Source organism: Haliotis cracherodii, unplaced genomic scaffold (genome assembly GCF_022045235.1).
Source record: "Haliotis cracherodii isolate W230 unplaced genomic scaffold, xgHalCrac1.p SCAF_12, whole genome shotgun sequence".
Lineage (NCBI taxonomy): Eukaryota > Metazoa > Mollusca > Gastropoda > Lepetellida > Haliotidae > Haliotis > Haliotis cracherodii.
In genome coordinates, this window is record NW_027266267.1 from 34,838,824 (window position 1) to 34,910,912 (window position 72,089).

Here is a 72,089-nt window from a genome sequence, read left to right on the forward strand (position 1 = left end):
ACGAACTTACTTTTTAGTCCCGACTATTTGTTGTAGTAATGCTGTATATATGCTTATAACGAACTTCGGTTATAACGAACCAAAATAGTAGTCCCCTTGAGTTCGTTATAACCGTAGTTTAATGTACTTGACAGAGGTGGTGACAATAAATCGTTCTGCGATTTTTTAAAGATGATTAATATGAGCTATCATGCCTCCAAAACACTGTGTAATTTTACACTGCAATAAAATTGTAATGAAACATTTCAATTATTTACCATAATTGAGAGAAATAATTCCCTAATGCACGTTTGGTGATTAACGGTGCAGTTTTATTTGAAAGTTGGAGCCAATAATTGCAGCCTGTTAATCGATTTGAGGCTTCAAACTGCTTGGTACTTCTTACATCAGATATAAAGGCGATGTTCAACAGTAGCAGTGATAGGCCTAGCCTTGCCCCAAGGCTGTTCTTAAAGGTAAGTCATTGGGTGTATAGTAAGTCTATCCCTATATTAGGCAAGTCTAGATAAGGGGTACAATACTAATACGCAAGTCTTTAATAGGGACTTGTTCTTATAATTTATATAATTTATGAATTATGATTTAAACTAATAATCATTGCCTTAGAGACTTGTGCGAGTCTGCGACAGGTCATATATATATATGTATATACAAAAAGATCTACAAGCCCCCGTTTTACTCATACGCAGGTCACGTGATTTACACGTGGACAATGCTTCTTGAAATTTACATGAAGCTGTCGAGATTCAAGAATTCGTATCACGCGCGATCCTGGCAGGGTTTGAATTTTTAATTTAAAAAATGCAAATAGTTTGCGTTTGATTGACAGGTGTGAGTTTCACCTACACTGACCTGGCGCTATTGATTGACAGTTTGCATGTTTCGCATAGTTTAGCTCGGAGATGTGAAGGTCACGTTGTGTGTTGAGTTGTATAATGGACTTCCGAGAGAGAGGGCTGCTTCGCGTCCCTGCCGAATATTTCACATAATTATTTCGATTGAAAAATATACCTTCTTAAAATTAATGAACCTGTACACCCGATCGAGTCGAATCTCCTCACTGTCGTTCTGTTCTAATGTTTGTTTGTTTGTTTGTTGTTTAACGCCGCACTCAGCAATATTCCAGCTGTATGACGGCGGTGTCCGCTTTACCGACAGGGACCGGTCATATCGTTGCGTTCTAAAATCAGCATGAACTGTCATTGCCTGTAAAGCGGGGATTTCGGATAAAAGGTGTCCACTCTATGGGGTTCCATTGTACCTTCAAAGGAGCCCGTGAAGATCTGGGTGCGGATATTTTTTAAGTGAAGATCTGGGGTAGAACAGGTCTTCAGCAACCCACGCTTCAGTGAAAGGAGACTATGATTGTCGTAAGAGGCGACTAACGGGATCGGGTGGTCTGGCTCGCTGACTTGGTTGAAGCATGTCATCGATCCCAATTGCGTGGATCGATGCTCATGATATCAATCACTGGATTGTCTGGTCCAGACTCGATATTTACAGACCGCCGTCATATAGGTGGAATATTGCTGAGTGCGGCGTAAAACAACAAACCAACCAACCAACCAACGCATATACAATGACACACAGAGGCAACACACGGGCTCCCTGTTGTTAATAGAAAACTCAGGGGCGGTCGGGTACCCTTGTGGTTAAAGCGTTCGCTCGTCACGCCGAAGACCCAGGTTCGATTCCCGACATGGGTACAATGAGTGACACTTCTGGTGTCCCCCGCCGTGATATTGCTGGAATATTGCTTAAAAACGGCGTAAAACCATACTCAGTGCGCACTGTAGGTTTGAAACGCCCTTCTAAATCTGCGATTGGCTAAAATGCATATTTTTTTTTTGTACTTTGTTGGTGAGCTTGGGGTTTCCAGAACCGGTAGTCTTTTTGTAGGGCCGCTTGTTTTCCGCACACCGTTTTCGATATGGAACCTTATTCAGAGTTCGCATTTGATAAAATACAAAGTACCCAGTGTAGCAATTGGAGACAGACCCGTTAACATCCGGGTTACGATAGGTCTTCATGTGGAAACCCATGCTTGCTGTAAGAGGTAACTATGCTTGTCGTAAGAGGCGACTAACGGGATCGGGTGATCAGGCTCGCTGACTTGGTTGATGCATGTCAACGTGTCCCAATCGTGGATCGATGCTCATTATGTCAATCACCGGGTTGTCTGGTCCAGACTCGATTATTTACAGCCCGCCGTCATATAGCTGGTATATATCTGAGTGCGGCGTTAAACAGCAAACACACACACGCTTGGAGACAATGTTTGACGTTTCTAAAGTGTGACTCGTAGCCCTAACAGTGACATACAAGAACACTGACAGAGAACAGGGAAAAATAAGATCCAGCAACCACACCTCAACTGTCACGTGACACTGGGAGTGACCAGGCTGAAACATACTTGAATTTGACACCACTGGCATTTAGCATATGCAGATGGTTCGTCGTGCATAACAACATATGCGTTGTCTTCAGGCGAATATTCACTGGTATTCCATTGCGGAAACTGGAATAATTAGATTTACCGTGCCGGCCAAAGTAAAGTATACCGGGCGTTTCATGGTGCATAAAACTGAGCCAAACAAGAAACGGTTATTCGCGGGTGAAATAACACCCAAGTAACGTTTTGACAACGTTTGTAATTACTTGGTCAAATTCAATTTAACACATACTTTTAGACTAACATCTGGCCTCTGAAAAGAACATATTTTTCAACAATTCTTAACTTATGTATAAAATATAATATAAAGAAGACCAGACACTTTCTTCATTTCTAATACTGCAGAAATCTAGACTTTCCAAATATTATAGACTTGAATTGGCTGTATTGGATATGTTTGTTTCTGGGTCTGTATGACAGACTACTAGACTGACGACAATGATAGCACTAACATCGCTTTGTGCATCTTCCCGAGGCAAGAGAGTTAAGTGACTTTAAAAGTCCAGTTTCTTGCCTCGAGAAGATGCGCTTTGTGGAAAGGGACACTGGTACTTATTGCAATGGCAGCTGGATGGTGTAAGTGTTCGTTGATCATGCAGAGGCCCCGGGTCGAATTTCAACTTGGGTTTATGTCACATGTCAGGATAATGGACGAAATATTACTAAATATGGCGAAAAACCCACGCCATTCATGGTTAGTGCCATAATCGTTTTGTTTGTTTGTTGTTTAACGCCGCACTCAGCAATAATCCAGCTATACGACGGCGGACTGGAAATATTTGAGCCTGGACCAGACAATCCAGCGATTGACACCATGAGGATCGATCCACGCAATGTAAATACGATGACATGCATCAACTCAGTCAGCAAGCCTGACCACCCGATCCCGTTAGTCGCCTCTTACGGCAAGCATAGTCGCCTCTTACGGCAAGCATGAGTTGCCGAAGACTTATTCTACCCCTGATCTTCACGGGGTCTGTGCCATAATCAAGGACTAATACAATTCTTGAAGTGGTATTTACAGTGATGTAGAGAAACACTGTTAAGATGTTTATACAGGCTTAGAATATTTATTTCAAAGTTTATAAACAAACAGCCCAGAGTGGGTTGTATCACCATGTATTCGCGCACACACAATCTTACATTATATCGCACACAAAAGCTATGTAACCGTGCCGTTTGGGATATATAAGATGTGACAAATGACACTCGGTGCGAATGGCAAAGACACCATGTCAAACAATCCACATTGTCCGTGTACAGGAAGTGTTGGTTTGTCGATAACACTCCCTCCGCACGAGCTCCACGTGCAGTAAGTATTGTGTATAGTTCACTTGTACAAAATGACAGGTGAGTTCTGTGTAAACGTGTGGCATCATGCTGTGGACATAACAATGCGTGTCAATTTCGGGGATTTATAGTATCATAAACACGCGTACTTGAGAAGGGATTATGAGATAGGAATAGTCTACAAGACGAAAACTGTAAATCCTTATATTTCTACTTTGAGAGAATATTTCACCCACTTGTTATGTTGATGGTACCCGTTTCATATCTTCATAGACAACCCATTACTAACTGTACCATTCACAATGGACCTCCCAATCCAAACAAACAATAATTACACACAAAAATAAAATTTAGGTTTATGAATCATAAAATAAAGTTGAGTTTAATGCTGCTTTTAAAACACTTTTATTGTTTAATATTAAATTCTTCACTCAGCAATATTTAAGCTATATGACGGCGGGCTGTAAATATTCCAGTCTAAGCCAGACAAACGAGTGATTGACACCATGAGCATCGATCCACGCATTTGGGATACAGTGACATGCATCAACCAAGTCAACGAGCCTAACCACCCGATCCCGTTAGTCGCCTCGTACGACAAGCATTGTCGCCATTTACGGCAAGCATGGGTTGCTGAAGACCTATTCTACCCCGGATACGTTTTTATGCAAATTGTGTTAGTACTGGGTGCTTTCGTTAGAGCAGGCCATGCTTGCCCTTTTTCGCGAGCACCCGGTGTCATTATTGATTTTCAGTTTTATTTGTTTGTTGTTTTACGCCGCACTCAGCAATATTCCAGCTCTATAATGGCGGTCTGTAAATAATCGAGTCTGGACCAAAACATCCAGTGATTGACATCATGAGCATCGATCCATGCGATAGGGATACTATGACATGCCTCAACCAAGTCAACGAGCCTGACCCGATCCCGTTAGTCGCCTCTCATGATAACCGTAGTCGCCTTTTACGGCAAGTATGGGTTGCTGAAGGTCTATTCTACCCCGGATCTTCACGGTGATGATTTTCAGTGATCGATTCATATAGATTTCATCATTAGCTTGCATTTTATACCCAGTTGGAATCTCTTGCATTAGATGATCGGGACTGGTTGTTCTTTGGCGTTAACGTTTGGTATTTGAAAAGGATTTTAATGATATATATATATTAGCGCCCAGTCTGACCTCCTCGGTGAAACTCAAGAACACAAACCACCCCTTCATCCTCGGGGCGTACCTTGGAATAGAACCCGGGACCAGCAGATCCAGACTCTCAGTATAAAATGAATTGCGAGGTTGTATAACGGTTCATGCTTGCGTTCCGTAAAAAAAAAGACATCCATCTTTTCATATGAGGTGAGGTGAAATGGGGTTTAACGTCGCATCCAAGATTATTGCACTCATGTACGTGTGTGTGTTTGTGTGGCTGCTTGTACTAGTCCGGTCTGATGCCGATTTATAGTGCTAGTTCACTGAGATACCATGCCGCAGTTTAACATGAATACCCCACTCAGACACAGTATACTGACTCCGAGCCAACCAGTCTTTGTTTAGCCCCTTAATGCCGAGCGCCAGCCAGGGTAACAACAAGAACCATCTTTTAACGTCTTTTGGTATGACGCGGCCGGGGATCGAACCCAGGACCTTCCGCTCTCCGGGCGGACGTACGCTCTACCACTAGACCACGGAGGCGATCTCTTTTCATATGAAACATGCGTTATTTGATCCATATGTCCATTTAAGTGTAAAACACCGAGAAAAGTCCGATGACAAAAAGACCCTGAAATAAGGAGGATATATGGACAAATTGTGTTAAGGAAACAGCCGTCACCAGCCACTACCGGGACAAGTGGTCCTCTGCCTCGTCGCCCTAAGAACATGGCGGATATACTTCCCTGAACACCGAGGATGCTCTCTGACATGCTGCCCGGGCTTGCTGTGTGGACACGTGCAATTCACCACAGTTGTTCCAGTGGCGGGCATAGAAATGAAACTGGATATGTGTATTGCCTTGTGTTTATTACAGCATGTGTTTATCAACAGATGGTGTCGCGGGTTGTATATAGGCAGACAGACATAGTTTATTAAAGTGCCACATGGTATGAAGCAATAAGAATACATCATATTAAATTTATCATACCATCCAACCTAGCTAGGCTTATGAAACACTATTTTAAAACAGATATACACTAGTAATTTCTTACCTAATAGAAAAATAAAATAGATTAAAATGTATTAAAATATACAGATATCAATCGACTAAGACATATATTATGTAAAACGCTGTCTCCTGTTAAACATTTCATTAATAGTTGATACTGAAAGTTTGATTAACGAGGCGTCAGAGCTTGACATGACGTCAGTTAACACAGTAAGTCTTTTCAGTTAACATAGTAAAATTATTATCAGATGATTTAAAATCTAAAAGATTAACAAGTTCAAACCTAAGATATTCATCATAAAAGCTACAATAAAAAAGTGGTTAACAGTGGTTAAAGCATCTGGCACCTCGCGCCGAAAAACTAGGTTCTATTCCTCACATGGTTGCAATGTGCAAAGACCGTTTCTGTTGTTCTCTGTTGTGATATTGCGGAATAGTGCTAAAAGCGGCGTAAAACCAGATTCACTCACTCACCCACTCGTTGTCGATGGCGTGCGTGAACAACTATCTACAGCAACAAGACACTCTCATCCACGTCATTGGGAAAAATATTGGTCATATACGCGAGTATATTTTTGCGGTCACATACATTTTTTTCTCTCTGATGTTAGAAGCCTAGCAAAGTATACTTTCACAACATACTTTTTTCAAAACATCCATCAATTATTCCTGTAGATAATGCCTGAGACTCATTTGTTTTTCCAGTATTTTCTGAACAAATTACTGCCAAAATTATCTCAGCAAACGAGAAACATTTTGATCAGAGGGCTACCCACGCCTTGCCATCTGAAAAAGCGTTTGACCAGAGGATCTTAGAAAGGGCAGACTGCGCTCTATGATTAACATGTCCCACTTGTGTTTATCTTCCCTAAACACAGACAGGTATACATATATACACCTCTGGCCACGTCGATAACAGTCTATATACACCACTCACCACGTACAGTACAGTGTTGCAAGTCATACGTGCAAGTTGTATATCGCGTGCACATTTCATTCAAACCGGCAATAGAACAGTTGTATACATAAGCGATATACATTCTCATACCCGCGGCGTCTCTAAAACAACATTACCTTGTATATTGACAAGTTTGACTGTGAAATTAGCATCGCGTGTCAATCGTGTATTTACATTTTCAGCACCACGTGGTGTGAACTGGTGGTATAGAGCTCGCGGCGGTCTGTGTTCCGGGTTATTCGTGGGCCCTTTCACAGTACTCGTTTACACTGTAAAACGATATAGCGGTTAATTACCACGGCTGTTGGATTGATCACGAAGTTTATTAACGACAGAGGTTAATTATCACACAGGGAATAACAGGTTACTCTATTTCTCTAGCTGGTACTTATATGAATCAAAGTGTTATCGAACAAATAAATGTATCAGATACAATTATAAATCTAGTGGAGCACATCTTTAAAAGAGCATGGTCATTGACGATGTACGTGGCATATATGTGTCAAAACAGATGAACAGACTGATTGATTAGAGACTGACAGATATATTGAACATATCGGAACAGCTTGAAAACTTCGACTTCCGGCTTGGAACTCGAAGGAATTCTGGGTCAGAATAGGTGCCCGCTTCCTTGAAGATATTTTAAGAGCCTTTCTTAAGTCCGTGCGTATTAGCCCATGCATGTTTTTTTTTTATATTATGTAACAGTGTTATAATGAGGGAAATCGGAAAGAATGTCACAGGAAAAAAAAAACACAGAAAAATGAATTGGGGTGTGACTGTAATACACGTCTGTCTGTCTGTCTGTCTGTCTGTCTGTCTGCCTCCCTGCCTGTCTGCCTGCCTGCCTGTCTGTCTGTCTGTCTGTCTGCCTGCCTCCCTGCCTGTCTGTCTGTCTGTCTGCCTCCCTGCCTGCCTGTCTGTCTGTCTGCTACCCAATGGTAGACAAGATCCGACTTCAATGAGAATTGTGATAAGGATGCGATGTAGATTGTGTGCCCTCGTGTCGGGATGGTGTTTGTATACCCAGTAAAGATCCGGGGTAGAATAGGTGGAATAGGTCTTCAGCAACCCATGTTTGCCGTAAAAGGCGACTATGCTTGTCGTAAAAGGCGACAAACGGGATCGGGTGGTCAGGCTCGCTGGATTGTCTGGTCAAGATTCGATTATGTTCTACCCCGGATATTCGCGGGTCTCTGACGGTTAAAGAACTATATGAATAGCGATCAGTTCAGTGAATTTTGTACCGCGATACAATATGTGTAAAGCAGTATACATTATGCATGTAACCAAATTAATCGATATATTGTCGCTTCGTTGTTACTAACTATACAATTTTAAGGGTGACGTCATCAATTAAATGCTTGCATGATAGGCAAACGGTACACTAGTGTATATTCACCCATCGTGGGATTTGACGACTCTACACTAGCTGAGACTAAACACGTAACATTCTGGTTATATATATAGCTGGAATATTGCTGAGTGTGGCGTTAAACAACAAACAAACATTATTTTATATATATATACACTAATGCAGTAGTGATTAATGGGATCAATTCGAACAATTCAAATACAACGTACTGCTTTGAGAGGTACCTATATGCTGCATACATTCGGAACGACGTGGATGGATCATTGTTCATGCTATCAATCACTGGTTTTCTTAACCGGTATATAGATGACTCACAAATTATCGTCATACAGCTGACTTCAAAACAACATACACTCGATCACTGGTCGCTGGTGACACTACCACACATAACTAAGCGCCGTGGTCTGGGCCAACAAAACGTCTTTAAAATAAACTATACAGCGCGGTATATAACATCGCCGATATCAATTAACTGCCAAGGACATCAATGGCGCATCAATATATAGAGTTAGAGATGTAATGTGAGCTGATTCTGCGATGAGATAATCCGAGGTTATTAATCGTGTTTCACTGTTGTTTCCTTGTCTAATGGACAATTGTCGACAATAATATATCCCCAAATCCTATATTAGTCTATTTCAAACTGAAAATGGGCCGATTAAAATATATTTCCTTTGTGAGAATTTTTAAACATATTCTAAGTAACTCTATATAGCTTATAATAACCATAAATATAAAAAAAAAATCGGTCATAGTATTGATGTTCATAACCATTATATATGTTATTGCATTGTGCACTTCATGTACCTACCTTTAATAACCTGAAAGAACAAACAAAAAAACATTATAATAGCGTATGTGGTTACATAATGACCGTACGTCTGAATCAACATGACTGGCAGATTGTCGACTACAATAAACACAAAGCATAAAGGTTCACAGAAACAAAGTAAAAATCGAAAGCGTCACCATTGAAATATTTAGCATTCATTGTAAGTTCCCCAAACGTGTCAGTCAATATTTTGACACTAACAGCAAAACATCAGACAGCATGTTGTGTCAACCGTGAATGTTTTACAACTGGATTTTCTGCTATAACACGGGTCCTTTTCTAACGCAAGTGACGCGTAAACTGTTTCTGTCCAAAACAAAGAACAGGTATTTACTTTTTGGGTTTGAAAAAACAAGTCGTTGGAAACAAACGATAATCAGATAAGTCGTATATGGTGCTATACTGCCTATGTGGATACGGTGTTGACTATCTGTTCCACATTCAATATTCTACCAGTTATACATTGTCGGTCGGTTGTTGATTACAGGTGGGCTGAGAAGAAAGTAGGTCACCGCAAAGCATTCTGGGAGTAAATGACTCATGGCGGATACGTGAAGCCACAGAGCTTGTTTTACAATCGGAGCTTTGGAGTGGACCGCATCTGTGTGTCGTTTGTGTGTGGAAATTACAAGCAAACCCTTCGACAGTTATGGAACGGATACCATATCGTTCAGCTGGATTATTTACAATTTTCCTTCTTATAATAGGTAAGTAATGTGACGTTTGGCGACTCGGTAAAACAGGTTGCCGTGCTCTCAGTGTTTGTGATTTGAATATCTACATGGGACGCCCAACAATAGCTAAGTGGGACAGAGTCGTCCTATGATAAGGTAGTTTTCAAAGAGTTTTACAAAGTTCTTGCTGGCTGTGTAATAGCGTGTGCACATGATGCAATTTACCGAGAATATTTTAGATGCTTTCTTTGAATATTTGTTTGACTGCACCGGTTTGTCTGTGAAAGCAATTTGACCCGCAAGCTGGGTCACACACGGACTGTCAACTTCAAAAGATATGTCTACAGCCGTCATAGCTGCACCCTAAATCAGGTGTGCTGGTGTATTATAATATATGCCTAGTCAATTTATATATAACCGTACTAGCTATGTATGTAAGCATAGCCTCACTTGTTATATGGGAAGTGGATTTGTTATTCATGTTATTACCTGTAAGGTGAAATGACGAGGTGTGTTATCTGAATGTCGACACAAGCTGATTCACTATGGGAGTGGTCATTTCAGGATTTCCGATGATTCAAGCAGAATGTATCATTTATAAACTATTTGTCTTTTCACAATCGCATCGATAAGCTATTCTTCCTGGTTTTCAGGATTCTGTTTTTGTTATGTTTCCCTAGTAATGGACATTTCTTTGAGGACACGATATAAATAGATGATGTTAATTCATTCAAATTATCTATAATAACAACAGTGGTTGGTTATGAAACATAACTTTTAGGAGAAAAAACGTGATTTATTTTTTTATTTTAAATATTTAGGCATATATTTAAAAAAATCGAAAAATCTCAATGGCTATTTTATTAAAAAGACGTAGATTCTAGATAGATTAGAAATCCTGAGTTTCACTGAAATAGCCTCAATTTTCAACTTATGGAAAATATTCTTAATTGTGGAAGATATAATATTAGACATACATTCCATCATGCAGTTTTTCTTTAGCATAAACTAAACATGTGCAGAAACAATCCATGCCTTCATTAGGTATTAAATTTTCAGAAACATGACACTCTACATTCAAAATTGATGTCAGTCTCACATTATCTAAATGTTTGGGATACTCCAACAGCAGTAAGATCTATAACAGTTTTTCATTTCAAAAAGCCATCAGTAACAGTTTGATCTATTTTAGGTATTTAGCAACATCTTACAAGTTGAGTCGGTTTTGATCCTTCTGGCCCACAGCGAGGCATGCTGTAGGCGTTCAGTCATAAACCAGGCATGTCCCTGCAACCCGCTATGGTCTCAGACTTTGAAACAATTCTAGGCTAAATAGCAGAGTTGACAGTGGACTTAGGCCTCCTCATAAATCAAACTGCATTTGTACCCTGTCTGTGGCAGGAGCACGGGGTTCATGGGAGGGATTAGAGAATTTTATTAGTCATTAACTTTGGGGGCCTCAGGGATTAAAACTGAAGCTCCTAAGTGAAACTTATGGGTGTAAAATCCTAGGGGAGGGGTTCGCTGGGCTGATAAGAGTGTCACATTTCAAATCAGCAATTTAAGTCAAAGGGGAATGTCTCGTAAAACAGGGTGTAAAATGAAGTGGAACATGTGTAAATATGTTTGATTGAAGAAATGAAAATGTAGTTTGACAGCACTTTGAACTGCATACAGTCGTTTCTGCTTTTAAGAGCCATATTTCCCTCGACAGGAATGCATTTTGAAAGGTTGTGTTTGCTTGATGCTTCATTCAACATGGTAAAGTCAGGTAGTAAAAGTTTCTTTCATCATCATGCTCATGTTAGTGTAAAAGAAGAATTCAATTTGCATTGTGTAGACTAATATTTAGTCCCAGGAATAAAGCTAATTTATTTTAGAAAACATATCTACAAAATAAATGTTAAAATCCAAATAGAGCCCCGAAGTAAGCTTATTTTGTGGAGCTGAAGCAATCTAGCCAAATCAGTCTTCACTTGAGTTGGGTTCAATTTGACTTTATTCTCTCGTGTCTAGAAGACTTGTCTACATAGGGCTAATGTATAAAATATGGTGAGTTGACTTTTGAATCGCCTCAATAGCTGCCTGAATTACATAATGTTTCTAGGAAATAAACACAGTAATGTGAATAAGCCTGGTAAAGAATTAATTTCAAACTTATGACACCAAAAAAACGTTTCTTGGGGGGAAAAAAGTTTTGCCTTTAGCAATTGTTTGCCAGCTGGCACACTGCAGCTTGGGAGTTGAATAAAGTAAATCCTCCCCTGAAGCATGTGATTGAAGGAAATACTTGTAGTAGACTATGTAATCCATTGTTACAACAGCCAGTGTATGTGTAAGGCCACAGACATGTCGTACTTGTTAATTTCCACCATTAGAAACTTGTGATTGCCTCACCCTGTAACCAGATGTACAAAGACTGGCCAGGGTAGGTGTGATTGAAACTGTCTCGTGTGTTGACTCGCAAACATCACAGGGGAAATCTAAGCCATTCTCAGACAGGTAAGGTGCCCGGCCACTTTCCAGGTGATAAAAAAGGGGCTATATCTTACCAGCCACTGTAAGCCTGTAGGCACAATATTTACAAATCACTTAAATGAGCTACTGTCATTGCCCCCCTTTCCCCGACCACATTCACTTGGCTGCCCCACCCCGCACACTTGGCTCCCCCACCCCACACACTTGGCTCCCCCACCCCACACACTTGCACCCCCATCCTACACATTTGGCTGCGCCACCCCACACACTTGGCTCCCCCACCCCACACACTTGGCTGTCTCACTCACGTGCCTTAATTGTTGTGTTCATATTTACTTGAAAGAGAAAGAAAACTAATTAAGAAAATTTGAAACATTTTTTGTATTAACACGATAACAGAGGAATGTAGAATACTCTGATAACCTAGTAAATAAGGTCTCAAGGCTGTGTCATATAAGTGGTTTAATTTTGGAGTCATGAATTGTGCATGTATCTGATGTATGTTAAAGTGGTCTGATCATGCTGGTACAAGAAATGCTTGCACTTGTCATGAAACCCGTGAAGATCCGGGGTAGAATATGTCTTCAGCAACCCATGCTTGTTGTAAAAGGCGACTAACTGGATTGGGTGGTCAGACTCGCTGACTTGGTTGATGCATGTCATCGTATCCCAATTGCGTGGATCGTGGTTCATGACGTCAATCACTGGATTGTCCGGTCCCGATGTGATTATTTACAGACCGCCGTCATATAGCTGGAATATTGCTGAGTGCTGCGTTAAACAACAAAGAATACTTGTCATGCTTATTAACACACTATTCCAGGGCATTGTCTCTTTGTGTTCTACAGAAACAGGTTGTTGAGTCAGGTCATAGTTTGTGATTGGAAGATAAGATGATCGGTTACATTCTCGAAACTCATTCAACACACTACAGGACATCAATATGTCTAGCAGTAGTATATTGAGCTATTGTCACGTTGGCAGTCGTTAAACTAAGAAAACTTAATACTCCAGTTGTCCATATTTTTTACGCTAGCTCTTTGAAACACTGGCTGTTGATAATTTCCATGTTATTATTCTTGTTACTTGGGATATTTTTTCAGTTAAATTTAGCATCAGCAATTGACATGAGTTGGTTCATGGAACTTCAACATGTTCAAGAGTGTTACTGTAGCCTTGGGTCTAGAGATGGCATCTCTGTTCACTTAGTTTGAAAAGAAACATTTAGTGTATGCAGCACTCTCCATATTTGAATAACACCATGACATTCTGAATGTGTTCCACATACAGAAACAAAAACTATTCATAAACATATATCTGTGTTTAAAAATAATCCTAAAAAATGTGTTGGCTTTGGAAATAATCTTTCAAAATCATGAACTACTTTTTTGACAGACTGATTCTTTGAGGAAACATTGTTAATCTGGATTACACATGTAGACAAGGATATCCTTGGTAGTTTGCAACGAACCATTTCACGGGTCTGTTTCTGTGCTGTGGTGTGGGAGAGCTGTGAGGCCCAAGGCAGGTCTTACAGACATGGTTAATTGAAACTGCATGCTGGCTTGGGACAGCAGATAAGCCTGGCTGTGATTTATTGCTCTGATGGGGCTCACAGTCTGTAGATCACTTAGGCCAAGACAATGAGCGTTGGTGGTGACTGTGTTCATAAACCTCTGACTCACATGGTGACAGTGGTCCCATCATATATAGGACAGAGCTCCAGATAAGCTGCGTATCTGCGTAAAATACGCATCAGAAATGCAGAAATACGCAGTAAAATAAAGTCCAAGCGTATCAAATACGCAACGAATATTACAGATACACTACAAAAATACAACTTGTGCGTATCATCCAAATATTGTGGAGAAGCCCTGCATATTCGATTAGAAAATCAGCAACTTATTTTGAAATTATAAACGGGCATTCCGTCAACCTTGCCAAACTCCACGATGAAAGTAACATCATGATCAATTGCCATCACACTTTCTTGTGGAAGTTTCATGGTATTTTTGAGTCCTATAAAGCTCTCGAACCCATACAACACCAGTCTGCAGGGACTAGATGAATAGTGTTTTTAAATATTTAACTTAAATACCAACATGTGTAAAAACTAGTGGGTAACAGAAATTTGAATACCCAGATAGAATTACTGATACCCTTTTTATTTTAAAATGCATGGGTAAAATACCCACAACACCAAAAGCTTATCTTGAGCTTCAGCAATGCAGCTTGCCAAGAGACATCTTACAGTGTTTAAAATGGAACAGGAAATTCATGGGGCATCTTGTCCATAATGTCACACTGCACCATTGTTGAGTTAGAGATTTAGAGGGCACATAGAATTAGAAAATCACAAAAGTGACATTTCCATGTCGACTTCCATTTTTATGTGAATTGTGGCAAATGCTTATGGAGTGCCAGTGAAAATAAGATTTCCTTTCTAACCCTGGGTTGTGATAAGCAAGATAAATGACACACTTTTCTCAGCCCTCTCCTAACCATGCTTACAAAATGTTTCGACACATATAACATGTATAATGGATAACATTTTTCAATGTTCCTGCTGGCTTTTGAAACTGCCAGTTGCAACTCTAAAAATTACCAGTCCCCACTAAATTTTTGTCAGTCCCTACTTTCAACAAATAAAAAAACATGTGAAAATTTCCTGTTTTAATTCTTTCAACATCATGTTTAGTGCAGTGAGGTCATCTCTGAAGTAACTGAATTAGATCTACACATCATTTTCTAACAATTCTCTTTTCTTTTTTAAATATTTTGATACAAAGTTGCTACAAATGGATATTTAACCTTGAAGCAAAGCGAAATGTTATTTCCTTGCAACCCTGATTGTTAGCAGAAAATCTGATTTTGTTTGAAAAATATACTTATATGAATATAATTGATGCTTAAGATTTATAAGATGTCATCTCTCAAGTAACTTAATTAGATCTACATGTCATTCACACAAACTTCAGCATGTTCAGTCACAATTTTCTCCTTTTTTAGTATTGAGACACAAAGTCACGACAGTCAGGGACTGACAGTCACATAAATTACCGGTCCAAGCCTAAGTACCGGTAAACGAGAACACTGATTTTTACCGCTCCGAGTGAAGGTACCTTTAACATAGATGAGACTTTCTGGCGAGTGTTTCAACGGAACAGGAAGTCCTTAAGACCCAGTCTTGGCTGGTATTTCCTGGAGGCTCATTAAAAGAAGCAGCAGGATTTACCTGATTATCTTGAACTGAACATAATCATTGGGACTAGTTTATGACTGTGGCAGGTTTTAATAATTTTGTTACTTCGTTGTGGATCTGCATCAAATTTGTACAACAGAATTCTGCTAGAACTACCTCACTAGAGTGTCATATTTTCATTTTAAATCTTTATTAGTTGTTTATTCATCATTCCGTCCTCCTGGTGCCATGGGTGTTTGGAGCACAATAACACATGAGACTGTTAGACTGACTGGCCTGCATAATGTTATCAGATATGGCTGCTGTTTAAATTGAATTTAACTTGCAATGCTTCTTTGCGTGTAAAGTTGTTGCTCAACAAAAAGTAACCCCATCTTACAGCCAATCCTGGCCAGTTCCTGGCAGATCTGATGTTACATGAGACTCTGTGATGTTCCAGTTTCTGCATATTGTTCAGTGATGGTTGAGGAAACATGCGTTCTGGTGATCACTTAACATGGTCTGGCTTGTAATCAACATGATGCAATTATTTTAGCCAAAAAATAATCATGTTTAAGATTGTCAGATACTGGCATGACTGGTGTTAATAATTGCAGCCCAAGTTGGTTTGTTGTTTAACGCAGCACTCGGCAATATTCCAGCTATATGACAGCGGTCTGTAAATAAACGACTCTGGACCAGACAATCCAGTGATTGATATCATGAGCATTCACCCACGCAATTGGGACCGATGACATGCATCAACCAAGTGACTACCCGATCCCGTTAGTTGCCTCTTACAAGAAGCATAGTCGTCTGCAGCCCAAGTTGAATATATATAAATTGCAAGCGATTCCTTTGCATTTACTTTAGGCCTTTTGCTATTCTGTTGAATAAAGAGACAATAGTATGTTGTATGAAACAGTACCTAGATTAATTAGGCGCTAACGTAGATGCCGGATACCCAATCCAACAAGGTCATGTTATGTAGTTTATCAGAGTGATACGAACATTTATCGTGGTGTTGTTTGTGTCATGTGTTTTGTATTCACTGAAGCCCTAGCTTATGGTCTGATATCTTTCCAAGATTGTAGTTGTAGACCCGTGAAGAACCGGGGTAGAATAGGTCTTCAGCAACCCATGCTTGCCACAAAAGGCGACTATGCTTGCCGTAAGAGGCGACTAATGGGATCGGGTGGTCAGGCTCGCTGACTTGGTTGATGCATGTCATCGATCCCAATTGCGTGGATAGATGCTCATGATGTTAATCACTGAATTGTCTGGTCCTGACTTGATTATATACAGATCACCGTCATATAGCTGGAATATTGCTGAGTGCAGCGTTAAACAGCAAACCAAACCAAAAAACTAAGCTTAACTATGCTGTTCTGGAAACCATGGAAACAGAGATGCAGTTTGTACGGCCTTGTGTTTGTACACTTGTGGGTTGGGAAGGTGTGTAATGTAATACTAGGTGTAGATATCTGGCTGATCATGCTGATGGCCTGCTGCAATGTGAGACCTTAGGTTCAGTGTAGGTAGTGGTTGTCATGACTTGTAGATTTCATTGGCAACTTGATTCAGACAATTATTGCTTTGTTGGAAGGGAAAAGCAGGGTTTTTGTTGTTGTTGATGTTCTCCACATGGGTGTAATAGGTGGGGTGGGGAGACTGTGGGTGGGGGGACTGTGGGTGGGGGGCATTGTTTATGGGTGGGGACACTGACTGTTTGTGGGTGGGGTATACTGTCTCTTTGAGGGTGGGAACACTGACTGGGTGGATGGGTGAGGTATACTGTCTGTTTGTGGGTGGGGACAGTGACTGTGGGTGGGGACAGTGACTGTTTGTGGGTGGGGACAGTGACTGTTTGTGGGTGGGGACACTGACTGTTTTTGGGTGGGGACTACTGCCTGTTTGTGGGTGGGGACTACTGCCTGTTTGTGGGTGGGGACACTGACTGTTTGTGGGTGGGGACACTGACTGTTTTTGGGTGGGGACTACTGCCTGTTTGTGGGTGGGGACTACTGCCTGTTTGTGGTTGGGGACACTGACTGTTTGTGGGTGGGGACTACTGCCTGTTTGTGGCTGGGGACTACTGCCTGTTTGTGGATGGGGACACTGACTGTTTGTGGCTGGGGACACTGACTGTTGGTGGGAACTACTGCCTGTTTGTGGGTGGGGACTACTGCCTGTTTGTGGGTGGGGACACTGACTGTTTGTGGCTGGGGACAGCGACTGTTTGTGGGTGGGGACACTGACAGTTTGTGGCTGGGGACAGTGACTGTTTGTGGCTGGGGACACTGACTGTTGGTGGGGACTACTGTCTGTTTGTGGCTGGGGACTACTGTCTGTTTGTGGGTGGGGACAGTGACTGTAGGTGGGGACACTGACATTGGGTGGGTGGGGACACTGACGTTAGGTGGGTGGGGACACTGACTGTAGGTGTGTGGGGAGACTGTAGTGGTTGAGAGAATGACTAGAGGGGGGTCATGCCATGACAGATTAACTATTGTAATATGAAAGATTCGAGTGTTCTTTAACATCTTTGAGTAGTATATATATCACACATGTTCCATTCTGAACTTTGATTGTGTCCTATTTTCTATTAATCCTGTTCGAATTCTGTTACCTGAATATATTCCTGTGTACACTCATCATGTATTATTCCTGTAATATGCAATTGGATATGTTTCACTGCACACGTTTGCTATTTCCACCACCATGGCAACAGATGCTACAATCTGTAAGGATCAATATTGTCTCAGTGTTTACTGTGTTATCATACATAAACTAATTATTGAGACAGTAAGCCCCCACACTTTTTCTGCACTATTCCTTGTTGTTTTTTTAACATCGTTTATAAATTGACCATCCTTGCTACTGATGAGACGTGGTCTTGTGCGTCCAACCGGAGAGCGGAAGGTTGTGGGTTCAATCCCCAGCCGCGTCATACCAAATGATGTTAAAAGATGGTACTTGTTGTTACCCTGCCTGGCGCTCAAAGTTTAGGGGCTTATAACAAGGTCCCGGAGTATACTGTGTCTGAGTGGGGTATTCATGTTAAACTTAGGCATGGTATCTCAGTGAGGTAGCACTATAAAAGTGGCATTAGTCCAGTTTAGTACAAGTAGACACACACAGACACTCACACACACACACTCACACACACACACACACACACACACACACACACACACACACACACACACACACACACACACACACACACACACACACACACACACACACACACACACACACACACACAACCATGCATGTCGCTGTATAAGTGCAATAATCTTGGACGTAACAATTACCCCCCTTTCCTCCCACCTGCTACTGATGATTTAGATGTATTTTGACCAAGAATTTCTTCAGTGTGACATTTTGATCAGCCCAAACATCCAAACATGAATAAAATTTAATGATAATAAAATAATTTGTTGCCAGGAGAGTCCTCGGTCAAGTTTTCATTTGATTTTATTTAGAACTATGGATGGACAGACATTCAGTAAAGCCTCATGCCCAAAATGCAAGATAGAGGAAAAAATTGTAGATAGTTACATGTCATTACAGATTTAGATTAGATACAGTATGGGTGGAAGTTAAGAATGTTGTCATGCTTTATCATGCTTTATCATGCTTTAAATCATGCATCAAATCATGCTTTATCATGCTTTAAATCATGCATCAAATCATGCTTGATCATGTTTATGGACTCTAGATTCAGATCTTTCCTCTCCTAACTGTACAATCAAACCATGTTTCGTAATGTGAGTCAGTACAAATAACAATGGGCCTTTAGCTGATAACCATAATAACCACTGACTCTTGTACATCAGGGTATATAGAGACACCGGTCTGTTAGTCCATGACCAGTCACAATCTAAGCATGCTAAGGGGACCAGTTGTTTTATCCTACTATCTGGTTGTTTCACATAAATCATGACTAGTATTAGTGAGTAGTATTAGACTGAAACAACCATTGATGTCTGCTTCTGTTCATGCATGTCAACATTTTTTCAATATATATATTTATTCCATTGTATACTGGTATCCTTTTGTATCAATAAACTCACTCAGCCTAGCGAGGTAGTGACGATTTGTGCCCCTGCTTGAATGGCACCTAACACTGGTGACTCACAAGACCCCTAAAATGCAACCCTCCGTATTCCTCTTGTTCTTTCTTGAAGCTACAAAACCACACAGATTGTATTTATTCTGTCCTATTGCAAGAAATGTTATGAGATTGATTTCCATTATTCGATTCAAACCCGGCCAGAACCATAAACCAAATATTAATTCCCTACCCAGTATAATATATTCCGGGTTATAAGACCATTGTAGAAAGTGAATCAGTCTGCCTACTTAAGGTACAAAGGCGACCAGAGGGCTGGCTCAGTTAGGTTCCCATCTGGTTTCTGTGAGGAGTGCCGGCACAAAGTGGAAGCAGTCACTTGCCTACCTGACATTTGCAAGTTTAGATAGCAGAGTACAGCAATAGTTTACACACAAACGCGCTGGGAGAATGTCTTGTTTCTTTGAAACCCTATCTTCGTGCGACCCCCTCGTCCCATTGTTACGCTTGTTTAGGTGTTAAGGACATCTCTTCATGAAGAGTCAGGGGAAATGTCTTCATTAGCTCAGTTGATCAAGTAAATTATGTCAATATTTCCTCTCTTCCTTGATGTCTTTGTTTGGAGGAGTAAGAGCTTGGCTGAGGTTTTGCTTCGCAATAATCTTATTTCAAAATAAATACAAGGGATTTTATCAGAGATTGGAAATGTTAATTTCTGTGGAACTGAGAAGGAAAGTTAAATACCGGAGGGCCCTTGCATCGCTGTCGGTTTGTTGAAAGGGGTATTGATTTAGCAGGAATAAATAAAGCTTCAGAGAAACCATAGTTCATTGAAATTGGAAACTGTTAAGAAATAGTGAAATTACTGAATTAGACCCTGATAACATCAATGTTGATCTTCAGGCTATCCAAGATGGATCAGCAATAATCATGATCCTGCCATTGGTGCATTTGTTTGCTTTTGGTTTGAAATTATTTAGAGATTGAATGAGTTAGAATATTTGGGCAAAAAGCACTAAGTTGTTTTTTTATAATGTTCATGATTTTAAAAAAACATCACAGAAACTGGTGACAGAGTTCCTGGCACAAAGTGATTACGACATGTAACCATGGTAACTTTCACACACCACCACAACAAGAACTTTGTACAAGTGAACCCAAATCTTATATCCCCTTCAACTTTACTTAAGGGGTGGTCGGGTGGCCAAGGAGTTAAAGCGTTCACTCGTCACGCCGAGGACCTTTTTGATTCCCGATATGGGTACAACGTGAAGCCCATTTCTGGTGTCCCCCGCCGTGATATTGCTGGAATATTGCTCAAAGCGGCGTATATCCTCATTCACTCACTACATGCTCTGCAGACTTCAGATGACACTGTACTTCCTGTTCTTGTGGTACGGCAATATGCACCAAATATTTTATGTCCCCTTGATGGGAAGACTGACATTAAGTCCTAGAAACAAGTTATCTTATTTAAAACTATATATATATACCATACCTGTGCTCGTGGATTTCACCGAAGTGGTAAATGTCTTAGACCTGCATCACTTGGGGCTTTCCTACTACATTAAGCTGACATGCCGTGATATGACTGGAATACTGTTAAAAAAGGTGTTCAAACAAAACTCACTCACTCTCACACTAATTCTTCACTGTTCAGTGTTTAGTAGCCATCACCGTGGTTATTGATGAATTACTGTCAGTTATGTAAGGAAGAGGACTTCTGTGTATTTGTCATTCATGATTATACAACATAAAGACCTCATTGAGTGTGATGTGGATTATTTTCTCTTATGGGCATTAAACACGTTAAGTCTGGTGGTCCCAGAATGCACCCAACTGGACAATTAAGGGTTAACATGTTTTAGGGGTTAACGAGGCATCAGGTAAGGATTGTGATTATCCACATTGATGTGGATTTGTGACATAATTAATGTTTGCTACGGAGGGAAGTTCCCGGGGTTGATTTGAGATAAGAATTGTAGTGGAACAGTGGTGAGACTCGGTCACTGGCAGTGTTTGAAAAAAGCGCTTGCCCATCGGCCCGTGACAGGTAGATTTTGTGTCATGCTTGTAGTTTCAAACGTGTATGGGTTCTTATCAGTGATAGGACGAAACACCGATGCAACACCGGATCTTGATATTTTACTTCCTGATACAAGTATCGATCTTATTCTTAGTCGCACACTGAGTACAAAATATCAATTCATACCTCAGAGCTCCAGATAACCTTTGGTGTTGTGGGTATTTTACCCATGCATTTTAAAATCACTGCGTATCAGCTATTCTATCTGGGTATTCAAATTTCTGTTACCCACTAGTTTTTACACATGTGGGTATTTAAGTTAAATATTTAAAAACACTATTCATCTAGTCCCCGCAAACTGGTGTGTGGGTTCAAGAGCTTTATAGGACTCAAAAATACCACGATACTTCCACAAGAAAGTGTGATGGCAAATGATCATGATGTAACTGTCATCGTGGAGTTGGGCAAGGTTGACGGAATGCCCGTTTATAATTTCAAAATAAGTTGCTGATTTGCCAATCGAATACGCAGGGTTACTTCACAATATTTTGATGATACGCACAAGTTTTATTTTGTAGCGTATCTTTAATGTTCGTTGCGTATTTGATACGCTTGGATATTATTTTACTGCGTATTTCTGCATTTCTGATGCGTATTTTACGCAGATACGCAGCTTATCTGGATCTCTGATACCTTAAATTTTTGCTTTAATGGGTGTTACACCATACACTCATTAGTAGTGAAAAAGTAAACAGTTTCATCCGTAGCATCATACTTGACACTGCCAGCTGTAAATCGTCAGTGTGCCAGGTATTTGACTATCCTGTCTATGAAAAAGATGGCTTACACACCACAGATAAGAGCACTTTCAAGTATCATGATACATATCGTATCGCGAACAATGTATCGTGATACGTATCGGATCGCACAGTTGGTGTATCGTCCCAGCCCTAGTTCTTATGGCATGTAGTGAATTTACTTGTCAATTTAATCGTCACTGTAAGCTGCAGTTAAAAGAGGGCCTAAAAGAGTTTAATCAGGGCCAGCAGGTTCTACAGTCTGTGGGTCTTGATGGCTTCTTGGCATTTCTTTTATGTAAAACACTGGTGACTTGGATTATATCATATACCCTGGAACAGTGGCTCGTTGCTCATAGTATCAGTCACTGGTTTGTCTGGTTGAACCTCTTATTAGTTAGACTTGGTCTGAACTTCTGAAGCAACCCATGCTTGTCGTAAGAGGCAACCAATGGGATTGGCCGGATGGTAACTCTCGCTGTTTGGGTGGATGCATATTTTCGTATCCCAATTGCATTGATCGATCCTCTGTCAATCACTGGATCCTTTGGTCAAGACTTGATTATTTGCAGATCATCGTCATATAGCTGGACAGCCTTAAGCAGCAACAAAAATAACCCCAAACAGCCAGACTCAATTATTTACAGGCCGCCACCATATATTTTTAAGACACATTGAGCATGATGAAGTGAGGTAAAATGGGGTTTAACGTCGCGGCCAAGATTATTGTACTAACATAGTGACATGCATGCATGTGTGTGTGACTGCTTGTATACTAGTCTGGACTGATGCTGATTTATAGTGCTTGCCCACTGAGATACCATGCCGCAGTTTAACATGAATAGCCCACTCAGACTGACTCCAAGCTGACCAGTCCTTATTTTAACCCCTTTATGCCGAGCGCCAAACAGGGTAACAACAAGTACCCATGACGTGGCTGGGGATCGAACCCCGGACCTTCCGCTCTCCGGACGGACGCTCTACCACCAGACCACGGAGGCGGTGATTCTGGCAGAAAACAAACAAGATACAGGGAAGTAGACAGGGTAGGAAGAGGATGTGATTATTATTCGTTGGTCGTAATCTGAGGAGATAGAGTTCAGTTCCCTTTTGTTCTCAAATTATGACACTTAATTAATCAAATTATACACTGAACATGCTTGTTGTGCAGGAAAACTTCCCTCAGCCAGGAATATCAGCATGATAAGTCGTGGCTGTGGTATGAATAATAGTGAAAGTCATCCTGTTAACAGTGGTAATATTGGATTTACCATATGCAGAACATTTTGTGTCTATGAAATCAGGACCACTGATTAGCCTAGTGGTTAAAGATTCAGCTCTTCACAACTAAAGACCTGGGTTCGATTCCCCACATGGGTACATCATGTACAATGTGTGAAGCTCATTTCTTGTTTTGTTTGTTTGTTTGTTTGTTGTTAAACATTGTGTGCCTCACTCAGCAATATTCCAGCTATATGACGGCGGTCTGTAAATAATCGAGTCTGGACCAGCCAATTAAGTGGTTGATATCATGAGCATCGATCTATGCAATTGGGATACGATTACATCATCAACCAAGTCAGCGAGTCTGACCACCCGATCCCGCTAGTCACCTCTTACGCCAAGCATAGTCGCCTTTTACAGCAGGCATGGATCACATTTTCTGGTGTCTCCTACCATTGCTGGAATAGTGCTAAAAGCCACGTAAAACCATACTCGCTCACCATATCACTCACCGCTAAATATCAGAAATGATATTTTAAGATTTTTTGTGATAAAAATTGGATGGAAATAAATTGTGAAAAAATGGAAACATGTTCAAAATATATATAAAGCACTCCATATCACTTTCAAGTATGTATTTATGATTTGGCTACTAGTGAAAAAGTACTGCTAAGTATTACATTTTGGCCCTTATTATCTCCTAATATATCCTGGCCACAGCGCGGGAAAATGTGCGGCATACGTAACTTCCGTTAGTCGCCATGAATATGTAGATGATCTAGTTCAGGTCGAGAGAGAGGAAGTTTATTTGGGAAACTGCCGATCATATCGCTGTCCATTGACAGATGGGGCAATAATAATAACATAAAAAGATACCAGAAGTAAGTATTAATGCGATAATGACCCCTAACTTGCAGCAGACGGAACATTCCGAGGAAATTGAAATTGTTTACGGAGCGAGCACTTCCTGGTTACTGATTTTCATTAACAAACACCCGCTAAAAGGCGTGTCCGCGTGACCGGAAATCACAAATGCCGCGATACGATGAATGCCGCGATACCACGAGGTCCGAGTATACACGGAATATTTCAGAAATAACATGAACAAAATGGCGATAACTGGTCGCTAGCTTCGACGAGTACACTTTCAAGTGTATCCAGTCCAGAATGACATGTTGACATGTTTTACCTGTTCGAAAATAGGGTATGTGAAAATAGGAAGGCGGATGCCTTGATGAACGCGTGACCCGCCAGTCACGACCTTGGGTGGATTGTGGTCCCTCTCGGCAGTGGGTGATTTTACATAGCGCTTTAATTACTTTCGCGGAGGTCGCGGGTGACAGCACAGCCACGGTGATTGAATTAATTAGTATCAAGCGCTTCACTGAGTACTGCGGACCGCACCGTCTCGCGTACAAGAGACGGCAGAGCCGTCACGCGTACATGTTACGTCTGCGACTGCTCACTGTATGAAATCATGATTGACGTGAACTAGAGATTTTGAAAATGTAACAGTTTGTGTTGTTTGACATGTTCAGAGGTCAGTAACATTTATGCATAGATTACTTTGTGGACACTTGAGATATAACCAAAACAGTTGCTTTCCGTCCTCGACAATTGACATTGACAGTAACAAGTCTGTTTTGGTAAATCTATACTTTGTTTTGGAAGTTGTTATCGATGACAACAATTTCATATCGATAATCGTTCATATTTCTACCCATTGATGAAAATTCTGATTATCAGCCTCTTTAGTCAGTCCTAATCAACAATGCTAAAACTGGTAAACCTTTAATATTGGCACAAGCAACTCATGTTTTTTGTAAGCATGATGTTACTGAAATAAAGCTCAAAGCAATATTTTGCCATGGCATTTTAGAATCTTGCATTCTGATTGGTCCACAGAGGTTTTTCGAATAAACGTTAAACAATGATTAATACTGCTAAGGGAATATATACAAATATTTTTCTATATTCAAAACATTTAAAAAAACCCAAAACTTCCTTTACGGTCGTAGAAACTAACAGTTTTAGTCCACTAGTCCTTATAATGATAACATATAGCATGTATAGCAAAACCCTTAAAAATATCAAATTTCTACTGATGATACCTTAACTATTGGGCAGTTCGGCAAGGATTACAGGACTAGTGCCAATTTCTAACGCTGCTTTACCATGTTTACAGATTTCCCAAGTAACCACCTACTCACTCACTCACAACACGAGAATGAATAAGGGGAAAAAAGAATTGAATGTTTTCACTAGGTTGGACACAGTGTTGAACTGACTATGTTTGTGGTGAGATGTTGACACTGTGTGTGTATGGCATGACAAGCGGGCTGGTGGCCAGATCTGACGAGGAATACCTGTCTATGTGACAGTCAATATGGAATGGGGGATGTGTGTGTTGGGAGCAATTACAGGTGGCAATCACACACTAACTGCCACCATCCTCACTCCGCTCCCTCGCTGGACACAGGCCCATTGCTCCATACACCACATTCTGATCAAATATGGGAAAAATAACTCAGCTGACAACTTTTGAGAAAGTCCCTGATAAGTTAAGCTTGGTCAACATGTTAGTTTTTCTCCACATTCTGTGCTATAAAAAAGTGTGAGGATCTTCATAGCAGTTGTAGGTGGGAAAGCTGTAAAACGATGTAGTGGTTATTATCAGATATCCAACGGCCTCAAGATTCAGACGAATTCACTGAACAAGCAAAATGAATAAAGAACTGCTATCTTTTCTCAGCACTTGGACAAATATTAAAAAACATATAGACACAGTACTGCCCCCTTCTGCCACCAAACACCAAGACCCGTGAAGATCCGGGGTAGAATAGGTCTTCAGCAATCTATGCTTGCCGTAAAAGGTGACTATGCTTGTCGTAAGAGGCGACTAACAGGATCGCCAGGGTTAGAAACTAACAGTTTTTGCCCGCTAGTCCTTATGATAATAACATATAGCAAAACCCTTTAAAAAATGGGCAAACTTCTACTTGTCCTTGGGATACCTTTACTATTGGGCAGTTTGGTAAGGACAACAGGACTAGTGCCAATTTCCAAGGACTAGTGGTCAGGCTCACTGACTTGGTTGATGCATGTCATCGATCCCAATTGCGTGGATTGATGCTCATGATATCAATCACTGGATTGTCTAGCCCAGATTCTATTATTTACAGACCGCCGTCATATAGCTGGAATATTGCTGAGTGCGGCGTTAAACAACAAACCAACAACCAACCCAAACAACTGACTAAACCCATCAGAAGTTCACAAGACAAGCTCGCTAGAGCTTTGGTACAATTGTTAAAGTCTCAGAAAGTGCTGTATCAGTTCATTTTAAAGACTGACATAAGCATTGGAAGGTTGAGCATAAGACCGTCAAGTGTGCTGTCTGTTGTGGATGTACAGTGGGATGATCTCATCACCGACATACCCCATCGTTATCCGCATAAAGGAGTCAGTGACCTGTTTCGTTTGTCAACTCAAGCACACATGCTGTGGATGTTATCAAACATGACTAACTGGTCATTAATTTCAAAATTGACGTCAATTTGCGATTGACATGTTGTACATTCCTATTGTAGGGTTGAGGGAGATTTGTTGTGGTACACTGAAGTGTATTGTACCCAGGACTTGTAGAAGTATGCACTGCTGGTATTGTTTTCCTAGTTGATGGTGCGTTCATCTTCAGGGTCAGGAAGTATGTTTTTACTGAGGGTTGAACACAAATTGTCACTGACTTAAAAACTAATGGACGTATATCTAAGTCCATTGAGTTCTAGATCAGATATTCTAGGAATGGCATTTGTTGTTATATATTACCTGGTTTGTTGAGACCCGTGAAGATTCCGGGGTAGAATAGGTCTTCAGCAACCCATGCTTGCCGTAAAAGGCAACTATGCTTGTCGTAAAAGGCGACTAACGGGATCGGGTGGTCAGGCTCGCTGACTTTTTGGATGCAATTTCATCGATCCCAATTGCGTGGATCGATGCTCATGATATTAATCACTGGATTGTCTGGTCCAGACTGGATTATTTACAGACTGCCTTCATCATGTTCATATAGCTGGAATATTGCTGAGTGCGGCGTTAAGCAACTAACCAACCAACAACCAACCATGGTTTGTTTGGGCTTCCTTGTTTGTTGGTTGGTCCTTGAACATGTTGCCAGACTCAGTAATATTCCAGCTATAGGATGGCAATCTTGAAATAATCGAGTCTCGGCCAGACAGTCCAGTGATTGCATGACACCATTAGCATTGATCTAGGAAACTGGATAAGATGACATGCATCAATCAAGTCAGCGACTCTGACCATCCGATCCTCTAAGTCACCTCGTACAATGGTTGCTGAAGACCAATTCTGACACAGAATCTTCATGGCATTTATTCAGCAACATATTGAAAACAACTTCTAATGCCATACTGAAAGTACCTGCCTGACTTTGCTTGTCATAAGAGGCGACTAATGAGATCGGGTGGTCAGGCTCTCTGACTTAGTTGATGGATGTCATCGTATTCCAGTTGTGTAGATCGATGCTTATGATGTGTATCGTGATACGCATATGTACGTCAAATCACATGGAGCATCTTGAAAATAAATATTTCAGAGCGGGCTCAAAATATTGCAAAAGGAAAAGCTAGCAGTAGACACATCTTCTTTGTGGTTGTTTTTAGTAATGAACATGAAACGTCAATTCCAATATATCTGGCAAAAACGCCAGGGGTTAATAAACGAATAGTGAGTAATATATTTCAGCAAGTTTATCGTGTTGTATCGATACAGAAAACAAAGTATTGTGTATCTTATCACATGAATACTTACAATACACTGGTGCACTGATTAATCGTTTCACCCGCGGGCACGGGTGGCTCAGTCGTCTAAGGCGCCGCGATTCGCTGTGCAGAGTTGCGTCCCTTGGGCATGCCAGAAACCTATGATTGTGGGTTCAAATCCCGGTTCACCCTAATTGTGTTTCTAGGTTTGTCAGCACCATGCCTGTGCTTGTGGGTTTCAGCGAAGTGGTAAACGTCTGAGACCTGCATCACTTAAAAGCAGCATTAAACCCAACTCACTCACACTATTGTTTCACCCAAAATACTTTGTACATTGGAAGATGGAATTAAGGTGTAAGTATGCTCAGATGGCATTGCGCTCCTTGTGTACTTATATGTAGAAAGAAATTCTGATTCGTGTACTCCAAGAGTGTACTTCATTGAGGCTTCTGAGGTGCTGCTGCCGTGAGGATGTTCTGCAGAACATCTATCATGATTTGTAATTGTGATATGTTGACTTGAGATACGGTTGTTACAATCTGTCTGAAACTCAGACAAGTCTCAGCATCCATGAAGCAGTGGTGACAAGATCATATCGGCTGTTCAGTATCGTACTTCCTGGCTGCCTGGCAGGTCAAACTGATACTTTTCCTGACACTATCTAGCAAGGACCTGCAGGGTGTCTGGATACAAGTTGGTCCCCAAGCTCCTCACAGCGATAGCCCCTTCGAGGAGCTCTCTATACTATCGCTGCCACCAGTCGTAATAACTCTCCACAGTGATAGATGACCACAACCATGCTTGGAGTTGAACTCGCAGCCAATAGACAGTTACCCCTGATAAATTATTTTCTTTCTTTGTCAATTTGAATTTCAATTTCATTATCATGTAATTGGTATAGTAAGAATGTAAGGGAGAAGTTGGTTGATTTTCCTTTAGTCTGCAATCTCGAACCAATCTGATAATACAAACAACAAAGTAAATTCATCAGGGAAACATGGTCAGTCGTAAACCTTTTCAAAATGAACTATGATGGCATTCCCAAAGACATAAACAAAAGTATGAACGTGACTACATTTGGGGTTAGAGGGCAAATTTCAAGATTCTTGTAATGGCCGCGCCCACACTGGTGGCAGCGATGTTACCGGGTGTGTAACGAAGGTGTCACGCGCTGGGAAGGTGCTTGGTTGGTCCCCAGCAGCTGAGGATGGTCGTCAGAGGTGACTTACTGTTGATTGCGTGGCATTATGCTGAATGGAGGGCAATAGCGAAGAATTGTCTAGTGTAGATGCATCCATTATTTTTTGTGTATAATTGTTAATGTGGTATAAAAAGATGCAAAAACGCATGCACAAATTCATATTTCTCACAAAAAGTCTGCGACTTTCTCATGTTAACCACTCGTCTGGAGCCTGATAACAGTAACAGGTAGCCTGTCACACAGCCCCCTGAAACAAATATATTCAATACAGCCCAATCACATCGATAATATTTTGGCAAGTTGAGATTACTGCAGTGTCAGGAACAAATTCTCTAGGGTCATTGTTATTATATTTTATGACAATATTTTAATAACTGTTTTATCTGTAAAAAAGTTGATTTCAGAGATTAGATGTTAGTTATATAAGTATATAAGTATAAGTTATATAAGTAACAAGGTTTTACGAGATGCAGAAATGTGCTTTCAGTACCCAAAAGGTTAAGAATGGACTCTGAAAAAGGAATATTGTGTCTTGAGCATGTTGAGGGACAGACAATGACATTCATAGTATGAAATTCTTTACAAGAAATATGAAGATCCTAAATTATAGTTATCAAATCTTACAGTACAGTGCACTACAACATTTGATTAATTTACAGGACCCTCATATTTCCTGTAAAGGACCTTTGAAATTAACAACTTCCATTTTGTAATTTTAGGTAAAACCCTACAGTAACATTTTGTAGTAAGCCCAGCTGGTAACAGTCCATTATTATTTACATAAAGATCTATTGAAAATTACGACGTGACAAATTCAGGTCATGAGATTTTGGCAAAATCTGCATAACATAACAAAATATAAAATCAGGCAAATTGTTGCGCTCATTCACAATACACTAACAGAAGCTATACAACACTACCATGATAACAATACAACTACCCAGGCATTGATTTATCCTGAAGGCTTGAATGCAGCAATTTAAGGACGGACAAGGTAATACCTCTTTACTGAGGTGCCTGTACAGTGTATGACATTGCAGGATTTTGTGGGCGTGGCACTTCAGCTTGTACAATGACAAATTGCTGCTACACATGGTTGAACAATGCTGCAACATGACTTGCTCTCAAAAGGAAGTGAAGTAAAAACATGGGTTTATTCCGCACTGAACATTGATGTCTAAGTCCTGTAAGTGTGTTTGATAATTGCAAAGGACTGACAAAGAAAAATCATTTAATGGACCTTATCTGTATTGATCTTGATTGATTTGACATGCTCTTTAGGGGATGTGTCATAAATATTGAAGTCAGTTTAGATGAAATGGGGAGATATATTGGCTGGAGACCTACGAAGCAAGACTATCAATTCTCTTGGGTTGATAAGCGATATTGTTGTCCCATTATGTATGTGAAGTTGATTTGTGAAAGAAGATCTTCAGTTGATAGACTAAGGCCTGCATGTTGATTTGATATGTACATAGATTGTGATGGAGAGTAGGATCAGTGTTCTTACACAGGTTGTGGTATAGGGTCAATATTTTCAGTAGGAACTGAACAGGTACAGAACTGAAAGGGATCAAAGGCTTTTCTAGCAAAGTGGATAAAGTATTTGTTCAGCATGTTCTTGGTCAGGGTTTGATTCTGGTATCTTTTCATGAAAATATTTTGTGTCCACATATTAACATATCATTTTATTCTCCCATGTTCAAGTTTTCATGTTTTTAACATATATACAGTGTTCCTGCTGGCTTTTGAAACGGCCAGTCATTGTGGACTGGCAACTCTAAAAATTACCAGTCCCCCCTAATTTTTGCCAGTACTAACTTTCAACAAATACAAATATGCATGGAAATTATTAGGTTTTAGTTCTTTCAACATCATGTTCATTGCAAAGATATCATCTCGGAAGTTACTTTGTTAGATCTATACGTCATTCACACAAACTTCAGTCACAATTTTCTCTCTCTTTTTTTTATATTTCGAGAGGAAGTCGCTACAAATGATGGTAACAAAAAATGTACTTATATGAATATCACCGATGCCTTGTTCAACAACAAAGATTTATAAGGTACTATATTTGTCAGTACACAGGGACTGGCAGTCATATGAATTACTGGTCCAAGCCTAATTTTATCGGTAAAAAACTGGTAATTACCGGTAAAAAGGAACGCTGATTTATTTATAATGATTGATTAATAACAGTGGTGACAAGTTTGAGTAATTTAAGAAATATGGTGATGAATAGAGTAAGTAAACACATTTAGCTTACTTTCTCTACACAACCGCACAAACTATTGTGATGCATGGTACTTGGATGAATCCTAACAAACCTAATTAAAACCACTGTAAAGTTGAAGAAGGTTTATTTCTATTTGCCCTCGGTATGTACACTTGAAACATACTTAAATGTTTCAGTACCCAAGTTAAGTAAATAAACATTCCCAAAGGGTCTTTGTCCGTAGCCAGGTTAGCAGATTAACTGCCTGCTACAAATGTAATATAGCCCTTGTGGGGACTATCTATTGTTATCAGGCTCCCTTGATAGCACTGTGGGGTTCTCACAGGTGCCGATCACTAATGTCACACGCTGTCAGCGACCTGGGTAAATACGTGGCTCGTACCCCATCGGTCATGTCCACCTGTTGTCCGGCTTCAGGACACTTTCTGTCCAAATATGAATATTGATCTTTCGTGTGGACCATGTGATGATAGTTTATTTGAACTTTGACCCTCCATATTTAGTCAATGTGGTCTGGTGATGTGAAGAATATCATTATTGACAGGTATTGATGTAAACACATACCGTCAAACAGTTGTTGATGTGTTGAACGTATGCTTGTTTCGAAGTATTAGCTTGGTCCCTGCATATTCCTTCTTCGTTCCTTCTTTTGGTTGTGTCAAACCTCAGATATCTCGAAGTATTTTCCTAGGTCCCAACAATTTTTGACTGTATATTTTATAATAAATGTCTTGGGAATTTGAAGAATTAGAGAATTTTTTTGCACAATTTGAAATGAAAGTTGTGTCTGGAATCTCATTGACATCAGATATTGTAACATGTAAAAAAATGAAATCGTGTGTAATCTATGAATTTCTTATGTTTGACATCTGCATTATTTTTCTTTAAAACCAATTTTTCTGTTAACACCGATTTAACACACACTTTCTTCCCAGGGACTTGACACGAAAAGCTATATATCATGTATATAGGTCAATGACTTGGACCAAAGACATGTAATAAGTTAAAGTCAATAAGTGAAATAGTCAAATCAACAGAAATAGTGGATGAACCATAACAACAAATTAATGGAATACCATTCATTATTGGATGAATATATGTCACCTGGACAATAAAACATGGCGATAAGAAAAGTGCTTGACTAAGTCACTATAGCTACTGACAGGGTTTCCTATGATACAGAAAGTATGATGCAAAGACATGTGCTGCTCAGAATTTCAATTACAAATGTTGATGGCTGTGCATTGTTTTATTAAATTGATACTATAAGTAAGACTAATCCTTCTATTTACTGTTTAATTATGACGCCTTGCTTCTCATTTTCTTGGTTAAAAGTCTGACTACTTAAACAAAGTATCTGTCAAATTTGAATTTTATTGGTCTACCGTTGACCGATGGCCATCTGAAACTCAGCTTCGTACAAACATGGTCATGATAAGTAAAGGGCCTCTCTGAACGTTCTGGAGGCCTGTCTTGGTCAGGGTAAGGAAACTTTTAGGATGGGCACAAGCAGCAGGCAACTTTAAAGAATACGTTTCAATGTTTGTCTCTCTTGGCAGAGAACGGAGAGCCTGTCTTTGTGACCTGAGCGAAGCATATTTACTCAGTGCAGATAATTTGTGACAGAGAGCAGATTTGAAGCTATCTGTTTGCTGTTAGGGCGCAGCAACATGTGAAGGAGGGACAAATGGAGTTGTCTCCCCTTTCATCTTCAAACCGGCTAAAGAAATGTGTATTAATGTTTTATTTGAGTAATAAGCATGAAAGCATGCTAAGCTTTCCCAGACAGAATTATCAATATTGTGCTCATGTTGGTCAAAAGCTCTTTGAGCATACATACGTGGATGGATGGCGTATTACAAATGTCCATTATTTTTGTTGGTGTTGGTATCAAGTTGGTCAACAAGACTGAACTGTGAACCTATTTAGGTGTCCATGAGGAGGATCAATTGTTGTTGTGTGTCGGTGTTTCATCAGTTCAATGGTGTATGATTCAGTAAGATAATGAAGATAGAAGTGCATTTTATCTGTATGAGCCAAAGGCCTTTTGTCCAGTTGCCCAACATATCCTTTGGCATCTCCAAATTTGAGTTTGGCTTAAGTTTAATTTGCAGGATACCAGTATGATGCCCTCAATTTTTTTTTTTTAAATTTTGCTTTTGATACAGCAGAATGTCTGAAAGGTGAAAATGTTCTGATGGCATTTGTTTCTAGCAAAATCACAGCATCATTTTAAGCTGATTGTAGTCAGGATGTATGGACTGTTATGATTTTCGACACAAACAACGGAATAAATGCAAAAACATTTCAGCACTATGTAACATGTATTATGAATTAGCATATTTTTTCATTGCAGGTGTTTCTCGTGTTTATGGAATAACGGTGACAGCAAGAGATGAGACAGGAATTAAAGGACCCAACCCAGTCACTGTCAAGTGTGAATATGTACTGGCACCGGGAGAAGTACTTTTTACAATAACAATGAGTAGAACAAGAACTACAGATACATCTTATACTGACATTGCAGTTTTTAGACCAGATGTCAACTCATCACTCTATGGTTCAGGTGTTGCAGATGATTTTAAACTTCGAACAACACTCATCATGTCTGATGGTTCCACAAGTGTGCGTTTTGATCGTGTAGAATGTGAGGATGAGGTAGCCTACCGCTGTTCTGTTAGTTATCAAACAGCAGGGAACACGGCTGATACAAAGACAGCTGATATGAATCTTCTGTTGCAAGGTAAGTGAGTTTATCATTTACATATTGAAACTTGAGTTATACAGTACAGGACAAATTATAACAGGAGATCCTGGACCTTTAGTAACAGAATTCACTGGGATGTTCAAAAAACGTTTTATGTTTTTAACATATTATGTCTGTAAGCATGGTAAGAAACAAACAAACTACGACAAAGACACAGTCTGAAGAATATGTTTTTTAACTCCACATGTAGAAATTAAGATGCGGTTGGTCATGTTGGAGTCACCTATTTCATATTTCTTAAGTGATGTAATGTGTGTGTGTATGTTCCCTTGCAGCACAACCCTTGACACCAACCATAACACTGACTCCTGCATACACTGATGGCTACACAGACGGACAGCAGGTTCAACTCCGGTGTCAGGGATCTGTTGGAAAACCTGCAGGAGACTTCTTGTGGTTCAGGTACCGTGGCAACACGCCAGAGGACATAACTAGTCTCGCCAGGCTAAACCCTTCCTATCCAACTACAGGAACGTGCACCTTTGATCGAGTAAGTCAGCTGACACTGAATGTCAGCAGACAAGACAATGGAATGACCATCCGGTGTGCAGCAAACCACACCACGCTCACAAAACCTACAGGGTTCGAAACATGCAACTCTACATGTAGACAAACTGTCAAGATCGCAGTTTTCTGTAAGTATGCAGGGTTTCAGATCAGTTAATTTTTTGGACATTGGTTTGTTGTCATCCAGTATGCCCTAGAAGAATGTCCAAGCAAAAGTTGAATGTCCATGAAAAAGTCCTAATGTAATTTGTCTCAAGCAAAATCACTGACATGAGGTGGATAATATGTTTGGTGAATTGTTTCATCGGCATTACATAGAAGTTGACGGATGACAAAGTAGACACAATATGTTTGATGTGATCATTTGGCAGTCACTTAAAAAGAGGGAAAAGTGTTGGCAGTGGTAGTTATCAACATTGGCAGTCGTATACATGTATGACTTAGATGAGATATACATGTTGATAAGTGGTAGTTATTAGCCCAGCAATGGTAGATGTACATGTTGAGTTGTGGTAGTTTTTAGCCTGGCAGTGGTAGATATGAATGTTGGGCCGTGGTAGTTATCAGCCTGGCAGTGGTAGATATGAATGTTGGGTCGTGGTAGTTATCAGCCTAGCAGTGGTAGATATGAATGTTGGGTCGTGGTAGTTATCAGCCTAGCAATGTTTCCTCTCATAAATTAGGGGTAGTTGGCATTGTGTGGCAGCCTCATTGTTAAAGTTTTGGCTCAACACTCTGAAGTCCCTGGTTTGATTCCACACTTGTGTTCAATGTGGGGAACAGTTTCTGTGTCCCCTGCAAGAATAGGGCTGGAATACTGAATAAAAGCAGCGAAAAACCAGCATAAAACCATACTCACTGATGCTAATATTTGCAGATACATTCACCGATAGTGACCCAGATGTCAGCTCCAACCCTGCAGGAGGCACACACACTGTTGGCGACACCGTCACCCTGAAGTGTAATGCTGATACCAACCCACCAGCAACCTTCTCCTGGCACAAAGAAGGAGACGATAATTCCACCACGTCGGGCGGAGAATGGACACTTTCTAATCTTCAGATAGAAAATTCAGGAACATACACATGTATGGCCACCAATGATGTCGGTGGTGTGACGTACAATGCATCAAGATCTCTCAACATCAATGTTGGTGAGTACAGCCTATTGTTTTCTGTATCTTTGCTCATATCAGTTCTTGTACAAATACTCAAGGGACATTAATGAAGGCGAACATAATCCAGGGACCCGTTCCACAAAGCTACGACTGTCGTAAGTCAGTGTTAAAGAATGGGAGTTACGACCGACTTAGCGCTAAGATCGCTTTGTGGAACGGGGCCCTGGTTATCCTAGATTAGTTGATATTTCTACAATCTCCACAGACAATTATGTCTTTGGTGGAGAAAGTGGAACATCTCAGCATGTGAAAGAAATTGCTTCCACAGAATTGTAGAGGTCTTGATTTTCATATCTGCCTATTCATCCTTGATGATTATGTGTAAGATGTCTCCTTTTTTGAGGGCAATAGTAAAAGTCTGGACCCAGAGCTAGCAGAGCTTGATATCCTGATGTCATGACATGAACATTTTATATTTTGAAATTAGTTTCTTGTTGGCTGAAGCAGATAATCCCAGTTCTGTATTTACAAGCGCATGTGAGATTGAACCAGCCACCCTATGTTAGATTCAGGGCTTTGAAGTACAAATAGCAAGATGGCTTAGTACTGGTAAGACAAAGAGGTCGGAAGTTATTTTTGGAATGACGTTTACATCTTTGCACGAGCATGATCATCTAACTGTGACTGAACTAATGCATGTATTCCTCTCTGTCTCTCTCTCTCTCCTTACCAACATCTGCAGTTGCAACAACAACCACCCCTTCCACCACATCCTCTACGAGTACACAAAGTCCTCCTCCTGGAAAGACAGATGCTGTTAAGCCCGGACCAACAGGTATGTTCAGCTGTTAACTGTCGTCATGTTCCGGTCACGTGTCTGTCGTGTTTTTTATGTCATGTCTCTGTCTTGTGATATGCAGTGACTGTACCTCTGTCATGACATGTCATGTGATGCACTGTGACTGTAACTCTGTCATGTGATTTAATTTGACTATACCTTTGTCATGTGATATCATCTGTCATGTGGGGGCACGGGTGGCCCAGTCATCTAGGGCGCTGCAAATCGCTGTGTAGAGTTGCGTCCCTTGGCACGCCAGAAACCTATGATTGTGGGTTCGAATCCCGGTTCGCCCTGATTATGTTTCTAGGTTTGTCAGCACCATACCCGTGCTCATGGGTTTCACCGAAGTGGTAAACGTCTTGAGACCTGCATCACTTCGGACTTTCCTCCCACATTAAGCTGACATGCCTTGATATAACTGGAATACTGTTAAACCCAACTCACTCACTCACTCATCTGTCAAGTGATCTGCTGTGACTGTACCTCTGTGATTGATGAGGAGGAAACGGACGTTAAATATTCCTTCAGTGATTTGACTCAAGACATTACAGACACATCCAATAAGACTAGGTCAGAGAACAATATTTTTTTTATCAGTGATAGACTCCATTGGTATGATTCAACTCATCCACTGTTTATTTCAACTAGACAACTAGATTTGTAGCCATATATTACCCTGACTATGGTCAAGACTGTGTGGTGAGCCCATGCTTTCCCCTAGGGGAATGTCTGCACCCTGCACTATGTCCGAAGTGACAAGTGTCATAACATGTTTGCATTGAGTGAGATATTGTTGGATGACAGTTGCCGTGATGTTGACTGTGTTACAGTGTCTGTTCTGTCATGCATGTTGGCATGGAGATTTGTTTGCATCGTTAGCATTGTCTGTGTAGAAAAAAGGCAATCCTCACAGCTGATTCCGACCCCACAAATTGCACCTGACTTCCTTAACAACCACCTGACATCATTTTACTGGTAATCCCACATAGGTGCACTTTACTATGACAATCCCCACCCCTCTCTTGACCCCCTCAGATTTTCTTTACCAATCTGCAATTAACCCCACCCCAGCCACATAACTCAACCCAGTCCCACTTTATCCAACCCTGTCCCACTTAACTCAACCCTATACCACTTTATCCAACCCTGTCCCACTTAACTCAACCCTATACCACTCTATCCAACCCTGTGCCACTTAACTCAACCCTATACCACTTTATCCAACCCTGTCCCACTTTATCCAACCCTGTCCCACTTTATCCAACCCCGTACCACTTGATCCAACCCTGTCCCACTTTATCCAACCCTGCCCCACTTTATCCAACCCCGTACCACTTGATCCAACCCTGTCCCACTTTATTCAACCCTGTCCCACTTTATCCAACCCCGTCCCACTTTATCCAACCCCGTACCACTTTATCCAACCCTGTCCCATTTTATCCAACCCAGTACCACTTAATCTAACCCCGTCCAACTTCATTCAACCCTGTCCCACTTTATCCAACCCTGTCCCACTTAACTCAACCCTGTTCCGCTTAACTCAACCATATACCACTTTATCCAACCCTGTCCCACTTTATCCAACCCTGCCCCACTTTATCCAACCCCGTACCACTTGATCCAACCCTGTCCCACTTTATTCAACCCTGTCCCACTTTATCCAACCCCGTACCACTTTATCCAACCCTGTCCCATTTTATCCAACCCAGTACCACTTAATCTATCCCAGTCCAACTTTATTCAACCCTGTCCCACTTTATCCAACCCTGTCCGACCTAACTCAACCCTGTTCCACTTAACTCAACCCTATACCACTTTATTCAACCCTGTCCCACTTTATCCAACCCCGTCCCACTTTATCCAACCCTGTCCCACTTAACTCAATCCTGTTCCACTTAACTCAACCCTATACCACTTTATCCAACCCTGTCCCACTTTATCCAACCCTGTCCCACTTTATCCAACCCTGTCCCACTTTATCCAACCCCGTCCCACTTTATTCAACCCTGTCCCACTTTATCCAACCCTGTCCCACTTTATCCAACCCCGTCCCACTTTATTCAACCCTGTCCCACTTAACTCAGCTTTGTCCAACCCTATCCCACGTTACCCAACCACATCCAAATAAACCCAACCCTATCCAACTTAACCAAACCCCTTCCACTTTATTCAATCCCGTCCCACTTAACACAACCTCATCCCACTAAACCCAAACCCTTTCCCACTTAACCCAACCCCACCCACTTAACCAACCCCCACCCATTTAACCAAACCCCACCTACCTAACTCAACCCCATCCCACTTAACTCAACCCTTTCCCATTTAACCCAACCCTACCCACTTAACCAAGCGCCATCCCACTTAACACAACCAGTCCTCGCTTAACACGAACCCACTCATCTTACTCAATCCAACTTAACCCAACTCCACCCCATATGACCCCTAACCCCTTCTGACATCTTCACCCTACACGGGTGCAAATGTGCATCACCACTCTCCCAATAAGTAGAAACATTGATTCCAACTTGTAGACATGTTCAGACATAGGGAGTGATAAATATGTCCTTTCATGGCATGACTGTTGAAATCAATGTCCATTGGGACATATTTCTGTTAAATACTGCATCGTTGTGATTGGGCCTCAAAGTTCAACTAAATGAGGATTGCCTGTTTAATCGACTGAAAACTGTCATTTTCTACAGCATTCAAAAAGTAATGTGCATGACTTTATTCCTTATCTAGTACATGAGTTGCAAGTTGAATTGACCTGTTATTTATTACTTCACACAGACGTTTGTTTTAACATATCCTTCCTTAGCATGTAAACTAGGCAACATTAATTCTATGTAGACATTGATAGTTGTATTCTACATATCTATGTTGTTTTTCAGACGACGGAGACAATACTACCATCATCATCGTCGTGTGTGTCGTCGTCGGGCTGGTGCTTATTGCTGGCATCATCGCTGGCGTCTGCCTCTACAGACGAAGAAAGGCAAAGAGTGCCCCTGAAGGTCCGTGTGTGACACATTTAAGTCAGTTTTCTCCCGATTACTAATTCTTGCACTGGCGACATGGTGTCAGTATTACAATATCCTGTGAAGAACGCGGATAATCTTCAGCCTGTCATGTTTGTTGTAAAAGGGATCAGATGGTCAGGCTCGTGACCTGGTTGATGGCTCGTCATTGTATCTCAATTGAGTGGATGGATGCTCATGATGTCAATGGATTGTCTGGTCCAGACTCGATTATTTACAAGCTGCTGTCATATAGCTGGAATATTGCTGAGTGCTGCATTTAACACCATACAAAAACAAAACAGTATTTCAATATTTATAGCGTCAGATAGTCATGCTAATCCGGCAAGCTTGTGTTTGAAATGATGTTCAATAGATGACTGTTTCCAAATTGTATTTTTCCTACCTCAATTCTCTTTTTATCTCATTTCCAGAGCCATCTGAAAAGCCATACAAGTAAGTAGAACTGTATGATACTACTCCAGATACATGGGACCCGTGAAGAGCCGGGGTAGAATAGGTCTTCAGCAACCCATGCCGTAAAAGGCGACTATGCTTGTCGTAAGAGGCGACTATGCTTGTCGTAAGAGGCGACCAACAGGATTGGATGGTCAGGCTCCCTGACTTGGTTGATGCATGTCATCCATCCCAATTGCGTGGATTGATGCGCATGATATTAATCACTGGATTGTCTGGTCCAGGTTCGATTATTAACAGACAGCTGTCATATAGCTGGAATATTGCTGAGTGCAGCGTTAAACAATAAAGAAACAAACCAACCAGATATGTGATCTAAAAAAATACAAATATGTAATGAAAAGTATCTGACTTTATTTTTATGAAGATAAGATTTTGATGAAGATATTTCAATGAAAGAGCATTTATCTTAATAAGTTTTATTTCTGGTATAATAAATAACCATAGTGTCGAAATAGACACAGTGGAAGGGAGATGATTTTCAGGAGTTATCTCCCTTTATTCCCAGAATATCATACAGGTTCCACAGGGCAAAATGTTTTACCATGGACTTCTGGAGTGAGGTTCTTTAAAAAATAATAATAGGTATTCAACAGCTATTAACATGTACATGTGTGCACAGTCTGGCCTTAAAGCAGCACTAAAATTTATAAACTTGGCTAGCTTAGTCAGCTCAGACTTAGTCTTAGTCAGCACAGGGGGGCACGGATGGCCCAGTCGTCTAAGGCGCCGCGATTCGCTGTGCAGAGTTGCGTCCCTTGGGCATGCCAGAAACCTATGATTGTGGGTTCGAATCCCGGTTCGCCACGATTATGTTTCTAGGTTTGTCAGCACCATACGTGTGCTCGTTGGTTTCACCGAAGTGGTAAACGTCTGAGACCTGCATCACTTCGGGCTTTCCTCCCACATTAAGCTGACACGCCGCAATATAACTGGAATACTGTTAAAAGCGGCGTTAAATCCAACTCACTCACTCACTCTGAGTGCACAGTGGGGACAAGGATTGTCAGTTCTAGATAAACTGGAAATACAGCCAAAATATTTTAATTAAATGATCATCCTTTTTTTTTTGAATATCGAGAAATGTAATACTTGTACCCAAGTTTTGTGTTTCAGTGTCTCATTTGTGTAATATATCTCCTTACAGCAATCAGAATATGTCGATATACAGCACAAAACCGGACCTGGTCACGAACGACAAGAAATTCAACCACTACAATAATGTAAGTAAACTGGATTTGATGTAGTTAACTTGATACACCTACTGTCTCACTTAGAATGTGACAAGGCATGAAGGAAATAAAACATAGAGGGAATAGGACACTGCCTGAAAGTGTAGATCATGGTTAGCCATGGTTTGCTGGAGTGATCCAGATCTACGTCGTGAGGGAAGACACAATGTTGTTGAAATACCTGTTGACCCCTGTAGCCTGTTGACCCCTGTAGCCTGTTGACCCCTGTAGCCCCAGGATGCCGGTACAACACGTTTAACCTTGCCCTTCGATCCTCACTTTGAAGGTTAATAAAACTACCTCCCAAACATATATACCCTTCACATTTCATTTCCTTCACCAATTCTCTGTTTTGTGATATCATTGTGTTTGCCAAAGAATAAGTTACTGTAAACGACCTCTGAAGGTACCAGTTGACCAAGGCTCCCCTCCAGAACAGTGTTAGATATAAACGCCCGTGGTAGGTGGATCTCGTGTCGGGCCTGTAGGTTCATAACAGTATTCAACGTAATAAGCGCCCACTGTGATATTTGCTAATATATTGGCTAGTGAACAATGCCAATCAGCACCCCTTCCGGTTGATCAATGTACACAAGACTTATTTATTTGTGTGTAATACGCACTCGTGTGTTATATCACCCTTAATTATGGGCAATTAAATTCTTGAAAAATATATCTGTCGTATGTAAACATTTCAGGCTGTTAGCATAAACCATGAAATTTACTATCTTTCAACTCAAAAAAATATTCTTATAAGCGCCCCCTATTTCTAATTTTGAGAGCGCACTGGGCGCTTATTACGTTGAATACGGTATGTCAGTTCAATCAACTTTGGAAATTTCATTAAATTTGTTACCTTGGATATTTGTTTCTATTAATTTTGTTTTTGCAAATTTAATCTATGGATCACCTAGGCACGATTTGTGCATGTGTTTCATAGTGATGCGCCAAGTAAGCTCTAAAAATTGTTTTAACAGCATCACATTTATTTGTTTCCTTTTACACCAGAAAAATGAGGATGCTCTGAACTATGCAGACTTGCAATTCGACACCAAACCTCGTAGTCGGAAACCGGTGGCCCTGGCGGACACCATGACAGATTATGCTGATGTTTCGATGCCTCAAGTCTGATGAGGAATGTGTCGATGTCCCACATGGTGATATGAGCGTTATCAGATGTCATGTTCATTGCCATAGAAACAATATCACTTGTAAAGAGATATCATGTATATTGAGATACGTTACCACACATGATGTGCATGGACATCTATCAGTGCTATGTATGGTTTCTGTTACTTAAAAATTGAAAAAATGCGATAAAAAGAGAGAAAAAGAGTTTATTTCCTCAATCGATGTTTGTGGAAACGGCAATGATGGACGTGATGATTTTGTTTGTGTGTTTCGTTGGATTGGGAATGTCCACATATACAGTTAACCATTACTGGAACATTCTGTCCATCGGGATCTAGTGAGTAGTGACAGTGTGTTCGTGGAGTGTCTACAATACTACAGTTACTGGAGACTGACTCTTCGAATGTGGTTACCCAAATGAACATGTCACCTTGAACGTTACAGAACTACATGTGTGACAAGTTTACTGAAGTCAACTAGACACAACGGCTGTAACTTTCACATGGGATTTGCCAAAAGACGGGAAATGATTTTTTCGACCAGTGGAGGAGAACCACACGACGTGATCCTGACCATACTATGTTTTCTTGGAATTTAAGCATTTTCCTTTCTGTGGCAATATTCAGTTGTCCACAGAGGTTGTGACCTTATATCCTCATTCACTGATTCCACCTGTTTGTTGTATCTGGCTCTGTGAATTGTATTCAAGTACTCGTAACTAATTTGTTAACAGGGAACATTTGTTAAAAGGGAAACATGATAAAATCACTCGGCTACAGTTGCTCTTGTTTTTCATCACAAATACCACAAATTGTCTATTATTGCCAGTCTATTGTCTATTACGTACATGTTTCACACAACAAATTGATTATTTGTTCTGAGGATATTAAGTCCAATAAGCTAAGATTGAATTTGTTAAATTTTGCCATTCAAATTGAAGACATTTATCAAGGTTAATGTTATACCAAAGATTATGTGGTTCTGATTTTAGGCTTTGGTATGTTTGCCAAGAGTTTTAAATGTCTTAGGAAAGTGTTTGTCCTGACCCTTAACCTGTCTTGCTAACATTATCATAAATAACCCAAAATATTAGCCAGTTCAAAATGAGAAAATCTACACCACAAAATAATTTTGTTGACAAGTTGAAAAAGAACTGTTTGAGGACCAGGATCTGTTAGGTTCTTTTGGAGCAAACCTGTCTTTCTTATTGGTAAACTGACCTGGCAGACAAGGGACATGACCCTGATGATTAACAGACCTACTGAGACACTACAGATTTCACAGACCTACTGAGGCACCACAGATTTGCTGAGACACTACAGATTTAACAGACCTACTGAGGCGCCACAGATTTGCTGAGACACTACAGATTTAACAGACCTACTGAGACACTACAGATTTCACAGACCTACTGAGACACTACAGATTTGCTGACCTACTGAAACACTACAGATTTGCTGAGACACTACAGATTTAACAGACCTACTGAGACACTACAGATTTGCTGAGACACTTCAGATTTAAAGGACCTACTGAGACACTACAGATTTTAACACTTTACTGATGGTCCCAAAGATTTGATGCTTGCCCTTAAATTGCGCATGAATCAAAATCATTAGAAGAATATTTCAATACTTGTTGAATATTTCAAACTTACTGAAACATGGATGGGAACTTCAACATATTTAAGGCCTGAGTCACAGCTCAAGACATGACTAAAAAGGACAATTATTTTCTATGATATCAAGCCTGCTATAATTTCATGTAAAATAAAATGACTTCAAGGAGGGTTGCAATCAAAAGGACTGCGTGTTGGGGTGTGTGTTTGTATGAAGACTAGATAACAGATGTTCTTTCAGTTAAAACTATTAGCCTAAAAATAAGCCTCTTGCAACAGTGTATTTTGTAGTTTGAAGCATAAATATTTTTTTCAAGCTTTTGGGGGGACAATATATTTTTTCAATGCAGTTCCAGCCAACCAGAATATCAAATTGTCAGTCCCTTAGGATGTTCTTTGCTCATGTCCCCAGTTTTACCAAAGATGTCATATTGCCATTATGCTCTGTGTTCTGGTAATTGTGATGCAGCAGGTGGGTGAGGATGCCATAAATCCGATCTGTTTTCACTGAATATTGAACAGGGGTAGTGTGATACCTGATAGTGTGGTTCTTTGATTGCACATTCTTTGTTCTCTCAATGTCAGAGAATCCTGTGAAATCAAAATGTCTTTTGTGTGTGTGACATTGTAAAGTTTTGTTTCAAGACTTGCACTTTTTAAGACTCATGATTGATTCATCAAGAATTAAGTCATTTCACTTCCATTTAATCTCAACCAATATTCTACACATATTTCACCACATAGAATATGTTGTTTTTTTGTATTTGTATTTGTAAATAGAATAACATATTGTTGTGCTCTTTACCCAAGTTTGCTAAGGGTCAGTTGGATATTGTATTCAGAAAATCACAGTTGTCATGGTAACTTGGATTCTGTTGCCATGGGGATCAAACTTTTAGATACTTAATTAGCTTTGTTGGCCAGTTTCAGTTTTGACTGTCCTTGAATGTGTGTTGATAGCTGACCTTAAAACTGGATCTCATAGCGTTTGGTTTTCATGGCAATCTGTTCATTTTATTCAGTGTTTGAATGGAACTTGAGCAATTTTTTATACTGCTTTGGTAGAGTTATTTGTTTTGTTGTGAGAATAATACCTATTCTTTATGCCTATTGTGATAATTTCTCTGAACTTATTATGAAAATTATCATATTTTTTCATGAATAGAAGGAACTTGAAACTGCATTATTTTAGTTCAGATTACAGTAGATGAGATATTATCTCTGTCATTGATATTATTTTCTTCTCACATGGGCTGTGAAACCAACCAAAACATGTACTTGTGTTTAGCTTGATAGAGAGAATGTTGTCATGAGAATGCTGTCAGTTGATCGGAAGCTTACAGTTTGTGGCTGAGGTAAAGTATTTGATTCTAACACAATCATTAATATGCTTCAGAGTCTGTTTATTACAAGGCAATGCCAGTTTTATGCCAAGATGCTGAAAGCATTTAATTGAAGTTAATATCTTACATTAGAGTTCTTGAAATTAGAGTTTGAATTGCCCTGGCTAAATGCATATTTATATTAAAAAGATTGAAGGTTTTCCTCAGCATAAATTTCAGGCTTGAAGAAAACGAGACAGATGTATATAACATATAAGTCATAAAAGGAAATTTGTTATTTGAGTGCAATTATCTGAATTAGGCAAGTTTTGTAAGTAATTAAATGCAAATCTAATCTTTCATTTTACTTTCTTTAATTGTATTGTAAAATTAGCAGAAAAACAATATCCAAAGCTATGCCCCAAATTTTATTGTAACAGTCAATTTGCTTGTCAGATCTATTTCAACTTTAATATGACACAATATGACAGAAATGACAGTTTTCATTGAGTTGCATGCATATTGATTTTCATCTTACGTATCATGTATATTACAAGTAATGTTATTTTTCCTACTGTATATATTACTCCTATGATTCAACATCCATATCTTCTCATTTTGATAGCTCATTAGCACATTGTGCCGATAGTAAACATGTGTTTTACATTTTTTTAAAGATCCCCCCATGCGAAACCGTAATCAGGGGAACTGATCCCGTTAGTTAAAGAGAAGTTTTTATACTGGTACTATTTTTTATATGAAATGAGGACATTTTGGCCTTGGTGTCAGGCCTAGATGGATTTGGGTCTCTTTCTGTGATCATACATATTGACCGAAATTCTCACATGTTTTCCGACTGTGAAAATAGGGTTTGCTGCATCAAAAACTTGACGTGGTCTTAATATTTACTGGAAAGTGTTATCTGGGTAAGTGTCTTTACACAATCAGTCGGTTTAAGATCTTGCATATTACCAGATTAAGTTGTATGATCTCATTGCTGTGTACAATATACAATACAGTTTGACATAGTTCTGTCTGCCTTGGCTAAGACCACACCTAGCTGAAATGTCGTATTTAAAATACGGAATTTGTATTTTCCCTTCTTACTATTTGTAATTCTGCTCCAAGTTAATTTAAGTTAGTTTGCCTTATAGGAGCTTAATTTGAATCCATCATTTTCATGTTAACACAGTGGTGAAGTTCCTGATTTTTGTAATGTTGTTTTTCATTTCTCAAATCTTTTTTACCAATCTGAAAATCAGACTTTTTGCACTCCTTGGTAATATGTTGAAACATCTCATTAACTGTGTTGTGTGATTTTAAAAGAATTGTATTGAGTATATTATGCATACTTTTACTTCCACACTTTTAAGCTGTGTACTTCATAAGCTACTTGCACGTTTTTTAGAAATGTGTCCATAAGACCATATGGTGATAGCGGTGGTTTCTGATGAGCGTATAAGTGTCTTGCCTGTATGCATGAATGTTGGTTTTGTTGTTTGTCCACTTTTCTGTAGTGGTGTTTTAATTGCATGTCATCCTATATTGTCATCACATTGTCCCCATTGTCGTCATTGTCATCATTGTCATCATTGTCATCTATTGTTATTTCATTTTCATTAAACATCCTCTAATCCCAGGTGTGTTTACATCAAGCTGCCAGAAATCCCCTGAATGAACAGGTGGAGCAGCCAATACTCTGAATGTTGCCATCAAATATTTTTATTGTGTTGTCTCTATGTTTAGAGCCACACCATTTTATGGGTGACAAGTTTGCTTGGTTGGGTGAAAAATCTTGCTCAACATTAACCTAAGCAGCCCATTTTAAACTTTATCGGAGATAGTTTTGTACTCTTTTTATCAGATTATTTGTGACCAGGAACTGTATTATTTTATTATCAATTGTAATTTTAAAAGAAATGTGTAGTTTTTTAATTATATAGTTTTTGTGTACATGTCAACTTTGAGGTGGCAAATGAAAAGATGTTGGATGGGCAAATATGAACATGTTTAAATTATGATCATTTTCTTGCTGGAGTCACGTCATTCATCTGGTAAGTTGTGTGTCCTGAAGGCTTTAAGTGTTGATGTACATATCCCTGGGGTTTGAGGATGCATCCTGGTCATAATTGCTTATTTCAGATTCATTTGTAATTACATCATGATTAGATTGTACATAGGTCAAATTAGATTATTATCTCAGAGCATATTTTATTGTAATGCTAGCATGATCAATCATTATAAACATAACAAATAAAACAAATTTATAATAACTCTTGTTTTACATGGTTTGTGCTTTTTTATGTTTGTGTGAAATGTGATAATTTTCAGCAAACAAGTGGTTATGCAGTACAAAAACAAGGTGTCCAACTAAACAGTACTCTGAGAAGCAAGGAGCCTTATATAATCCTTAACAAAGTTGAGGATACTCAGAAATAACTTTAAATTTCCAAAATTGCAAGAGATATTGGTTTCTTGTTTTTGTTGTTGTTTTTTGTTGTTTAACGCCGCACTCAACAATATTCCAGCTATATGACGGCGGTTTCTAGAAATAGGTGTATAATAATGAACACACTACAACTGGTAGTGAAGTATGACAGTGGATGTTTTGACCGTCAATGATCTTGACTGATTGTTTGTTGTTTAACGCAGCACTCGGCAATATTCCAGCTATATGACGGCAGTCTGTAAATAATCCAGTGATTGATATCATGAGCATCTATCCATGCAATTGGGATTCAATGACATGCATCAACCAAGTCAGTGAGCCCGACCACCCGATTCCGTTAGTCACCTCTTACAACAAGCATAGTCGCCTTTTACGGCAAGCATAGGTTGTTGAAGATTTATTCTACCCGGATTTCTTGAAGGACGATAGGGATGAGATGGGAAATTTCAGAGTTGACGTTTTTGGATTAGTAGTGAGTAATACAACCATGATCTGTCCAACACGACGAGGCATATGGCGAATGAGTTTCCCAATGTCGCTTTGAGGGAGTTTTTACCCACTCTTGCAGCGCCTGGCTAAGCTCAGCCAACGTGGTCCGGGCCTATGACGTTGACATACACGTCTCCCCAACATGTCCCAACCTTTTCAATGGGGAAAATGTCTGGGCTCATTGCTGGCCATAGCATTGCATGGATGTTGTGCTGCTGGAAGAGAGTATAGACGATTGGTGCACAGTTAGCTCAGGTGCCTTCCGTCCTGAAAGACAAAACATCGACCCACACGCCTTAGTATATTGTCCAGCTAATACTGTCAAGTGACTCTTCCTTGCACCATATGGAGTGGGGTTCGCTCAGTCATTGTGATGCCATGCCACGGCATAACCGATCCACCTCCAGATCTGTCATGCCACCTCGATTGACATAAGCTTGACGTTCATTTCAACGTCGCCAGACATGACCACGTCTCTCGAGTAAGTGCAAAGTGAATCGGGACTCATCTGAAAACATGACACCAGACCATCAAATTTAATCCAGTTTCGACACTGTGTACACCATTAACGTCTGTTGGCACTATTAGGATTGTTAAGGGGCGGCACAACACGTGGCCGTAGAGGATGGAGATGAGCTGCATGCAGACGAGTTCTAACCGTATGATCCGCAACTCGTACTCCAGTAGCCTGATGAACATTGTTACCAATTTGAATCGCCGTTTGACTCAAACTTTGAGTTCTATTCGTAGAGCCTGGTTTCGGGTCTATCGATCCTGTGCTCTTGTCTCTGATCTTTGGACTCCCTGTCCGGTGTTCGTCTAGATTTTGGGTTCGTTGTTGCTAATCACAGACAGTGAAACATCGAACGTATTGGCCCTTTCACGCCGAATTCTGCTAGTTTCCAGCACGCAAATATCCGGAAGACGTTCCGGGCGTTGCAGAAGCCGCATCGCTAGTTCATACACAAATAGTGTATGAAACCATGTAAATCACAACTGTATGACAAGCATAATTTGGTCCACAGTGATTAATGAACCTTCTTTGAAAGTGTCAAACTCAGGAAGGACACTACGCACGCGTGTTGAACAACTGCGTGAGGTACGTGCAAACTATAGGGCGTGTTTTTGATGTAGATAAAAACGTCAACACTTATCTTGTAATACTTTTTATTAACATTTATTCTTGAAGGTCCCCTTACCTTTCAGAGTACAAAAGAGGACACATGGGAGAAACACAACAGGGGGGGGGGGGGGGGGGGGGGGGGGTGTGTGTGTTTATTGTATAAATAACACAGGTCTGTCTGTCTAATCCTCTCCTACAGGGATCTGTTGTACAGATCCACTTATCCTCTTCTACAGGGATCTGTTGTACAGATCAACTAATCCTCTCCTACAGGGATCTGTTGTACAGATAAACTCTCCTGATCCTGGGATGTTTTGCACAGGTAAACTGGAAATTACGGGTTTTGTGTGAGATTTTACGTCCGCATGCAAAGATTACTGAAATTCTCAGTAAAATGGAACATCTATAATTGTTGCAATCTCCGGATGGGCGTTTGTAAGTCTTTCTTCAGTAGATAAGCACTCACAAATTCAAAATATTTGTTCAACTATATGACTTGTTCAGTAGATAGTATAACCCTCACCATTTCAAAATATGTATATGTCATTAAATTATGAGTGAGTGAGTTGGGTCTCAGACGTTTATCACTTCGGTGAAACCCACGAGCACGGGTATGGTGCTGACAAACCTAGAAACCTTAGTGGGGCGAACCGAGATTCGAACCCACAATTATAGGTTTCGGGCGTGCCCTAGGGACGCAACTCTGCACAGCGAATCGCTGCGCCTTAGACGACTGGGCTAAAGGCTAAAGGCCAATTCTAACCAGGATCTTCACCGTGTCCTCTTTATAAGTGCATGTACACCTGTTACTGTAAAAAACACTAAACATGCCAAACAGTATTAGAAAACAAATTCATGCCATATAACGGCAATAAAAAAAATGAGGTACGCAATTTTCAAAAGAATTCTCATTCGACCAACCCAAGATAATTGTTTAACCATAAGAATGCCAAGTATCATAGTGAGTAAGTGAGTGAGTATGGTTTTACGCCGCTTTTAGCAATTTTCGAGCAATATCACGGCGGGGAACACCAGAAAAGGGCTTCACACATTGTACCCATGTCAGGAATCGAACCCGTGTCTTCAGCGTGACGATCGAACGCTTTAACCACTAGGCTACCCGACCGTGAGTGTCTGAGATAAGGTCTCCTGTACGCGTGACTGCCTGAGACAGGGTCTCCTGTACACGTGACTGTCTGAGATAGGGTCTCCTGTACACGTGACAGTCTGAGATAGGGTCTCCTGTACACGTGACTGCCTGAGACAGGGTCTCCTGTGCACGTGACAGTCTGAGATAGGGTCTCCTGTACACGTGACTGTCTGGGACAGGGTCTCCTGTACACGTGACTGTCTGGGACAGGGTCTCCTGTACACGTGATTGTCTGGGACAGGGTCTCCTGTACGCGTGAGTGTTAGAGATAGGGTCTCCTGTACGCGTCAGTGTCTGGGACAGGGTCTCCTGTACACGTGAGTGTCAGAGATAGGGTCTCCTGTACGCGTGAGTGTCTGAGACAGGCTCTCCTGTACACGTGACTGTCTGGGACAGGGTCTCCTGTACACGTGACTGTCTGAGATAGGATCTCCTGTACGCGTGAGTGTCTGAGATAGGGTCTCCTGTACACGTGACTGTCTGGGACAGGGTCTCCTCTACACGTGACTGTCTGAGACAGGCTCTCCTGTACGCGTGAGTAAGCCCCGGGTGAGAGACATCATTAATTTGAAGAGGAAAGTCACGATAAGAGATATGTTAAAACGAAATAATAAACGTTTGATATAAATAGAGCACGAAGTTCCAGATATTGAGATTTTATGTATGCTTTATATGTTAGCGTTTATTTCTTTTCCCATTTACCCGATCTGTATTATGCCACTATTATATATTTATGTAACCTTCACGGTATTACCAAGGATCCACAGCATGTATTTTTTAATGCTGACTTTAGCAGTCTGTTTAAATAGGGAAGTTGCTAGAAGTATAACATGTAATCACCTCATCAGGCTTCGGCACGGAGAGGGCTTCGCTAAGCAATTGGTGATGCTATTAAACATGCTTTTTAAAATTAAAAAAAAATGTCATTAGTTCATTTCATTATATTTAAAAATGAAATATTGATACTTGTAACTCAACAAATGGATTAAACAGTAAATCGGTGTATCCTTAACATGATTAATTCGAAGCTGTGTCTGAGTGAGTGAAACCCATGCGTGCTTCAGCAACCCATGCGTGCTGAATAGGCGACTATGCTTGTCGTAAGAGGCGACGAACGGGATCGGGTGGTCAGGCTCGCTGACTTGGTTGATGCATGTTATCCAATCCAATTGCGTGGATCGATGCTCATGATGTCAATCACTGGGTTGTCTGGTCCAGACTCGACTATTTACAGACCGCCGTCATATAGCTGGAATATTGCTGAGTGCGGCGTTAAACAACAAAGAAAGAAAGAAAAGTATCTTTAACGTCGCATTCAAGATTACTGCATTTATATAGAGACGGGCATGTGTGTGTTGCTGCTTGTACTAGCCCGGACTAATGCCGGTTTTATAGTGCTAGTTCACTGAGATACCATGCATCAGTTTAACATGAATACCCTACTCAGACACAATATACTGACTTCGAGCCGACCAGTCCTTGTTTTAGCCCCTTAATACCGAGCGCCTGGCAGGGTAAAATAAGAACTATCTTTTAACTTTGGCGTGACGTGGTTGGGGATCGAACCCCGGACCTTCCTCTCTCCGGGAAGAGACACTATCCAGTACACCACGAAGACGGTGAACTTAATCAGCCCCACGACTGACGAAACGTTGATTAGGTTCCCTCCAAGAGACGTAAATTGATGTAGGTGTTCCAACCACGAAGTCACGACCAGTCGGATAACCCCAGACAAACTCCCGTGCCTTTAACATTTTACTTGAATGCTTCATCTGACCCAGACAAACTCCCATGTCTTTAACATTTTACTTGAATGCTTCATCTGACCCAGACAAACTCCCATGTCTTTAACATTTTACTTGAATGCTTCATCTGACCCAGACAAACTCCCGTGTCTTTAACATTTTACTTGAATGCTTCATCTGACCCAGACAAACTCCCGTGTCTTTAACATTTTACTTGAATGCTTCATCTGACCAAGACAAACTCCCATGTCTTTAACATTTTACTTGAATGCTTCATCTGACACAGACAAACTCCCATGTCTTTAACATTTTACTTGAATGCTTCATCTGACCCAGACAAACTCCCGTGTCTTTAACATTTTACTTGAATGCTTCATCTGACCCAGACAAACTCCCGTGTCTTTAACATTTTACTTGAATGCTTCATCTGACCAAGACAAACTCCCATGTCTTTAACATTTTACTTGAATGCTTCATCTGACACAGACAAACTCCCATGTCTTTAACATTTTACTTGAATGCTTCATCTGACTCAGACAAACTCCCATGTCTTTAACATTTTACTTGAATGCTTCATCTGACCCAGACAAACTCCCATGTCTTTAACATTTTACTTGAATGCTTCATCTGACCCAGACAAACTCCCATGTCTTTAACATTTTACTTGAATGCTTCATCTGACACAGACAAACTCCCATGTCTTTAACATTTTACTTGAATGCTTCATCTGACTCAGACAAACTCCCGTGTCTTTAACATTTTACTTGAATGCTTCATCTGACACAGACAAACTCCCATGTCTTTAACATTTTACTTGAATGCTTCATCTGACCCAGACAAACTCCCGTGTCTTTAACATTTTACTTGAATGCTTCATCTGACCCAGACAAACTCCCGTGTCTTTTACATTTTACTTGAATGCTTCATCTGACCAAGACAAACTCCCATGTCTTTAACATTTTACTAGAATGCTTCATCTGACTCAGACAAACTCCCATGTCTTTAACATTTTACTTGAATGCTTCATCTGACCCAGACAAACTCCCATGTCTTTAACATTTTACTTGAATGCTTCATCTGACACAGACAAACTCCCATGTCTTTAACATTTTACTTGAATGCTTCATCTGACCCAGACAAACTCCCATGTCTTTAACATTTTACTTGAATGCTTCATCTGACTCAGACAAACTCCCATGTCTTTAACATTTTACTTGAATGCTTCATCTGACCCAGACAAACTCCCATGTCTTTAATATTTTACTTGAATGCTTCATCTGACACAGACAAACTCCCATGTCTTTAACATTTTACTTGAATGCTTCATCTGACTCAGACAAACTCCCATGTCTTTAACATTTTACTTGAATGCTTCATCTGACCCAGACAAACTCCCATGTCTTTAACATTTTACTTGAATGCTTCATCTGACCCAGACAAACTCCCATGTCTTTAACATTTTACTTGAATGCTTCATCTGACCCAGACAAACTCCCATGTCTTTAACATTTTACTTGAATGCTTCATCTGACACAGACAAACTCCCATGTCTTTAACATTTTACTTGAATGCTTCATCTGACACAGACAAACTCCCATGTCTTTAACATTTTACTTGAATGCTTCATCTGACCCAGACAAACTCCCATGTCTTTAACATTTTACTTGAATGCTTCATCTGACACAGACAAACTCCCGTGTCTTTAACATTTTACTTGAATGCTTCATCTGACCCATACAAATTCCCGCATTACTGATAATGTGAAAGTATGCAGGAATTATGGATAGCAACTTCTTTCATACTGTAAAGGCAACGTATAGATCCTTATACCGTTGTCAAGAAAGACTCCAGTTTAACCACGGTATAAGGATCTATACCGAAACATCGCCTTTACAATATTAAAGAAGTTGTTATCCATAAATTGTGCAAACATCGTCAACTTCTATGTAATGCCTATTAAAAATTCAATGATAATGCGATAATAATGTGATAATAATGTGAGCATCATACGTGACTAATAATGGCTTGGCTTTTAATTTATGATGGAATATAGGGGGCACGCGTGGCCCAGTTGTCTAAGGCGCCGCGATTCGCTCTGCAGAGTTGCGTCCCTTGGGCACGTCAGAAACCTATGATTGTGGGTTCGAATCCCGGTTCGCCCCGATTATGTTTCTAGGTTTGTCAGCACCATACCCGTGCTCGTGGGTTTCACCGAAGTGGTAAACGTCTTGAGACCTGCATCACTTTGGGCTTTCCCCCCCACATTAAGCTGACACGCCGTGATATAACTGGAATACTGTTAAAAGCGGCGTAAAACCCAACTCACTCACTACGATGGAATACCATTTATCCCTTAGCAGTTTTTGGTGTCTGTACTATTTTTATAAATTTGTGAAATTATATTTAGAAATACTTATTTCGAGTACAAAATGTTACGTAGACTCTGATATGAGTGTTACAACGTTATGTCTGACAGTTGTGGTTTATAACTAGTACTGGGAACGGGAAAACACGGGGATGGTAGTGGTGATGATGATGGAGGTGATGATGATGATGATGATGATGATGATGATGATGATGATGATGATGATGATGATGATGATGATGACGACGACGACGACGTTTTGGTTGATAGTGTGTCCTCGTACCCCAACGTCGTTGCTCACAATGTCCATCACTTGTATGTCTAGTCGATTATTTACAAGCGATGCAGTCGGCATTTGTCTCGTCGTCTTCATCGTCGTTAGCATCGCGCTCATCGTATATGAGAGCCAGGACGTGTCATTACCGACTGCAGATGCTTTCTTAGGTCGCCGTCAATAGCTGGTCAATGTGAAGTGAATGACCGCCTTGGCGTGTCGGATGTCACTGCAAAGCTTCATGTTATTCAGTCTGTGAGACTCAACAGCGGTCCACACACAGGGCAATGCTATCTCACTACCTCATCTACATACGCACATGTTTCTACTGGTACCTGGGGTCTAGTTAATAGGTTACTCACGCAGTTTTTAGAAGAAAGGTAACAAAAAATAGCCCATCAACGTACACAAATATAAACATTATGATAAATCAATAAATACATACGTCTCCTGTCCTTTGCATGACAACTGGTGAAGAATATTCGAGAAGCAAAGCAACATACATTGAACTATCATGGTTAAAAATAAAATACTGTTTTAAAAATAAAGTGTATCAAATAGTGTTGTTTGTTTGTTTTTAATGTTTAGCAATATTCCAGCTATGTGACAGCGGTCTGTCAAAAGTCGAGTCTGGTTCAGACAATTATGTGATTGTTATCATGAGCATCGATCCAGGGATACGATGATAGTCATCACGCAATTCAGCGAGCCTGTTTTTCTGATCCAGTTAGTCGCTTCAAGCATAGTCGCCTTTTACGGCAAGCATGGGTTGTTGAAGACCTGTTCTAACCCTAATCGTCTCGGGGGACAAGATTGGGTTGCTGAAGACCTATTTTAACACTGATCTTCACGGGTGACAAGCATGGGTTGCTGAAGTCCTATTCTAACCCGGATCTTCACGGGTGACAAGCATGGGTTACTGAAGACCTATTCTAACCCAGATCTTCACGGGTGACAAGCATGAGTTGCTGAAGACCTATTCTAACCCGGATCTTCACGGGTGACAAGCATGGGTTACTGAAGACCTATTCTAACCCGCATCTTCACGCGTATGTTTGTGAATGGTGTATATGTGATGTGGAATATTAAAAACTAATTATCAATTTTCAATAAAATTCATTATCAGTGATATGTGATCAAACCTTAACAACACTATATTGCAAAACATTCCTTCCCCTGTATTGCGGAATGGTTTTGCGATTCGTTGGCGATAGTGTCGTGAAAGTACCGCGAATGTGACTCGAACATTGGCGCCATAATACCGCGAGAATGGCACGTAAATTGATCGAAGTTTCACGATAGTTGCGCAAAGTAATTTGTGCGATGGTGGCACGATAGTGCCGTGAATGTGGCGCGATTGGGCGCGATAGTGCCGCAAAAGTGTGTAATAGTGCCGCAATAGTGCCGCGATAGTGCCGCAAAAGTGTGTAATAGTGCCGCGATAGTGCCGCGATAGTGCCGCAAAAGTGTGTAATAGTGCCGCGATAGTGCCGCGATAGTGCCGCAAAAGTGTGTGATAGTGCCGCAAAAGTGGCGCCTAATACACTACTTTTAAATAATACTGCCCTGTGTTGATTCCCCATGTGCGTTCAATCTAACCTGGAGCTATATTACGCCTGCGCAAAACGTTTTGTTTGTGCTGTTCGTGTTATATTTATAAAGGTGTAGACGGTTTCAAAATGTACATCCAGTAACAGCGCAAGTCTTTACATGGACATGTTCTTAAAAAAGTGTATTTCTTCTGCATGGATACAACACCTATTGCATATTAATCAATAAGAAATTCACACACAAATGTTTATATTCGCTGATATGTGTGACAAGCCTCAGATTTGATAACTCATTTGTATCATGTATGAATTCTTCGGAATAGGGGCTAGTATATGAGAACGCAATGCGCAGAGGTGACTGAATACGCTGATTGTGTATGATCTTTAGAATCACCCCAAACTGGGTCCTCGGTTCATCTGATTCATACACACTAAGGACCTGAGTTTTTGTACCACATGTTCCGTTAAGATCTGCAATGCTAAGTGTTGACAGCGGCTATCAACACCTACCCACTCGCTTACGTCGCTTTGGCTTCCAAAGGAAACCAGGAATATATTCAAAGGTCAAGTACTTAACGTGTAAGGTAATATTTTTAGTTTGTTAAATAGGGAGAAATCAAATACACGCACGCACGCACGCACGCACGCACGCACGCACGCACGCACGCACGCACACAAAATCTTGTGTAGGCCAATATGACCTTCAGGAACTTCAGGAACTTCAGGAAAGCTCATGACAAATTAATGTTTAGTGCTTGTCAGGTATTCCGTAATGTTTCATGAGAAGTTTCATTCTGGATATAACGAGAACTAGTCTGGACTAAATCGTTTTGTTATTAAAGTTTCCCTACGATCAACGAAGTCCTTCAAACGATATTACATGGGTACGTGTTTGCATTACACAGTGACTGCTTCCTGGTGTATCCTGCATCAAAGAAAACAATCGAGGGTATACTCAACATATGGTTTGACATGTTTGTTAAAACGGATCGGATAAACAAGACAGTGCTGGCTTCTGTTAGTGCCTCTCCGAAGAGCTGAATATTAAGGTTATCATACTTATCGCATATACTACGTACTTAATAAACGCGTGAGTATTGGCTCAATGGTTATATGCTAATGGAGTGTATGACATTTCCCCATCCATCCACCCCCACACAGCTGACCATACCCTACGCGGACATTAGCCCGCACCGACATTTACCCACATTAAATATAATCATAATTTGTATTACAGTTTTATTTACAGTTTGACAACATATTATAATATGCACATTAATATTCACCATCACTTGTCAAGTTCACTATGTCCCCTGCTGGAAGGGACACTTTGAATTTCACATTGCAATTTAAACAATATTTATTTCCCCCCCAAAAGAATGGAATTTGTAAACAGGCCAAGCTTATTTCAACCCAATTCCCATCAAAAGACATTTAACAAATAATAGATTTTGCAATGAACAAATGAAAAGATTTTACAATAGCAAAGTTAGTGTCTGTAGAAGTCTTAGCATTTCCATATAATCAAAGTCATATCCTTTTATGTGGAGTACATATTGTTCCGAAGGTTGCAGTAGTTACGACATGAGTGAGTGAGTGAGTAAGTTGGGTTTAACGCCGCTTTTGACAGTATTCCAGTTATATCGAGGAGTGTCAGCTTAATGTGGGAGGAAAGCCCGAAGTGATGCAGGTCTCAGACGTTTACTTCTTCGGTGAAACCCACGAGCACGGGTATGGTGCTGACAAACCTAGAAACATAATCGGGGCGAACCGAGATTCGAACCCCGAAATCATAGGTTTCTGGCGGGTCCAAGGGACGCAACTCTGCAGAGCGAATCATGGTGCCTTAGACGACTGCGCCACCCGTGCCCCCGTTGCTACATGAAAAGAAGTAATGTGTATATGATCCTCATAATGGTATCAATGGGAGCAGGTAGTAGACTCATGAACATGTCTGTGATATTTGTGTGGATTTAAATCACTGCATCCTAACCTGAGACGGGAATGGATAGTTTGACAGAAACGGTACCATAATCTAAGTTAAAGCCAAATATTTTAGGATTTTCTGTTATGGTGATAATTTTAGTGAAGTCATCGACAATAATCTTTTGACTAAATATTATCCGGTAATTCATTTCACATTCGCTGTCTATCGGGTAATTGTTGTGTGTAGCAGTTAACTGTTCTAACATGTACAGTTTTTGTTTATCTGTTCTTAATTTATAACAGAGAGGGAACAACTCATGAATATTCTCACATTAAACGTAACAACATGTAAAGTGTTTAAAATTAATTTACTTCATAAAAGCCCCAAATTAGGAACATTGAGGAAACGATCCATGTTGTGTAAAATAATCATAATTTCAAACCCGGAAAGAATTTTTCATAAATGTTTTTTTTTCAAATTTTGAGTTGTCTTTTTACCTCACCCGGCTGCTAGGAATATAGTCTCAGATAAACACAGATTCTAACCAAAGAATGCATGAACTGGTTGAGTGATCTCTCATCAGCGTGAAAGGATTACCCACAGTGAAGAAAATGATTAGAAATCTACATGCTATTATGTATTCACTATCAACTTCCTCTAACACTAAACTGATATCCTTGGTATCCCCTAACGAGATCGTGTATACATGGTCCGTCCGCTAATTGTTGACATCGCAAATCACATCTACAGTCAAACAACGTGGCAGTCTATCTGTTTCCAGTATGCTCTTATAATTAGTGGCAAACAATGTCAGAAAACACATTCTGAGAGATATCATTAGACGCCTCCAAACGTCCACAACAACGTTGCCTAGCTGCAACAGTGTCCCTGATGTTTTGACGACGTATGGATGTAAATATATCATAATAATATAATATCAATTTATTACTTGTACAAAGCACTGTTTCCAGCGGTCTGTATCCGAATATTACACTGCGGGTCATCTTTAAGCATTGTATTGCAGGTTGCTCGTGTGACCCAATACTTATATGTTTTAAATATGTGATTTAATTTATAATTTGTTTATATGTTAAATGTCTCTCATAACCCTTAATGGGTGGCCATGTTTTATCTTGTGGTGTTATGTATTTTGCGACCATGGGTGAGACAAAAATAAACAACTTTTCTTCTTTCTTATTCTTACAAAAAGTAATATTCTAAAGTCTAAATTTGATGTTGGCTTATAATTATCCACTTACACCAACAATAAGTTTATTGCATACAGTATTATATTGGAGGTGAGGTGAGGTGAGGTGACATGAGGTTTATGAAGATTCCGGGGTAGAATAGGTCTTCAGCAACCCATGCTTGCCGTAAAAGGCGACTATGCTTTTCGTAAAAGGCGACTAACGGGATCGGGTGGTCAGACTCGCTAACTTGGTTGATGCATGTCATCGATCCCAATTGCGTGGATCGATGATCATGATATCAATCACTGGATTGTCTGGTCCAGACTCGACTATTTACAGACCGCCGTCATATAGCTGGAATATTGATGAGTGCGGCGTTAAACAACAAACAAACAACAACAAAAACCAACATGGGATTTCAGTTATGAATCTATCGAATTTATGTCCGTTTAGGTCACTACATCCGAAAGTAAGTGAGGTTCTGATTACTTATGAGTGTGTTATCGTATAAGCCCAATTGGCTTGTTATATCATAGCAAACACCATAAGCTATAAATGTTTCGCCGACAGTGGATTCGAACTTGAGTTGGTATATTTCGAAAGACAAGCGTCATTACCGACCGAACGGTGAAATATTTAATATGCTGCAGTTTTGATAATAAAAGCGAAAAAATCCTTTCCATATGCATATTCAAATCTAGTAGTAGAGCGTCCGCCCGGTGAACAGAAGGTCCGGGGTTCGATCCCCGGCCGCGTCATACCAAAAGACGTTGAAAGATGGTACTTGTTGTTACCCTGTCTGGCGCTGGGGCTAAAACAAGGACTGGTCGGCTCGAAGTCAGTATATTGTGTCTGAGTGGGGTATTCATGTTAAACTGTGGCATGGTATCTCAGTGCGCTAGCACTATAAATCGGCATCAGACCGGACTAGTACAAGCAGCCGCACACACACTTGCATGCACGTCGCTATAAACTACCCACGCGACGTTAAACCCCATTTCACCTCACCTCACCTCATATTCAAATCTGTGCTAAAACGATTCCGACTGTATCGCGAGCATGTGTTTATAAATCACTATCAAATAGTAATCTGTAACCGTCTGTGTCAAACGGATGAAGAAATGTTGTGGCTTATCTACATGTTGCTGTAACCAAAAATACCCATTTCCACATTCGTATAACATGCTTTTGACTTTTGATGCCCAATTTTGTTTCCAATGGCTGTCGTAGAGAAGCATAATATTATAATATTTTCTAGGGTATCTTGAAGATGGCATATGTAATAACTTGAACAAATATTTAATAACCTTAAAATAAATATAGATATACATTGAAAACCTTCACCATATACCCTTGCGTTTTCTGTGATAGATTTTACACCCAAAAACGTTTTACATGCATATATATGTATCTTTTCAATAACATACAAATGTTCCAGGCCCCAAATATCTCATCCTTACAATAGAATCGGGCTTATATTTGCATCAAGTATTTTAAAGTAAACATCATATGTAATATTGTCCAAAACTTTTTTTAATATGCCTACATATATTTTCTTGGCTTGCAATGAAATGTTATGTGCATTCCTTGAACAAGTTAATATACTTGTAAAACACACGCCTAAGTATTTACAAAATGGAACAACTTCTACAGGTTTCCCTCTATAATGCCATGTTCTTTTTTGATACGTTACGACCAGTTTAAAAAAAATACAACCTTGGTTTAATCCGGTATGTGTTCGGAACAATAGCGCTATATAGGATGATTTTATAAGTAGCATGGGTGTTCGACAAGGGTGTATATTAAGTCCCTTTCTATTTTCCTTTTTCATAAATGAATCAGCATATCAAATCCAAAATAATTGCACTGATGGAATACAACTACATTCCGAAACTATTAAATTATTTCTGCTTCTTTTCGCTGATGGTATAAACATGTTCTCGAGCACAATATCTGGTTAGCAAAAGTAAATACATGTATTGGAGAAATATTGTGACGGGTCGAAACTTACTGTAAATACTATCTGTCAGTCGATACTAGATGCCAGTAGATACTAAATGCCAGTGGATACGAGGCACCAGTATATAATAGACCTACCACACCTATGGATGCCAGACATCAGTAGAACCCAGGCTTTAGTTGATAAAAGATACCAGTGGACACTTTTCTTTCTTACATTTTTTATAAACGTTTTTATTGTTTAGCCAGTGGACACTTGATAGAGTCATCATATGCCACCATTGTATACAAAGATATCAGTTATTCCATTTCCGAAAAACCTTTGTAAAAGTGGTTCAGTTGTGTATTTTATGCCCCCCATCTTTCATCTTATTGTTTGTCCTTTATGCATAACCTTAATTTAAATATCATCATAGTTCATCATTAATACCATGGGAAACAATTCTTCCGAAGAACGTATTTTAAGATTGTCAATGTGTCCAGCTGAACATTGTGCTTTTCTCAGACCAACAGTGTCTCTCATCGCCCACTGTGTAATCCGACCAGCAATCAGAGGCAGCAACTCACACGAAGGTCGTCATCAAAGGCCCTCCCACTGGGTTTTGACGGTCAGCAATTGCGGCAGCAACAGTTTGGGCATTGATCCCGTGTTCCCCTTGTGTATGACCTACTCGTCTCTGACGGAATTTGCACCACATCTTCTTCGCGGTCTCCCGGAGCGGTTTGTGTAGCTTGAGGTACAGAAACAGCTTCAAGATGTGATAGCAAGAGCTGACCGTCCAGAAAACGGCCTTGAAACCATGCACCTGAAAGTTGACGGAGATAACGATGATGATGGCGACGTAGGTGAGAAGGTAGATGATGGTCATGATGTGGATCATCTGAGAGAGCTTTATCATCTTCATGTTGTGAGGACCGATGGACACGGTAGGACATTTCAGGAAAGAGCGAATTCTCAGGTAACAAGTAGACGCTGTGCAGAAGGGGAGGACAACAATATTGAGAACAACGATAAGCAGAAACCAAAAGTTAGAGGACGTTAAATTTATGTTCATATTATCAAGTGATGTAAGGTTAATATCATATAATGATGGAGCAGCGTGGTACAGACTGATGATCGCGATGTTTAATGCCCAGGAACATCCCAGGAAAATATAGACCCGTTTCCATGTGACCATGTTCTTATACTGCCTCTGCTTGCATATTGCCAAGTAGATGTTTGCTGAAAGGGCACTTAAACTGTGAGAGACCACACCATTGACACCAAATAGAGCAAGTCTAAGATACTTTGACAACTGAACCATTTGATAATGACTAACAAATATCAAAGCCAAGGTCACACATTCCTGTAGGATATCAGCTGCAGCTTGGTTTGTCATCAGCATAGCAGAGAACCCTTTCAGAGCAGCCGTCCTGGTAATGATGACGATGATGAGGATGTTTCCAAACAATCCCCATATGTTGACTAGTGCAAGTATGCCCTGCGATATTATTGCCGTGTCTGTAGACAATGCAGATGAGTTCCCTATGGACATTATAAAGACTGTGTGTCTGAAGTCAGTGTAACTAACTAACTTGGTTAACTAAAGCTTACAGCAAGGTGATATGTTTTATGCTTTATGTTGTCAGCATCCAAACTGATTTCCTGGGCAAATGGGAAGTTGTGATCAATAGCAGAAGTTTGTGTTGACAAACTGATATCCTGTCGCACGAGGTTTCATACTTGGCAGAACAGCAAGTATAATTTCGTCCATTTCCATTTTTCTGGTGATATTCTTCTGTGTAATTTCCTCTGCAAAGACAAATGGTAAAATGTAGCAAATAGTACAATAAATAAAACTGTAACATATATGTGGGCACATAAACATTAACCGGAAGGGAATTTGTTTTGGGGCCATTAGAACTGTACTGGCTACTGACAAGGCTATTTTCCTGATATAGCGATGCGTGGGGTTACCATGGTAAAAGCCGTGGGAAGGTATCACAGTAGGCTAGTTCCAAAAAAATCAAACAGATGATCGAAAACAGCCTGGGGAATTTCCAAATTTCAACCAAAGATTGGCTCAAAGAAGGTTCTGTCGTATGGCGTCGGTCCATCTTATCCCAGACATGTTCTTAGGGGGAGAGGTCTGGAGAAACAGCCCGCCATGGTGGTACAGCAATGATGTGCTGCCTCAAAAGGTCTGTTTCAACTCGTGCAACGTATGGGCGGGCATTATCTTGCTGTAGTGAGTGAGAGAGTAAGGTTTTACGCCGCTTTTAGCAATATTCCAGCAATATCACGGCGGGGGACACCAGAAATGGGCTTCACACAGTGTACCCATGTTGGTAATCAAACCCGGGTCTTCGGCGTGACGTTATCGTCCTGTAACGTGACGTTACGTCCTATCATTTGCACAAAGAGTCAAACATTATCTCGAACGATGTCGCCCCTGTAGCGTACGCCATTCCAATTGCTATTAGCAATGATGAGTTGTGTTCTCCCATCAGTTGTGATGCCACCCCATACCATTACACGTCCACGACACACTGACAACGTTGAGTAACACAAGCGTCACTAAAACTTTCTCATGGACGACTGTAGACTCCACATGACCATTAGAGTTATCCAGATGAAATCTGTCACAGTCTTATCTCACATCAGATGCTGCCTTCACCAAGCTAGGCGTGCCCAACGATGACGTGGAGTGAGTGAGTGAAATGTAACGTCACATCGGAAATATTTCAGCCATATCGTGACGAAACAGTTATAATAATTATATTTAGATTGAATAAAAAGCTGTCAACGATGGACAGTATAATAACTAGAGTATCGATTTTTCGATTTTAAAACTAGTTTAGAATATTTTTAAAAATACGTTATCATTCAACAATACAATATAAAACTGGGCCAAAGATCAGCAGCAACCAAAGTAAAGCCACCATACTAGGGACCATGGGGACTTACGATACTTCTGCTACCTGCAAGATTCCCCAGCAGGATTTACACCATCCCTTCAGCGCTGGCGATGATACGGAATTTAGCCATCAAATAAAATAACGCAGATACTTTATTTAAAACTGTGGCATGAATAAATGAACTTTGAAGGATGTGGTCTTACTCGTACATATCCCCTCAGGGGGAAAATAATTCTATGCTACTTCAACCCCCTTTGAGGATACAACCACTAACCAAACCATCTAAGTTACAAATTATACACTACCAATATTATAAAATATAACCATCTACACATTTCAAAATTTATCGATAAGTTCAACATTTAAAAAATAAAAAATAAATGAGACCTTATTCTATTAATACGATCCTTAATAGTTGTTGACTTGTGATTGATAAATCAACATAGTCAAGCAGGACATGCTTGACCGTGATTCTTTCACCACAAGGGGTACACAATGGAGGATCTTCACCTTTCAACAAATACCCATGGGTGTAACGAGAATAACCTATACAACATCGTCGTAAAATGACCTCTTCAAATCTGGACTGACAACCCAAGAAGGTGTAACTAATATTTAGTTGAATGTCATGTAATGTATTGATACCTACTTGGGTGTCCCACTTCTTTTGCGTCAGATCTCTGATATATTATCCAATAACGGACTTGTAATCACTAAAGTGGTGTCACAGATTTGTTGAGTGGTGCTTTTGCAGCAGCATCGGTCATTGTGTTACCTACATGGCTGGGTAACCAACAGAAAACGATGTCGTGTTGGCCAGTAGCAAGACAATTAAACATTTCAACAATTTCAATGGCGCTGGCAACAACGTCACCATCCTTGAATATATGGGTAAATATAGATTTGTAAGTGTCATATGTGCTTCGTAATTCATTATATTGTTGTTGATAAATTAGTTGATTTGTGTCAGATTTCTTTTGTTTAGTTAATGTTAGGCCCAATTCTGTATGTACTAACTGCAGTGATGGAGAAGAGAAAAGCTGAGTGGGGACTATATTATAAGGATTTATTTTAGCAGCAGAAATATCTGTTTGTAGTCTTATTCCAAATTAAAAGAAGATGTTTTATTGTAGAGATTTTCGTAGCGATGACCATAAAGGGGATTAAAACACAGTCTTACGCTGGATTGGAGTCTTTATAACGTAATTCAGAGATATAATGTAGAGCTAATTTAATGCGACGGTGTAAAGGGAAGGCTCGTCAGCTTCCACATTCAAACTATGAACAGAAGTTCTGAAAGCTCAATGGCAAAGCCTCAGACCTTGATGATGAATGGTATCAAGTAATTTTAAATTGCTCTTACGAGTCCCACTATAGATGATGGAGCGATAATCAAGTTTAGTGCGGATAAGCGTTCGATATAGTTGGATTTTTTTTAAAACCCTCCCCACTTTGAATTGGGGAAAACTTTTAAATAAATCTTGGGCCTTCAAGTATTTATTCTTTTGGTATTTAATGTGGGGCAGAAAGGTCAAATGGTGACCGAAAATTAGACCTAAGAATTTGGCTTCCTTTACAACTTTAATGGGAGTGTTATCTAAAATTAATTCTTGATCTTTGTGGGGTTTATATTTGCTGGAAAAATATATACAGTTTGTTTTAGATTTCGAAAATTTAAAACCATTTCCTTAAGACCATTTATGGATTTCATTTAAACATAGCTGCAGCTGCCTTTCAATAGTATGCATGTTTTTGCCACAACAAGAAATATTAAAATCATCCACAAAGAGCAATCCATCAATCGAATCATTAAAACGTTAGATAAACTATTTATCTTAATACTTAACAATGTGACAGACAAGATACTGCCTTGTGGGGACACCTTGATCCTGATTATAATGATCAGACAGGGTAGAACCCACGCGGACTTGAAATTGCCTGTCAGTTTAAAATTCGGATATAAATTGAGGCAAACGGCCTCGCAATCCAAAATCTTGTAAATCTTTTAAAATACCGTATTTCTATGTAGTGTCGTTTGCTTGGTCTAGATCGAAAAAGATAGACACTGCATGTTGCTTATTTATTATTGCATTTTTAACAAATTTTCTAAGCAAACTAAGCGGACGATGGTACTTATGTTTTTCCGGAAACCACATTGTATATTAGTAATAAGATTATTGGATTCCAGGTACCAAACTAGTGGATTATTCATCAAGCGTTGCACGGTTTTGCAAACCTTGTCAATGATACTGGTTGGTAATTAGAGTAGTTAGTATGATCTCGACCGGGTTTAGGTATTGGTATAACTATAGCATCATGCCATGAATGAGGACATTTTCCTGTCGTCCAAATGTCATAAAAATAGTCATTGGTGTTTCTAAAGAAGGTTCTGGTATATGCTTTAGGAGTTGATAGTGAATGTTATTAGTTCCTGTAGCAGTATTGTGAGCTTGTCCAAGGGCAGTATGGAGTTAATAAATAGAGAATAGTTCCTTATCATTTTCCCCGTTATCTGAATTAAAAAGGTTTCTTTTCTTGCTGTTTTTATACTTTTGGAAGTAAGGTACATAGATAGATGAGGAAGAGTGTTCAGCTAAAGTTTATAAGCAATATCTGATTTATGAGTAAGTAATTGGTCCCCATTTTTAAGATGATGTATACTAGATTTAGTGATTTTTTTGGTCATGTTCCACACCTTGGAATTTAATTGGAAACATAATTTCGCCAAGATTGGCGTTTACTTTGTTTCAATGTACACAGTGCTTTTGCGTGTAAACTTTTTAATTTATTAAAATTATGGACCATAGGATGGCGGTGGAAATTTCGCTCCGACTTTCTCCTCACCTTCCTAGCTCACTTGCAGCTATCGGTAAACCATGGTTTACGTATGTAGGGAATTCCTGAGGACTTTGGAACACATTCTTCAGCTATTTAGTTGAGTTCATCAGAAAAGCACTGTATTGGGTCAGGAATTTCAGTAAAGCGACCAGGTGTTAGTTTGCCTGTACAGAGAATACAGAGGCCAGTTGGCTTCAGTGTAGTTCCATTGAGAGGATGGAGGAACATCAGATGGGGTAGTAGGGTGTAGAATGGTTGGAAAGTATTCACTTCCACAGAGGTCATCGCGGACTGACCACTCAAATTCATTCAGGTTGGAATCGGTAACAGACAAATCCAGAGAAGAGTATGTGCCTGTACCATGATGTAAATATGTTTCTGAATTATCATTAAAAAGGCATGGAGTATTGTTGGAATTAAAATCTTCAGGCAGTTTGCCTTTACTGCTTGTATGATCACTACCCAAAAGTGGATTATGTCCGTTCATATCGCCTATTATGATACAGGGCTTAGGAAGCTTCTCCCATTGCCTGTTGGATTGACCTCCATCGCCAAAGGTTCATATTGATTTTGAACCTTAACAGGTGTAGGCTGAGAAGAAGGCGCCTCCAAGTGTAAGAGGGTCCTGGACGTTTTTTACAGTTTCTTTTATTCCGTTTTTGTAAAATGTATGTCTCTATGAATTGGAGATGAATCTGGTCCTAATGTTTCTGATGATTGTACTAGCTCCGTCTGTGTAGCTGTTTTTGCTCTCGTTGTTTCACTTAAGATGCTTGAGCCGTAGTGTCTTGTAGCATCTGCTGATTACCAACCCAATATATGGTTGTTTGGCATCCTACAGATAGTGTGGCAGCTTTGACAACAGGAGTGACATTTACTGCTGCTGAATAAGATAATGTTGAGTTATTTGGAGATTGTGACTTAACTAGCTTCTTAGCATCATAAAAGGAGATATTGTAAATGTGTTTAATTGTCAGTATTTGTGACTGAAGAATAAAGCGTGGACAAAGTTTGGATGAGGCCAAGTGGTCCCCATCGCAATTTGCACACTTCATGGCATAGGGGGACTCAGTGTTCTCAGCGCTGAAGCGCACACAGACTGTGCTGAGAGTGTAGGTCTTGGCACCGTGTCCAAAATGTAACATCAGAGTAGGTTCGGTACATAAACTTTCACTCCGATATTAAAGTACCCAGCTTTGATCGATTTAGGAATTTTTGAAAGGGATAAGGTAAAGAGATAGGTGTTGGTCTTGATGATGTTGTTATCCTGTTTTCTGGTGAAACGCTTGACAGCTGTTACACCTTGTTTTGTTAGTTCCGTCACAATCTCATCTTCACATATGTCAGCTAAACATCGGGCTCTGTCTCTCACAACGCCTCGACACGAGTTCAATGTCCTGTGTGCCGAGACAGCAATCATACCACAACCATTGATACCTTTGAAATAGCAAGCGGGTTCAATTTCAAAGGTTGATAATCAGAAGCCTCGATTACTATGAATCGAGCCCAGGAATCTAATTGTAGAACAGTTTCGTCACCAGATGAGCTAACGCCTGAGCGTGTTCGAATCAGAGTGTTTTGTAGACATAACAAAAGGAAGTGGTTCTGCACCCCTGCCCCCCACCAACCATCGAGTGTCATCAAGAACGGTATCTTATTGCATTGGATATCCAAAATTCAAAATACCAATGCTACAGGGGCGTTATACTCCAGCAAACATGACTTGAATAGCTATATTTATCAACCAAATTTTCTGCCAAGCTGGTCCTGTTCATAAAAATAATTTAGAGACATACAGAATTCGGCGGTCAACATTACCAGATTGAGCCACCGCATTCTGACATAGGACTGTAGGCAATATATGGTTCAACAATTGTGTAATATATACTAAGCAATACATTTGTGAAAAGCAACATACATGTATGTGCAAATATTAAAATTAGAATTGTTACGCACAGGGCTTGGCGTGACCAGCCGATTGAAAAAACCGGGCCCATTCTACCACCTGGCTAGGTGACGTTAGGGTCAAAGCAGTGTGTTGGGCAAAGGAACCAGTGCCCTCAACTACCAGACTCCCTTCCTCGACCGACACAGGGCCGGAACCCACGGCAAACTGGTTGCCCAATTTGGTCACCTTTTACGACCAGCAATGGGGTGCTGAGGACACAATCTTGTTTATCTTCCCCGGGTCCCCACGGGGACGATGACGTGAAAGCACAACTTGGTTTATTGCTGGACGTCGGGTTTGAATGTTGTCCTCCCTCAACTGATTGCGTACGGTGATGCCTCTAATTGGTCTCAACCAAGGAATTGTCCAAGCTGTTAATGAAGCAGTTTGGTATCAATTCCGTAGAGGCACCAACTTGATATGGCTGTCATGATGGCGTGATGTCAGGTGTGGATGACTTGCCTGTGGCAAGTCATGAGTGTTGCGCTGCTGTAGAAAACAACTCGAAAGATATAATATCGTGTTTCGATGAACATGAAAATGCCTGGCTATTTCGGTTTGCGCCATTCCTGTTTGTAGCATAACAACGATCCACGCAAATGGGATCGATGACATGCATCAACCAGGTGAGCGAGCCTGACCACACGATCCCTTTAGTCGCCTCTTACAAGCCCAGAACAATGCTTACTTTTAGAGCTTAGCTAACCTACTTGCCAAATTATTCTAGACTTGAGTTGATTTCATTTCCTAATTTTTTCTCCAGTGTCTGGGATACAGAATATTGTTCCGCCTACACCATGACTGAAGAATAAGATTAAATAATTGTAACGATGCCCTGTAGTTAATACCATGACTGTAGAATAAAACGTAATAAAAATAATGTCAATGTGATACACATATCCTGTAATCCATGCAAAGACCACACAAATTTCGAAAATATAATTGAAATAACGAGAAATAAATACATCGAAATTTCGAGTTTTTAAAAATAAATTTGAAATGACGAGAAAATAATCAAATAACGAGAAAGCAATAGAATAAAAACAAAAAAAATGAAATTTCGAGATTTTGAAAAAACCCTGAATTAACGATAAAATGATGGAAGTAACTGGACAGAACTCGAAATTTCGATTAAAAAGATAATGCCTCCGAAGTGGCACCATGAGGCTCTCGAACTAAAGATACATACAAAGATTTCATAATGTGTCATTAGATCTTACCTTTGTTCCGCAAGGGCAGTCTAGTGTCCACGCTACACACGGAACCAGCAAGAGATGCCTCGTGTGCCCGTCTCCCTTTCACCAGCACCGGTGATAAATGGTCGATATTCTCTCGCATCTTGTGATACATGCTGCGACTGGTTGACACCTTATTGATCCTATTATACTATATTCTCGGCCGTAGATCCTCCCACCCACCTGAAAACGTCCTTTGGCGGAGACATCGTTAGAGTCGATGCCCGTACCTGTATTGACAACATGTCCAATGTGTCGTCCATTTCCTTTATTGTCCACACACACACACACACACACACACACACACACACACACACACACACACACACACACACACACACACACACACACACACACACATATATATATATATATATATATATATATATATATATATATATATATATATATCCGATGTACCGTCCACCTTCTACGCATACTGTCAACATAAACGATGTCCACCTTCTACACATACAGTCAACATAAACGATGTCCGCCTTCTACACATCCAGTCAACATAAACGATGTCCACCTTCTACAAATCCAGTCAACATAAACGATGTCCACCTTCTACACATACTGTCAACATATCCGATGTACCGTCCACCTTCTACACATACTGTCAACATAAACGATGTCCACCTTCTACACATCCAGTCAACATAAACGATGTCCACCTTCTACACATCCAGTCAACATAAACGATGTCCACCTTCTACACATACTGTCAACATATCCGATGTACCGTCCACCTTCTACACATACTGTCAACATAAACGATGTCCACCTTCTACACATACTGTCAACATATGCGTTGTACCGTCCATCCATCTTTTACAAATACTATAAAGAAATTTGTAGATCTAAACATGAATATGAATGTATTCAAATCCTAAACAGAATGCATATTAGTGTATTCTATCAAAACTCATTTAGGTAAAAAAAATGAAATGAGCTATCTCACAGCCTAAACACAATGTCCCCATAATCTAAACATGTTGAGAAATAATTCACGTTAAAATAACAGAGTATCGGATGAAAACTGAACAAGAAACTAAAGTCATCAATATCCCCTGCCCTTTTAAATATGTGCATAAATAGAACAATGTATATGTCATATATCTCATATTACTAAACAGTAATAACTGGCATGACGGATGTCTAAACTGCAAAATGAAAC

At 40.1% G+C, this 72,089-nt stretch overlaps 1 protein-coding gene across 1 annotated transcript; it reads left to right on the plus strand.

Moving 5' to 3' along the window:
* The first annotated feature begins 9,386 nt into the window (after positions 1-9,386).
* On the plus strand, positions 9,387-48,014 carry LOC139458379 (cell adhesion molecule 2-like). Its single transcript, XM_071239786.1, has 9 exons — positions 9,387-9,771; positions 34,097-34,483; positions 34,783-35,142; positions 35,892-36,167; positions 36,874-36,966; positions 39,864-39,986; positions 40,424-40,445; positions 41,614-41,689; positions 42,707-48,014. The coding sequence occupies exons 1-9, from the start codon at positions 9,714-9,716 to the stop codon at positions 42,827-42,829; spliced, it is 1,518 nt and encodes a 505-aa protein (XP_071095887.1). The 5' UTR covers positions 9,387-9,713; the 3' UTR covers positions 42,830-48,014.
* The last annotated feature ends 24,075 nt before the right edge of the window (positions 48,015-72,089 follow it).

Coding starts and splice junctions, on each gene's coding strand:
- LOC139458379 (XM_071239786.1), top strand. CDS start 9,714: ATGGAACGGATACCATATCGTTCAGCTGGATTATTTACAATTTTCCTT. Junction 35,143..35,891: donor TGTCAAGATCGCAGTTTTCT/GTAAGTATGCAG, acceptor TAATATTTGCAG/ATACATTCACCGATAGTGAC. Junction 36,967..39,863: donor TGTTAAGCCCGGACCAACAG/GTATGTTCAGCT, acceptor GTTGTTTTTCAG/ACGACGGAGACAATACTACC.